This window comes from Accipiter gentilis, chromosome Z (genome assembly GCF_929443795.1).
Source record: "Accipiter gentilis chromosome Z, bAccGen1.1, whole genome shotgun sequence".
Classification (NCBI taxonomy): Eukaryota; Metazoa; Chordata; class Aves; order Accipitriformes; family Accipitridae; genus Astur; species Astur gentilis.
This window is the reverse complement of record NC_064919.1, coordinates 89,382,213-89,452,056: the sequence shown is the minus strand read 5'-3', so window position 1 is coordinate 89,452,056 and position 69,844 is coordinate 89,382,213. Positions and strand designations below refer to the sequence as shown.

The 69,844-nt window shown below is 41.3% G+C and overlaps 1 protein-coding gene across 9 annotated transcripts; it reads right to left on the bottom strand.

The window, feature by feature from the left end:
* Window positions 1-18,471: 18,471 nt before the first annotated feature.
* On the bottom strand, window positions 18,472-69,275 carry ZNF532 (zinc finger protein 532). 9 transcript variants are annotated; one of them, XM_049796225.1, is made up of 12 exons: window positions 68,750-69,275; window positions 67,794-67,954; window positions 66,569-66,746; window positions 66,009-66,119; window positions 51,396-53,755; window positions 44,881-45,062; window positions 41,745-41,921; window positions 33,165-33,327; window positions 28,978-29,256; window positions 23,167-23,279; window positions 21,375-21,522; window positions 18,472-19,526 (listed from the first exon to the last, which is right to left on the bottom strand). In XM_049796225.1, exons 5-12 carry the CDS (start codon window positions 53,733-53,735, stop codon window positions 19,032-19,034), a joined length of 3,897 nt encoding a protein of 1,298 aa, XP_049652182.1. In that variant the 5' UTR covers window positions 53,736-53,755; window positions 66,009-66,119; window positions 66,569-66,746; window positions 67,794-67,954; window positions 68,750-69,275; the 3' UTR covers window positions 18,472-19,031. The 9 variants fall into 9 exon arrangements, with proteins under 9 accessions (XP_049652182.1, XP_049652176.1, XP_049652179.1 ...); XM_049796219.1 differs by lacking the exon at window positions 66,569-66,746; XM_049796222.1 differs by lacking the exon at window positions 68,750-69,275 and having other exon boundaries at window positions 66,569-66,773; window positions 67,794-68,201.
* Between the last annotated feature and the right edge of the window lie 569 nt (window positions 69,276-69,844).

Sequence of the window (69,844 nt, the reverse complement as noted above, 5' to 3'; positions counted from 1 at the left end):
TACACTCATATGTCAAAAGACCCAGATGACCTTTGTCCGTCCAAGCTTTGGCAGTATACTGCCGCCAAAGCACACTTGTTTTGATGGTTCTGTAGACAGCGTTACATCTGGCTGCCTTGTCTGCTCAGCCTGAGTCGCACAGCTGTCCTTTAAAACTGGGAACTCCAGCATTACCACAGAACATGGCTGATACACGTCCCTGGAGCCACAACAAAATACGTGATGGCAATTTGTCATTATCCCTCTTTGAGCAGATGTAGTATTCAGAAGTAATTACTAAGACAGACATGGAGAAGGAGAATACACAAGGGCAAACTCAAAGGTGGCTAGAAGATTTCTGAATTTTCTTTGTGTAATTAAGATTTTAATTAAAAAGATGTGGAACAAAGGTATCTGTTCTTTAAAGAGTGGGATCTGCCCACTGAAATGTTTGGTAGAGACTTGCCCAGCAAAAGGTTTTCTGCAATTCCCCTGGAGTAGGTTTTCATACCATACTACTTAGGCAGATTTCTTTTTTTAAATTGAGGTTTTCTCCTTTATGTACAAATCTGCTTGCCAGTTGTGGGTTTTTTTTAAAAATGACAAAGATTAAAAATGGTGATTGGAACAAAATGATCAGGAAAGCAGAATTGTTACCAAAAAAGCCAGTCAAAGAAACTCTCTAAGACTCGATCTTGGAGTTTTGGAAAGCAGGCATTGTTTATTGCAGCGCTGGGTGCACAGGGGATCGCTCCACCTGTCATGCACACTGTTGCCTACAGCAAGCAAAATTTATATTATTCCAATCATGCATATTCATATTATCATTTACATAGTGTCCACCCTTCGGTCACGCGCAGTGTGGGTCATCTCTTTCTCCTAGTTAACTGGCTTTGGCAATTTTTAATTGCAAAAAACTCGGCAGAACTCAAAGCTTATCATCAAGGCCCAAGGCTTCTTGTCTGTTGACGCACATCAGGCCCAAGGCATCCTGTCTGTTGGCGCCTCCAACACATACCATTGACGAAGCTCAAGGTTTTCTTATCTAATTAGTACATACCAAAATTTTGAAGTTTTCAAGCAAGCAAAAGTTTGTTATTACAGCGATACAGTAAAATTGTCCTTCTCCTGCTTTTGTTCAAGGCATCAGAATCAATATAACAGAGACTAACAAATCACAGTCTCTTGCGGGTGACTGTTATCCACAAAATCTGGAGCCACCTATTGTTTTTCATACATCTTCTATGATGTATTTTTTTGCAGAGTTTACAGAGGTGTTCATACAGGACAGAGAAGAGGAATGATAAAGGTAATAGCTCAGTAAAGCTTTAGGAAAAGTCCAAATACCTGTTGGTTACCCTCTGCCCAGGACACAAATGTGAGAGTTGTTATTTTAAGAGGGTAGTCATTCAAGTCTTTGATTTTTCATATGCTTCTCTAAGACTCGCTAATTGCTGATTCTCTTAAAAGAACTCAGAGTCTCTCACATGTTTTTCTGTTTCAAATTAGTCTCTTCATGATGAATAAACTGTCAATTGCTTCTGTATTGTTAGATGTGTACTGTGATGATGATTTAGAACCCACACCTATTTATGAGCCTTTAAACCTTTTCAGTGCTAGCTAAATCCCAGTTTTTAATGGCTGACCGTTCTCATAAATGCATTTCCCACATGTCTGATATTTATACAACTGGGAAATGATGATCACAAAACTCCTGATTAAAATATGTAACACATAAGCTACCCATTGTTGAATAACATTTATCTCCCAGAAAATTCTGCCACTCAAGCTAAAAAAGGCCAAATTCTCATTTACACCAGAAATAATTGTACCTGGAGTAAATCTAAAACCTCATTGGATATACCACTAATTTACACTAGGGTAACAGAACTGAGTTTAGACTGGTAACTCATAGGCAATTGTAAACAATCTGACAATTAAATCTTCGTTAAATTTACTTTGCCATTGGAATGAAATCTTAATGTTATTTCTTGCGGTTATAGATGGATATTTCAATTTAGCTATTAAAATAATGCATTATATTAATGCAGAGTATCATATTTGCCTTAATACAAAAAAACCCCACAACAAACCAGCTTTTGTTCCAAAGTACTGTGTACCACATCCAAATTCCTACTAAAGTAGACTAGATTTAAAGCCTACTTTGCATTTAATTATAGGTTTACATTTAATGGTAAATATTTGACACTTTTCTATTATCCAGTTCTTCTAAGCAAGTTTATAACCTTGTTTGCAAGGTTATTTTATACTGGTTGTGATGTTCAAAGTAGTTCAGGTTGGTTAACATTATCTCCTCCAATAAACTGTTTCAGACTGTTTTTCCTGGGTCAACAACTGAACACTGCAGTACTGTTATGCACGATTGTGACCTAGCTCTCCAACTGTAAACGCTCTCTGCCATCCTCAAATATTACTAATACAGTACAAAAAATGGACTGGGCAGGTACAAGAAGGTATGGCTGCTAAGCCTTTGGACTAGCTGATGCCTTGCTGTGCTCTCTTGTGGCTGCTGCAACCCAGCATAAATCACAAGACTTTTGAGGCTGTTGCAGGATTTTATTGATGCAAAGGAGACAGGAAGACTTAGGATGCTATTGTGCTTCTACATCTTCCTGCAAACATAGCTGTGTACAGTCTAGCTGTAGTGAAGAAGTTACAAAATTAATGTCTGAAAATAAATGGATGAATTTGCATCCTAGACGAGAGCTGCAATGCTGCAACCCACAGAATGATGGCAAGTGGCTGTGATAGGAGAATGATCTCCGAGTATTATTTGTAGGTAGTGCTTTAATTCACAAAAGAGGCAGAAAATTATTCTTGCCTATTGTGAAGTAGGAATACATTAATTCTGGAGCTGATGTAGAAGCCATTTAGCAGGGAAATGGCAGTATCTGAGAGAAAGTAAATGACAAAGGCTGGGCAGTGTTACAACAGTTTGTTGCAGTCATTCCTGATGGATAGAATTAAAAGTGGAAGTTCAGATGATAAAATCTAATTTTGTAACAAGTACAGATTTTGTACATAGAACTAGTGTATGGAGAATTTAGAAAAGCAAGAAGACAACTTTGTGTTGAGACCTGGTAGGATTGAAGCTGCTTAGTATTTTTTTGACAGAGATGCTACATTCTTTTGTCCAAGGCACAAACCCACACTTAGTTCTGAGACCGTAGTATCTTTGCCAGTATCTTTGCCTGTCAATTTGCTATTGATTAGAGTGCCAAAGCTCAGAAAACACTTTTACTTACCCATTGTTCATGGTGAGTCAAGGGAAACATATTTAGGAGCGTGCTTTTCTTCCTTTTCCACAGATGCTAGGAATCACTCACACTTCTGTTGGTGGCTTTGTTATTTTACAATCTGGATGATTTAGATTATTAAAGGTTACATGTATTTTGAAATCTTCCTATACTCTTGATGTTTGACTTCAATATTTGTACAGTAGATCTTCTGGAGCTCTGCAGCTAGAAAATTATGCTAATTTTTTAGTACACGGAAGAATGTAGCTCTTGACATTCTGGCTGATTTGCCAGACCTTTGCAAACATCCAGGCGTTAGTGCTAACTGTATGTATAATATTTGAATTACAGCTTTTTGTTTTCAAAGAGATTGGTCATGGGCAAATAACTAGCACCTTGTACCTGAGCTGAAAAATGTAGGTTAATAGGGAAAGCCATAGAAGTCCATTTGCAGCCACTCGGAGTAAAGCACAGAAGAAATGCAGTAACTGACTTCCCCAGTGAGCACTCTTTTTTTTCAAAATACATTTGGAACTATTCTGCTTCCTGTTCCTGTTGCTCAACAGGCTGTTAGAGCAGCCAGTAATGCACACAGTGATGTCCAAAAGCAACAGGATGCCCCTTGCACCAATACCGCACTCTCTTCTGGGTTCTTCTAATACTTGGAGCACTAAGCTGCCCATATGGGTAGTTGCATCCGAGTGCAAATAAGTGGAAAGCATCCTCCTTTGCTCTGAAAGAAGCTTCTGCTGTATCTGCCAAGCAGTAGCATTGAAAGGGAAAAGATGTGTCAGAGAAGGGATATATTTCAGAGGAAAAGGACTGAAGTATGAATGTCAACAGGCAATGTGGGTATTCACTAAACACTTCTCCTTTGAACCCATTGCTTTGGAAGCAACACTGGCCCATGTGCACACAGTAGATGATACTGTTCTTCACCTTCTTGGCCAGCCTCAGTTTGATTTTCTTGTACCGTAAGCCTCCATAAGCAGGAAATATTAGGATCCTCCTAATATTTCCTCCCGTTACCTTTAATTTGTGGCCAGAGGAGCTATGCAGGACGCGGTGTCTTGTCTTCAGATCTTGTTACTCCACATTTTCACCCAACATTACACACTTGAGCAAAGCTGCAGGGGACTCCACACTAGACCCAGTGTCTGCTTTTCTTCAGTTTCGCAGAAAAATCAGTCTCTGAACATTATACCATCTCTGAGCCACAAAGCTGAGCTGACAGTGTGGGCTGGGATAGCCAGGTTACTGGGAACGTAACCCTGACTCCATTGCCTCCTTCTGCATGAAACCACGTTTCTGACAAAGACAGGAATGCTAACAGCTCTCCTGAGGCAGCTGGCAGGGAGTCTTCGGTACCTTTTTCCTCCACGTTGTGTGGTTTACATGTGGCTTCATTATCTTCAGTCTCATTCATTTTCACATGCACTATATCCACTCATATGCTGCAGGGTTGCTTTTTCTGTGTGTGAAAAACAGTACAATGGAATATGACCCCAGGTACACACCTTTGCTCTTAGAAGTGATTTCTGAAGTAATTTCAGCTGCTTCTGTTAGACCACACACCAAGTAGTCTCAGACAATACTGCATGCTTTGCCTTTGCAATCCCATTCAGGTTCCTTAAAACTGGGCACCCAACAGGCAAGACTCTCGGAATGACCTGTCACTGTGGAAATGTGGGCCTTCACATTTGGGGTTATTCATGGGCCTTTCTGGCTTAAGTCTCACTCTTCTGAGAGGCCTTATTTTTCAGTCACTGAGAAATCTAAGTACAGGCATTTCCCTGGGGTTTTGTGAAGGCTCTGATTTAGCTATTGTTTTCAGTGCATGCTTCCAAGGGGCATTCTTATTTTGCCATTGTGCCTTATTTTGGTTTTGTATTGCATTCAAATTTATCTGCCCTTTATCTCAATAGAATTCCTTTCTTTGCTTTCAGGGTAAGTGTTAGGTGGACAGCAGGAGTTTATTAATTCCAAACGTCTCAGTAATGATTCCTTTGTAATTAGCCTTTGAGAACTCCTCTCCCATTTGGAGCAGGTTATGGCAGATGGCACCTTCCCCTGGAGAGGTGGCTGAGGAAGGGGCTGCCTACATCTGCTCTCTCTGCAGCTGAGGAAGGGGTCTCCATGTTCTCTGAGCGGCCTCACAAGCGCTGTTTCCTTACCCAGAACATGTTGAGAGCAGTGCAAATGTCTAATGTCTTCTGGGGGCAGTGCCCAAAGGGGGGGGCTGGTGCTCGCCCTGGAGGTGTGATAGGTTTTGCCCTCAGCACAGTTCCTGCCTTGCTGTGGCTTCTGGGGCTGCTGACAGAAAGGGTTCCTGGTGCCCCCACCACGTCACTGCCAGCAGCCCCTAACCTAGAAGTATTTTCTGCAAAAACAGGCTTGCTGTTGTCCACAGTAAAAGTATTTTTGCCTCATGCTATCGTGCCAGGAGACAGATGTTTCTTTAGAGCGGTGGTCTCCAAACACTTCTGATCACACACCTCTATCAGTAAAAATTTTTTGATCATGCACCCCCAGTACCTCTATATTTATTTATAAATTACATAAATGTACTACTGTACTAATATGTTATGCACATTATAAAACATACCCAAAAAAAGGATGCGATAAAGGTGAAATAAACATTATTTTAAAAAAAATATTAATTTAATTTCATTTTATTTTTTAATGGTACAAAAAATATTTTCTACCTGCACCCCAGTGGGTGCACACAACCCACTTTGGAGGCCGCTGCTTTAGAGCATGCATGCATGGCTTCTGTCTTGTGTAACTTCTCTCATGAATCTTATTTTCTGTCTTGGTAGCTGGCAAGGATCTATTCATAGGCACAGTTTTCAACCAGAATGTCACTTTGCATGGTTGTATTTCTAAATGTATGAGTCAACATTTTTAGTCTGATCTGCAGCCCAATATCTGGATAGCTAATTTGATTACAGCTGAGTAGGTTTGTTTCAGGGGATATTTTATTTGTGAAAATAATTTCTTTTTTTCTGGGAGAAAAGGGGAAAGAGATGGAGGGATCAAACTATCTGAACATTGAATTGAATTTAGCAAATAATGTTATCTTTTCCTTCCCCCAAGGAATAGAAAAAATTCAGAAACAACTTGAAAAAATGTTTAGGCTTTTCCAAGTGCAAAAAAAATTTTAATTTTTAAAACTGCCCAAGAGTAAATGAGGGGAATGTAAAAAGGTTTTAAAAAAAATCTAACAAAAGGACGTAATTAATCCTTATTCAAGAACAATCTTTTGGTGAACTAAAAATGTATGTAATGTGTTAGGTTTTGCTTTTTGCTGGGGGAGGGGAGAGGAGAACACTGGGATGGCTTACAGGATTTTTGGTTTTGTTTTCCTATGAAAACTGTTAAAGCTTTTGCATAAAACCAGCTTAGCTTGACTCTGAAATGCTCTCTGCATTCTTCGTGGGTGGGGAGTGTCCATAAAGCTCACCAGCCTCAGAAAGGTTTCACCCAGCCTCTTTCCCACAGGTTCTCAGCTCTAGCAACAGGCTTAATTGTCACTTTGTTCTCTCCCCTTGTCATGCCTTGTATCAGCCCACAGACACAGTGTCATGGGCATAATCGGATTCTCAAAGCTGCATTATGTCAAGAGACAGTATGAAGCGAAGCCCCAGCAGCGACACCATTGTCTGCACTGGTAGGCTTCCTGCAGAACACTTCTGCAAAATCTGTCTGTCCTTCCAGCTGTCCCCCGCAGCACGTACCCAGCTGCACGGCCTCACAGTCCAGAGGTTGGTGGAGAGACAGAGACTTCCAGCAGGCATGGCACGGTACCTGAGCTGTGACTGCCAAATGTCCAACTCCACTGTGCTGTCACCTCTCGGTGAAATTATGGTGTTTATAGGGGGCCTGGTGCTAAGTCAAGAGTAGGTCTTTCATCAGCTTCAGGGCTCCTATGTTGCTCTAATACAGTCCTCTTTAGGGTGGAAGGTGAGTTATGGGAGGCTGCGTGCTGATTGTCTTGTGCGCTGCTCTGTTTGCTTTTTCTGTGTGATATAGTGCTTCTGTGCCATGGCTGGTGGGCTTATGATCACAGCAAAACCAGACTCTGTTGGAAATATCTGACACAGCTCTTCCTAAAGTTGCCACATTTGTATCTTTCAGGTCCATGATTTGTCATCTTTCCGTGGATCTGCTCTCCTTCGTAAGTGGGGAACGACCCATCTCCTTCTTAAGCTACCTGAACAGCACCTGGGGTACGTTCAGGACAGCCACAACACCCTGCAGGAGCTGATCGGAAGGCACCGCTGCCACCTCCTGCCTCTTCTCTTCCTGCCACTGGCTTGGTGTTATCCTTGGAGCTCTGCTGCTGGCAATGCTCGGGGTTTAGACCCCTTTGCTGCTTCCTTTTGCCCTGCAAGTGGTTGATGTCCTCCCATCAGTATTGGCTTCGGAAAGGCCAAGGGCAGCGACTGCCAGGGTCGGATCCAAATGCTCCTGCCACCAGCTTTGCCTCCACTTTGCCTCCTGGTGCCCACGGGCTGCTGCCCAGGCAGCAGTAGGGGTGGGGGCGAGTGAAGGTATTTTGGGGACCGTAGTAGTTTTCAGCAGTACTCTGTGCCCCCCCATCATCCAGCAGCAGCAACTGGTGTGCCAATGCTCTCCTTTGTGCCCCCTCAGCTCCCACCTTTCCTGTGGCAGCTCACCTGCCCTGGAGCTCAGCCGGGAAGGCAATGCCGAGCTGTGCCGGTGCAGCCTGCCAGCCTGGAGCTGTCTCTGCCCCATCCCCAGGGCTGTGGCTCATGGCAAGACATGACCACATCTGCCCAAAGCACTCACGTGGATGGAGCTCCAGAGAGTGCCTGCCACCACGTCTGACTCTGCAGAGCAAACACTGAATGAAACACCAGTCATTTATTTGAGTGCACGCTCAGATTACCGCTTTTTTATTAATCACAGTAGTGATATTAATACCTGACGAATGTCCTATGAAGCAGGAAAATAAACTGTCTTGGGGGTTTGTAGTAAGCATTACTAATAAAGGTTAATGCTTCTTGGGTGCTTTGGCCATGCATGCGGGCTTTGATGTCCTGATGTCTTCTTTGTAACATGGCTGTGGTGCATCTGCTGTGAGATGTTTGCTGTCATCTGCCCCAGATCCCAGGGGTAACTCTGTACAGATGCAAGGAAACAGACTTGACCTATGGTTAAATCAAGAGCTCCGCTTCTGCCTTCTTGGCCTGTGGTTGGTTCAGTTTTAGCACAGCTGAATCTAATGTCTTTAAAAAAATGTCCTGGCCTAAGTGAAACTGCTGCTGGAAGGGTCTGGGAGCTCTCATAGAGCCAGCTCCCTCAGCCTTAACTCAGGTGAGGTGATCACAGAAAGGCAGGGGTGAAGATGATGAGGGAGAGCAGGAAGACCTTAAAAACCTCTGTCTGCTTCCAGATTGAGGTATGACTCTGTTCTGAGAGCCACAGCTGTCACTTCTATGCCTTCCCAATGCATTTTAATTCCTAAACAGTTCTGATTATTTTTTTTTCCCCCAAAGTTTTATCTGCAGCTCTTAATTTCTTGTCACCTCAGTGTCTTGAACTATTTGTGACTTTTCCACAATCTCCTCTCTCCTCTGTAACTCTATTACCTGGGACGATCAGCAGCGTTGCAGCAGCAGCTGAGCTGGCTGAGAATGATATTTGTTAACTATTTGCTATTTGCTTAACCTGCATTGAAGAACTGAGGCTATAACAGTGCCTAGGAAAACAAAAAAGAAATTATATATGTGATGGCACTTGCAGGCCTCAATCATAGCACCATACAAGACAATCTGGCCCTGGTCACTGAGTTCAATGGAGACGAATTTGGCCTCTGGCCGTAGAATCTGCTATTTGATGCTTATGCCTTGACTTTTATGAGCATTTGGAAAGTGCTTGATGTTACATGAGTGGAGCACATCATGTGTGGGAAACATCTCAGTGAGGTAAACCATCTGGAGCAATGCTGGTGCTGCTTGATGAAGAGACATTTCTCTGCATATAAAGGGCTCTGCTCATTTTGCTAACAGCAACAGTATGTAAATGTAATGACCGAGTGATATTTTGAAACGGTAGCTCCTCCAATTACAGCCTGATTGCATTCATCAGGGACTGCTCTGCATTTTAACTGCGAAAGTGACAGTCACTTAGACCAGGAAATATTGTTGTACTTGACCTTCAATATTAATCTGGCATGCAGAGCTATGGCAATGTTAGCCAAGTGGTGGACGGGCTTAAGAGAGAGCAATACTTAAAATGCAGCACATCCATATTCCCACCATCATATTAGAATCATTGAATACAAAATAGCAGAATTTGAGAATATAAAATAAATGGACTGCATAAAGGCTTCTGCCAAATCACATTAGGGGACATATCTGTGAAGGGTACAATGCTCAGACTATTTTGCTAATAGTCACATTACTGCTCCAAATACATTTTTTCCTTCAAAGTAGAAACCTGGGGGTCAGAAAAGAAAACTGTAGTGCCTCCAGTTGATTTTCCAGATGAATCTGGGTCATTGCCAACGCTATGCTTTCCCAGGTCTTTTCAGAACACCCTATAGCAGCAGAGGAGAGGACGGTCCTTCAGCATGCAGCTCTGCTCTCATCCCTGGCTGGCATCGGTCCTCCTGGACAATGTTTTCAGTGGAGATGGGGATCTCCCCGCGTGTCATGGTCTGCCGACCCCAACGATTGCACTGGCGGGCAGGTTGCAGCCCCCTGCGTCGAGGTGGCGCAGGGTCACCTTGCTCGATGGCGGTCCTCTGCGCCGATGAGGGCATCGCCTGAGCCCCCGCCGGGCAGTGCCGCAGGCAGCCCAGGCAAAGTGCTGGCTCGGACTTTGCACGGGGTGGCATTTCGCCCACGGCGAATGCGCGGTCTGCGCGCGGTCCCTGTGGGGCTTGCTGGAGGGCTTGCCACGTCCTGGCATCTTCTGCGGTGCAGGACTGTCCTGGGAGGACAAGGTTGCCCTGTCCCGTTGGCAGCCCACGCGGTCCTCTCCTCACCGCTGAGCCGCACTGCGAGGTGTCTCGCTGCAATGCCCTCAGATGGACCATTTGGTCCCCAGGGAGGAGAGCTATCTTTTTTCCAGCAATGAGAGAAATAACATTGAAACCAGTTTTTGTACAGTCACTGTTGAGGAGAAAATACATATTTTTTTTTCCACAGGGAAGAAGTGCTCAGGAGGAGACAAGAAGTGTTCCTTCTTTCATGCTCCTTCTGCATCCACCTCTGGCTACAGAAACCAGTTTGTATGCGAAGCCCAGGGATGTAGGCCGGGTATGCTTGTGCCGTCTCTGTTTGCTGTGTTCTGTACTTATTTCTCTTTTCACTCCATTACCCACCTTTTGTCCTTCCAGGAGCCTAGACAGATAACCTTTTAGTAATAATCTGAAATTCAAATACAAAGAACTGACTCCTGAACTGCCCTAATATTTGAGAAAGGTTTTAAAATAAAATAGGTTTTTCTGTGTCCCATTATTGGCCTGGCGGCTGCGTGTGTATGCTAGGTGTACTGAGAAAGGTAATATTAACAGAATGAAAAGGTCAGAGTTATATAAAAATCCTTTTAAAACTAAATAGGCCTGCCATACTGAATTCCCCACAGATACACAGAGGTTAAGAACTGAGAACATTTGGGCCTTTGGCAGGTCAAGTTGTGCATCTGTAAATGCCCTCCAGAAATAAAAAACCCAGACAAGTCTAGGAATACAGCAGCGATTGTGGTCAGCCAGATTTAACTTCTGCTGTACCTATTCTGCAAGAAGGCTGGCTGGCCAAGACAAGGCGAGATACCTCCCTGAGCAAGTCAAGACCGGCCCCAGGAATACCAGGGGGTACCACGGAGGCAAGTACCAAGGGGCACCATGCAGGGGTAGGCAATACGTACGTGCATCGTGACTAATAACCCCATAAACAAAGGAGGCAGATATACATGGGAGTCATTAAAGGGGCCATGCACTGGACAACACATATGCATTCATTTAATCAGACATATTTCTAGCTGAGTTTAGAGGTACAGCAACGTGCATAGCCCCATGTGTACTGTTATCGGGGGGGGGGGACGGACGACATGACACGGATGAACATGAAGGATTGGGGCTGCAGACACCCCTGTGGCATGCTAGACCGAAACTGTGGATGCGAGTCTGAGAACCCGTACTGCATGGGAGAGAAACAGATGGGACTGGTGAGGTCTGGCGCTGCACCACAAGCATGACTGTGAGGTGGAGAGAGGACAGACAGCCCAGGAACACAGGGGCAGGCACGGCCCTTGGGCCAGGGCCAGAGGGGCTGCAGAGGACATCACAACGCGAAGATGACTTGCAGATCTCAGCTTGCAAGAAAAAGCTGCAGCTTGGATAAGAAAGAATCTAAAGCTATCCTGCCCAGATCAGACCAAAGGTTTGTCGAGCTCAAGCCCTGTCTCTGACTAAGCCAAAACCACCAGCTGCCTGGAAGAGGCTTTAAGAACAGGGACTTCCCAAGCCAGAGAAGCTGTTTTTGTCTTTAAAGAGCCCTGAGCGGGTCTTTCTTCCATGAATTTGTCTAATTACTTTTTGATTCACGTAAGCTTTTAGGATCTGTAACATCCTGATGCAGAGAGTTCCCCATCTTAACTACATGTTTGATGAAGAAGCACTTCTGAACACTCCATCTCATTTGGATGCTCCCATTTGTCATGCAGGGAGCAGTCATTCCCTGTTCATCGTCACCACGGCTTTAGTAACCTCTGGCATATCTGTTTGGGCCATCTCTTACTCAGGCTGGTGAGCCATACCCCATTTTGACAGCCCCTGTGCAGAAGTCCTGCCAGTATCCATCCTTCCCTGTGCCTATCCCAGGTTTGCTCTGTCTTTTGAGGTGCGGGTGGGGAATTCAAGCTGCATAAGGTAATGGATTTATTTAGTAGTATAACTATGTTTTCTATTTGGTTTTGTATTCCTGTCTTATGAATCTATTTGCTTTTTTAATCACTACTATGTGCCAGGCTGACAACTTCATAGCACTCGCAATTGCTACTCCAAGCCTTCTTTCCTGATTAGCAAGGGCTGGTTCAGGGTCTGTCATTTGGTATGTAAACTCAGTCTCGTTTTTTTCACTTCTGAATTGTGTTGCATTTTTCTACATTGACTCTCCTCTGCCATTTTTCCACCTTTTTCAGTACTGCAATGACCTTTTGCAGTGCTTTGCAATAATTTTTCATTTTTCCTACCCTGCAGAGCTTAGCGTTGTCAGCAACCTTGTGACTTGTGACTCCCTTTTTCAGACTGTTTGTGAACAGTACAGCCTTCAACCCAGACACCTCTGGGGATTAATTCAAGACTACCCTCCACCGAATAGATGTATCACCACTTCAAGATGTATGCATACAGCTCCCCCCCCCTTGTCACTGAAGCCCTTTGCTCTCTTATTCTTGTATTCTTATGACTAAATTGAGTCCTGTTTCAGCTGAATGACAAAGCAGCGCCAACAGCCCAACCTAAACTTGTTTGAGACCCTGTAGCTAAATTACACTTTATGACACTGTTAAGTGTGAGGGTGAAAAGCAGGTTTCCACCTGCATGGAAGTCAGAGGCCTCTGACCTTAGGCTAGTTGCATTAAATTAGTAGACTAGTTTCCCCCGACGTGGTAACTACTTCCAGACCTGATCTCTCTCAAGATTGTGTTATTCCAGGTGCTTGCAATGTGAACAAAGAAAGAAACCCTGCAGGGCAGACATGAGGTTAATCTGGTTTCTTGCACAGGTATTGCTCTATCAAAATAAGAGATGGAGGAATCCTTCCAAAATGTTTGCATTTTCTATAAATACATTTCTTACCCTTGGTGAAACCTCAACATTTGTAATTTTCTGTGGCACTGAGTTTCACCATTTAACCGTGTGAGAGAGTTAAACAATATGGCTTTTATTACTTTTGAGAGCTCTGCTCCTTGCGGGGCATGGTTCCCCTCGTCACATCCTGACAAGTCCTCTGCACCACCCACCGCAGCTGTGCTTCAGCCCCTTCCTTCTGACCGCCCTTTCCCCTGGGCTGCAGCCTTCCCCATCGCTGCCCACACGTCATCGCCTCCGGGCACCGTCCCCACGCCGGCACATCCACGGCAGCCCGCGGCGCAGAGTCCCACTGGCGGCCAGGCCTCGCGCTGGCGCAGGGCACGCCGCGGGGCCTGGCCGCTTGTCCGGGCGCCAGCCGGCCGCGCCGGCCACGTGCAGGTCCCCTCGGGTCCCTCGGTCGGGCTCAGCGGGACGGGTGCGCCGCGCTCGCCTCTGCACCAAGCCCCAGGGCCTGCTGCGCCGGCTTGCTTTCCCCATAGCAGAGCGTGTCGCTTCCTTCGGGGTTGATTGCACGGAACGAGGCGGCTCTGGCTGACCCGGTGTCCCACTTCCCTGTGCTCATTGTTCCTTCCCACCGTTCTCACAGCCTTTCTCAAGGGCATTTGTGTTGCCGGCAAATTGAACGTTTTGGAGTGGCTCGGTGCGGCCCCGCGCACAAAGCGAAGGGCCGGCTCCATGCTGCCTCGCTGGGCTATTGTAAACTCCCATGCTGTCATTTGCTGTTACTTCCCCACTGATAAGTGACTGTGTGTCCCCATGAAGATGCATTCAAAACCTTCCCGTGTGGTTTGTGTTTTGTTTTCTTTTTTCCACACGTACTACAGCCTCACTGACTTGTTTCCCTGCCGTTTCCCAAAGACCCCACGTCTGCACAGCCCTAAGGACAACCGGAGCCAGGCAGTGTGGCTGCCAGGCACTGCCCACGTGCCCCGCTGCTCCGGGGTGAACCATGCGCCCACCCTAGCACGTCGCCTGGCACCCGCTGCACCGTGGCCAGCCCTTACAGACCTGTCAGGAAAATATCTGTACACTGTGAAATGCAATAGGTGAGGAGCGCTCACCCACTGTGGAAAGCTTTGTTTTTAAACACTAAAGCACACTTTGGTTGGCTAAGGGAGTCTGAGGGGGGAACATGTTTGACCATGTAGCACCGCCAGGGTTAACCAATATTAGCAGGTGAAAAATTAGTTTTATTTAGGCTGTGCTGGCAGGTGGATCCGAGCCTTGTCGTGCAGGGGCTGCGCTGATGGCTGCCTCCGGGCCAAGGCAGGCGTGGGCTGTTGCCCTCCTGCTGGGTCCCGCCGTGGAACTGAGGAGCGCAGCTCCAGTCAAATAGTCACTACGTTCCCAAATGGGTGGCTGCAGTCATGGTCAGACAGTTTCTCTGTAGCTGGATACTTGGGAAGAGGTCGCAGTGAGCTGCCTACCTTGCTAAAGAGCAGAAGGGCTGCAATGGGAAGGCACACAACAGGAGGAGATATAGATATATATATACACACACACACACACACCCATCAGGCACTGTCTCCACCGAGGTCAGTAATCCCTGCCTTTATACAGGGTGAATAGATTGAAGCAGCCACACCTTAACCCCAGACCTGACACTAATGCTTTCTTCTGCTTGCCTAAATGCTCCCTGAAGTCTGAATTAGTATTTCTTTTCTAATCCGCTTGCTAGAGTTGATGTGCAATGTTAGTACCTGTGTGTTCAACCAAAAGAGTGGCTGCAAAACAGTGGAGGCTAAATGATCCCTTCCTACCTCACTGAGAGGTTTTAGGAGGTTTAATCCATTATTGTTAAATCCTCAGAGGAAAGAAGGTGTAGAAAAAAGGAGTATTAATGTCATCATTGCAACTGCCTGTCAGTGTCACAACATTAATTAAAAGCAAACAATTCAAATGTCAGCTCTCACATAAAAATAGTTTAAATATTTTCTTTGTAGTTTACAAGAGGAGATAATTCTGCTAGGCACACACACTGAGATTTTTGCCTTTTCACTGGCGTATCACATTGCTTTACAATGTGCTGTTCGTGATCTGGTCTTCAGGAAATCATCTTCTTGTGAGGAAGACCTGGCAGACTTGTAGCTCCACATACACGGTGGAGGCTGGAGGGTGCCCTGTCTGCCAGGATGCCTGGGTATTTGCAATGGCAGAGGAGGCTCAGTGCCTTGGAATTGGGAGGCTGCCAACAGTGGGTGGCCACTGCCTCAGTGTTGGCCTCCCCGGGGTCTCCCCGCTCCGTTTGCTCACTGCTCAGGCCTGTCTGGGTTCTGTGCCAGAGCCTGGCTGCAGCCGGGGCTGGTGGTTTGGGTTTGCTTGTTGCAGAGGACCAGGTATAACGAGCTGCCCTTGATGGAGGTCTTGCTGCATGCTGTGAAGGAGATCTGCCTTCCTATCGCTCCTGTCCTTCCTCCCATTCCCACATTTTGGGAGCCTCTCCAGGGAATTCATAATTTAGGGCTTGCGTCCTGCTCTCGAGGGGAACACCCTGAACTCACAGCAAAGATACACTGAGCTGAAGTTGCTTTAATTTGAACAGCAGCTGCGTATATCATTGCTCAGGCTGTGCCCCAGCAGAAGCCTTGGAAGCCAGTCTGTGATTTTAAGGTTATAGCTACTTCCTTTCCAGCCTGCACAACCAAACAGCCGGGATGGAAAAGGAGGAGAGGCCACAGATTAATTTCTTTTTGTTACCTTTACCGTCGCTCTCCAGCAGCTCTCCGTGGGTTCCCGTGTGCTGTAGCTGTGCCCAGCTGCTTGCTGTGGGTTCTTTGGTACACAAACGCACAGAAAACTTCTCTTAAACTTTCACTTCTCTGTGCCATCCTTGCTGGCTATATTGCACCATGTTGTCTCTTAAAATCCCTTCTGCCCTGCGGCAAGGGTGGTGGCATTACCCCCTGCTCAGCAGCAAGACGCTGCTCAGCCTCTCCTCCAGCGAAGTGAAACCTTCACTGAACCAGCTGCTGGATACAAAGAGGACGGGTGACTAGCCACCCTCCAAGTAAAAAATTAGTTCATTAATAAGGCACTAGATTTCCAACATGCCTGTGTTGTTTTTGGGGCTGCTACCTGCTTTTGCTTTTCTATCTGATAAGCACACGTGTGCCCTCAGAGCTGGGTGGGCAGGGAGAGGAGACCAGCGCATTTAGGACAACAAACTTGCACCAAGGGTGTTTGAGCAGCAAAGGAGCCATCGTTTCTGAAAGGATCAGCCAAATAAAACATGAAACTTTCTTTGCCCAAGATCAAGTAAAATAACAATAAACAAACAGGTTGGTCATTACCAGGAAATCTCTGCTTGGACGAGACCATCTTCCAAGCAGAAGAATCTCAAAAGGGAACCAGCAGCAGCATCGCTCCTGGAGTAACGCTTGGACACTGGAGATCTCCCCTGGAAAGAGGAGGAGGTACCCAACAGGCATTTTTCATTACTAATATCTAGAAACCTTGAATCACTTGGGAGATACAGAAGCCCCAATGTCTGGAGGAGCTGAAGAACTAGGCAAGAAATACTATGCGAGAAACATTATGGTATTAATTGTCCCACTAAATCTCCCCCCCTCCGCCAGGTCTGGTATTTGGAAAAAGCCATGGTCCTCAGAAGAGCGCCTTCCCCCTTCACCTATTTGAGTGGATTTCTGCCTATGAAAAGGAACAATTTACCTGGAGGAAAAGTTACACTTTCCTGCCATACCCAGCTATGTATAAGCTCCAGCACAGAAGTGCATCTACAGATTATGGGGCAGTTGAAGACCCACTATCTCTTAAATCTTTGAAGAGATTGCTAGAAGGAGAGTTAAATCGATCTTCTGATTAAAACTGAATACTGCTCAGTAGCTGAGCTCCACTCAGTGGCTGTGGCAAAATGAACTCCCATGGAGTCACGGGGGCAAAGGCAGTGTGGGAGCTTGCACTGCCCACGTCTGACCTGGGAAGCGGTCTGTGACCATGGAGCGATTTCACATTGTGCCCAGCTGCTTTCAGATGACTTGTCAGTAACTTCTGGTGTTTTACCTCTTGGCAGCACCAACAATGACATAAGTTACTGGTTTGCAGCATCCCTTGCAGGTGCAAGATGGTGAAAATGGAAAATAAACAAAAGTATTAATAATGGCTGTGAAAATTTAACTTTTATTATCTGTTCACTGTATACAAAACACCATTCTGCATAGTGATAACTCATTTGTTGTACAGTTGACAGTGCACATCAACAAACAAGTGTTCAAGAGGTATACACTTAATGGAAAGGGCAGTGATGGCCAGTGTACATTACACACTAAGATCCTGCGACGCCAGCTGTATGTTTTAGGATGGAGAAGTACCTCATAACCACTCAATATGTGAGTAATATAAATGGGATAACAAGCATTTACCAATGAAACAAATTAAGAATGAGGATAAAGAGAGAGCGCAGAACTAATGTATCTGATACACAATGTCCAGAGTGATTAAGAAGTTTTACAGAGGTGGCTGAGAAGGATCCGTATTTTTTCAAACACTTCAATTTTTCAAACTGTTAAAATTTAATGATAAATAACAGAATCTCACAAATCTTTAGGGGCAAATTGCTCCACATTTATTTACATATGAAATGTGTTTAATACAGTTGTAATGGACATAGTGTATAGTAACATCTGACAGCAGCAAGACTTTTAAGGAACCAAACAATTACTACTTTATATCATGCAGCTATCTATATATACACAATTTGTTTTAAAAAAAAGTACAAAATTTTTTTGTAGGGATACATACAAGGTATAAAATGCAAAAACAAACCAAAAATATAACTCTCACAGAGAACTATATATGAAAGGGACAGTATGGTACCTTTTTGTACTTTGTGAAAGCGTAACTAGTGATATTAGATACGTGTTTGAAATGGCTGAACTAGCTTCATATGGTCTGTGCTAAAGCTGAAAGCCCCAATTATACTTACATAGGCTGGTGTGTTAGCTTCTTGACAGTTGTGGTTGTATGTGACACTGAGCACCAGAACATTTGGCATTAGCATACAGAGCTGGGAAATACCAACCCCTGTAGCAAGGGTTAACTATTTTCTTTCAATAACCAGAAATAAAGGAAAATACATAATGCTGTGTACTCGCTTCTATATAATGTTTAATAAATTACATGACAAAAAACATCATCATTATAAACCTATTCCTCTAATTACATCTTATTTGTTAAATCGAGAGCAGCCCAGCCCTTTTGTAACAATTTGAGCTTTGATCACAAGCACCTGATGGCCTAAAAAAAAATCACTTCATGATACAGAGTTGTGCAATTATACTTTTCAAAAGTACTTTATCATTCTAGGGGGTCTGCACCTGTTCTGGTGTCGCCACCTAAAACCAGCACTGCATTATTCATATGCAGTGGTACTTTTTTTCTTTTTTTTTTTTTTTTTAATATATATATTTTTAAGAGAAAGTTTAAAAGCTTCCTTAGACATTTAGAAGCACAAGTTCTTAGAATTTAAAATCTCCCCTTAGCTTGCTTCCCCTCCCCACTCCCCTCCAAGCACTGCCTTCTGATGCACTTCCATTAGCTAAACTTTCTTTCAGAAGCATTCAAATAAGAAACAGTTTAAGAGAACCTAAGGAACTGCCCCAGCATTCAGAACTCTGTTTTAAAGAAACTTATTAGAAAAAAAAACAGAAACAAAACAGAAAAAAACAAATTTTCCACTAGATACGGATACAAACACATAACAAAGAGTATAAAAGTTATTAGTTTAAATATATACAAACTCTTTTCAACTCAAATACTGCTTCAATGGTTTTGAGGGTATAGACAATGAGGTGAAGGGGACACTTTTATGCAGAATATATTGCAACAGCCTGAACAGTACTGTTAACACTATTATACCTTGAACTTTCTGTAGCAAAAATGTCATTAGTATTCCAATGTGGAGAGAGATTTCTGCGTCCCAAATAATCTGATCACTTTTCAGCTGAACTCATTCTTTTTGACTTAATGAAGGCCATGCCATGTGTTCTCATGTGAGTGTTTAAGGCCGCTTCAGTTTCAAAAGTCTTTGCACACACTTTGCATCTTCTGTCTGATGCCGTACTGTCAGATGATTCATCTTCGTGATTGGGTTTATTTTCTTGCTGATTATCCTCCCCAGACCCGTTTTGTTTTGATACTGGCTGAGGCTCCTTCAGCTTATGTACAATGAAGAGATGTCTGGAGAGGGACACGTGAGACGTGTAGCACAGTCCACATTCCCTGCATTGGTATGAAGAGCCATCAGATTTATGCTGAGGAATGTGTTCATGAAACTGGAGAAGATTTTCTGTTGTAAAGCCACAAACAGCACACTTGTGAACTTTAAAAACATTTATCTTTAGCTTCTTCAATGGCTGAGTGATTGCACCTCGTGGAGGCCTGAATTCCAGTACAGGTTCTTCCAATTTACGCTTTGGACTAGGAACCTAGAAAAAGCCATAAATGGTATATCATGTAAGCATAAGTATGCAGTTCTTTTCATAACTGTTTGTGACTTGCAAACTTCAAAAACTTTCCCTTGGTAGATTCCGGTGCAACTTTGATAAATACAATATTTGAAATAATACAAGCAAATAAATGTTGTACATGTTGGAAAACTAGGGGTTTTCTTTCTTATAAATCACACAGAAAATTTGTCTTGTCAGCTCTGATAGACCTACAGTATCTAATTCACTGTATAAACTTGAATAAATTTTTGCCAGTGTAACTGCATCCAAGTGCATACACCAATGAGACTTCAATCGTGTACAGACTATAGAGTATCAGTCTAGGAACTTTTCAGCAGTACCTTCTGGAACTCCATTTTAATTACTTAATATTATTTCATGCCTGAAATTTGAGTTGACAGATATCTCCTGATTGTTAGTAACCAAACTAACGTATTGCCAAAGGGTGAATCAACATGCACAATTTTTAAAACTAATTAGACTGATAATTTTTTTATATTCTCCTTGTTAGTCTTCTGGCATGACTATTCCTCAAGAATCCTCTGCATCCTATGTAGCTCAGATATGCTCCATGATGTTTATGAAGACAATGTATATAGCTGCCATATTTTCAACACTTAAATAAGATGACAATATGATGGATTGAAAGAGAGTCATGTAAAGGACTATAGTACAGTTTAAAAACCGGGTATGTTTGTGTCTCTACTGTCAGCTTTGGACATGCCATCACAGGGGAAATTCTTTATCATATACAGTCCAAAACACTTAAAAAATGTTAATCTCTGCATGTAACAAGTCTTTGGACAGTGCGGTCATCTTACTTGCACTTTCTGCGTAACACTCATCATCAATAGAAGAACAGAATAGAATATTTCAGTTGGAAGGGACTTACAATGATCACCTAGTCCAACTGCCTGACCCCTTCAGGGCTGACCAAAAGTTAAAACATACTATTAAGGCTATTGTCCAAATGCCTCGTATACACTGACAGACTTGGGGCATCAACCACCTCTCTAGGAAGCCTGTTCCAGGGTTTGACCACCCTCTTGGTAAAAAAATGCTTCCTAATGGCCAGTCCGAACCTCCCCTGACACAGCTTTGAGCCATTCCCAGGTGTCCTGTCCCTGGATCCCAGGGAGAAGAGCTCAGCACTTCCCTCTCCACGTCTCCTCCTCGGGAGGCTGCAGAGAGCCATGAGGTCGCTCCTCAGCCTCCCTTCTCTCCAAGCTAGACAAACCCAGAGTGCTCAGCCCCCCTCACAGGACATGCCTTCCAGTCTTGTCACCAGCTTTGTTGCCCTCCTCTGGACGCATTCAAGGACCTTCACATCCCTTTTAAAATTGTAGGGTGCAGCACTGCACACAGTACTCCAAGGTGAGGCCACACCAACGCTAAATCCAGCGGGAGATACTGCTGTATTTCAATCATCAGATTGAAAGCAGTTTCACTGTAAAATTTGTATCAGATAAGCTCAAGGCTGGGTATTTGGAAGGTCACATTGCTTCTACATAAGCTCTAGCTTTTCTACAGCTATGAGAGGACTTGTTTGCAGAGAATTTGAAAGGTGCTCTTAAAGCAAACCACTAAGGGTTAAGTCATATTCTCCATCATTCAGTGATAAAACCAAACACAAGTCTTTCTAAAAACGTGTTCTAGTTCAAGCATGACAGAATTTGTTGCAGAAACCTCTGAGACATTTTTTGGGCTCTACTGCACAGAAGATCAGACTTTTATGGGATCAAAATATCTGCATCTATTTAAAGATCCTGAATGTATACCCACAAAAAATTCACTCTCAGTGACTGAATGCATCTTCTAAGTGATTACCTTTGTGTCTTCTTTTACCTCCCTTTCTTCCATATTGGTTGATTCAGTCATTTCTTTCACATCAGGGTCTTTAATACCATGCATCAACTGAATATGTTTTTCCAACATCAACCGCTTGGTAAAAGTACGTCTTGAATCTGGGCAGTGCCTACATAAACACAAAGCAGACACGCGCAGATTCAAATGTCATGCTTAACATGTCGTAGTATACTGAAGAATATAAATAGGCCCAGTAAATAAATCCAGACTAGAGTACAATCTATTGAAGATAGTGACAATGTTTTTCCAATCAATTGCACAGGGAAGTATTATAAGAAAATTAGCATAATTACAAAATAACACTAGAAACGTTTGAGCAATTTACATTCAGAGCAAATGAGAAGTTCTCTGAAGATAGTATCCAAAATGGTATAAAGTGTGAGTCAGAATAAAATCTGGGAGCATCTGAGTTTCCTTCTTGGATCTCTGCTAACATTACCAAACTGTACATTCTATTAGACACTTTCACAAGTTCTCCTTAATTTAAATTTCATAGGGAAAGCAATCACCTTCCACGTAGGATGAATGCTAGCTTCAAATGACACTTAATTCTGCATTCAAATCCAAATACTGATCTGCTTGGAACTAGTAATTCCTTCTCAGCTCCCTTTCCAACCTCAAAATAAGGAGCACTTGTCTTTCACAATCCCACACAGAACCAACTAAACCTCTCATGTGGTTTTGGGAAGTGTATTTCTCCCGAGCTCCAATCTTGTAATATACTGTACAGGTGTCTGGAAGAGGGATGGCCAAACAAGAACTGCAGGGGAGAAGTTAAACTGTATTACTCTTTCTGAGTCTCCCTCCTAAGGTTTTAACTTTTTAAATCCTGTTGCTTTTAACTTTATTAAAAAAAAAGAAAAAAACCCCAGTAATGTAGGCATTCTGAAATGAAAACTGAGAACCACAATAAACTTTCTGCTCAAAGGGCATGCAAAACACAGACACTTGCTACTCGTAATATACCAAGAGAAATAGGGTCTAGGCTAGCCAGCTCATGCAGGTTGTGTCAGGCAACCACAGTGCAGAGACAGGAGGTTATAAAGCACTTTGTTGGAAAGCTATGCTATGCACAGCAGTCTCAAGTTTCCACACCACTGTGCTTTGTGCTTTCCATAACAAAGCAGAGATCATACTATGGCAGAGAAGGGCCTGGTAAGATCTCAGCCACAGAGAATGGCTGCTGCTTGCACCTTCCTTTTCAGAACTTCAGGCTTGGTCCCACAGCATGCAAATACATACAAAATTATGAATGAAGAGATATAACAGAAAGTTTGTATTATATATCTTATCTGACTGACATGGATTTTTCTATTAAATTATGTATCATCTCTCCAGCCACTTAAACATCACTAAGGATTTTAGACATTACGCGCTGTTTTATGTATGAGAAAAATACTACAACTACTGGCTTTTATAGATTAGAAGAGCGGGCTGTATATTTGAGAGGCTATTGAAAACCAAGTTCACCACTGTAGAACTACCAGCCATGCAAACTCTCAGCTCAGTAAAGTTTCAGATTTGCTTGCCAAAGCCTCTGAAAGACAGCAGACTTTATATACATGCATTCTCAGTAGCTTGCTATGTCTTATGCATGTCGGATACATAGACAGGCCAAACTAGGGTATCTAAATACCTGGTTCACTTGAATGAATGGGACACTGCCTTTTATACAATCAAGAGAAGACATTCAACTAACAAAGTTTTTTGTTGGTTCATACTCTGTTTCTAAATAAGTAAAAGTAGAACTTACGAGCATGTATAAACCTTCCTAATGCCTTTGTGCTTGATACGATTATGACGACATAAACTATGGGATGAACTGAAAGATTTGTCACATTGTCGACAAGGATGTTTCTTCATTTGCTTTATAAAAAGAAGAAAAATACATTAATTAAAAAAGCTCAGTAAAAGTAGTCCGTGTGTCGAACCTTTTGATAATAGGAAAGAAACATCACTTACCAGTGTCTGGAACTGTATCTTCAAGTACATACCACTCCTACAGCAACACTGCAGAAGTCAGAGGACCTGGACCTCTTTCAAAGCAGTGTGGCTAGCATGACTTAAGCACACATCTATCACCAGTTGTAAACCGGTGTCACAGACTGTGGATGAAGTGGATTTCTTCCACCAAAGAAGCAAGGAAGATCAGTGGATTACTTCTGGATCAGCAAAGGCAGTATGGTGAGAGATTTGCTTTCACTATAAAGTAACATTTCCCTTCCCATCACCAAACTACACCTGCAGTTGCTGACTGAGAGCTTATGTCATGTACAAGGAGGAGTGAAGAGCACATAATAAGGACCAAAGCAAAATGTCATGGACACTGACATACTAACAGGGCTCAGAAAAATCATGAAGAAATAAGAGGTATGGTCTGATGCCACCTTGAGGGACACCTCTTTGGGGAATTCTGTGGGTTTTATATTACAGTTTGTTAAGAGGAAGGAGAAAGAAAAGGAAGGAAGCTGAAAAGGATGGAGTTGTCTCCATTTATGTCATTCTAGCTGAACATGGCCACAGGAGCTCTAGTAACATGTCCAAAACTGCAGACTATACAAGCCCCAAGAATGAATGACATGGTCCTGTCCCTTAAATTCCATCAGTCCTAGAACTCAATTCAAATGGCATGTCTTATCAACCAGAGTAGCTGCAGTAAGGAAATGGAAATATCACCTATCAGATTTCCTGCTTCCTTTCACAGGTTACTAGATTGTTTGTATCAGTAATTTTTGCTGTATTGGCAGTAACAAGGAAATCAGAACAATATCTTGGAAATTAAATCCAAACATTGATCAAACAAATCTAATTGAAAACCTTTCCAGACTACTATTTCAGTTTACTTTTCAACAATCCAGCCAGGGCCAGGATCCCACACTTAACATTCAGTATGATTCCTGCCAGAATCAAGGTTTTCTGGGTCTGAAGAAGAAATGGATTTTATTGGAACCTCCCAAAAGAAATCTGGATCACATGGACACAGATTTCAAGTGTTCCAGTCTGAGGGAGGGCTCATGCCTGCTAGTCAGGTAAAAGTGAAGCAACAGACAGTCTCATACCATCAGCCAAGTATCTAGAAAGAAAATCATGTTCTTTGGATTGCTTTTTCCTGCTCTAGCAGTGATCATAGTTTTCCTTCACAGCATCAATAACGTTCTCTTTCCTGCACTTATAGGGAAAATGGAAAAAAAAATAATCGTATTTTATTCTAGTATTCCAACTAATGCCACTGGGTGAAACACTTGGATCAATGCTTGAACTTGGACTCTTCTTGACTTTTCTGGAGAATCTACCCAAGATCTGTCCCTATGTTCCGAAACACTCAACAGCAAAGGTTTTCTTCATGTAAGAATGTAAAGGGTTTGGCTCACTTACTCTTACCCTCTGAGGAAGTCACAAATTCCCAAACAATGAAAATGCACAATAATCCACATGGACATTTTAATATGACGAGTTATTCTCTGGTGCCCAATATTAAAAAGAATTCTCAATCCTAAATACTGATGGGCTCAAGTCATACAGAAATGCTTAAGGAACTGAAAAACATCCATCTTATATTTGTGCTCTAAGTGCTGAACTCTACGTTGATGTTCATATTCTCCCTAATGGCTACATTGTTCGGGAACAGCTACAGACAAGCCAGTGGAGATCTGTAGAGGTGATGTCAATATTGAAAATTATCATTTACTGCAAAGTTTGGAGTGAGTGGTGGAAAGTTTGTACATGGGAAAAAGTGACGTCTGGAATGACTAAAGGAGTAAGTGTTAAAATGAGAGGAGAGACCTTTTGCTATCAAGACCAAAATCACATGGAGTGTGACAGAAGGAAAGAAAAGCGGTTCTGAAAGGTTGTTCATGCAAATGTGAAGCAGCCCATTAGGAAACATGGTGTGGTAATTTTATTGGGGCTAGCCAACATAAAGCTGTTAGAGGCACAGTACTGTTCAATGTAGACTTCATGTTTAAAGGCCAATTAAAATAAAAGGAAACCAACATATTTCACTCTTAAATTGTTAAAGGTAAAAACCTGACAGTGTGTACACACAGTGCATACTCATTAAAGCTAATCCATTAACCAATACATTTTGCAGTATGGTTTTGGAGTATGCTTATGACTGCAATGCTCTGGGAAGAATTTATAAAATAAAATAAAATGTGAAGTCACATTAGGACTTCTATCATGAAACAGCCCTGCACCATGCTGTACAAACATGTGCAAAAGCTCAACCAAGGTGGCTCATGTATCTTTGCTGAGGCCACTGCACAATGTAGAAGCATCAAGCACTTAGTCAGAAAAGCAGCAGGACTATGCTCAGCAGGACCCAGTCCCTCTCAGAGCACGAGGGGCACCGCCTGGGGTAACCATCCATGACACCACACTCGTTCTAAATTTGTTGGGAAGATTCCACATAGAGACCCAAATAGGATTTTGGATGAGTCAGTTTCTGCAATGGCAGCCAAAACCAAAAGAACTAAAAAATTAGTTCTGTAATCAGGTGCAGCAGGACCTGTTGTACAGCATCTTGTCTTTACAGAAAGAAAGAGGATGTTCAATTAGATGCACAGCAAGTCAGAATTGGTAAAGCAACTCCTGCTTAGAAAACATCTGTCCTTTCATAGAAACACAATTACACACAAGTCCTAGGAAGCTCAGCATATGTCCACCTGGCTGACTGCAGACATACATGATCCAGTTTCAAGCCAGGGGTTGTACAGACTTGTTAGAACCACCCTTTGTCTGGGGTAGTAACTGTTTTGTGGGTTTTTTTGTTTTGTTTTGTTTTGTTTTTAAATAGCACTTTTAAGGTCAGGCAGAGAGTCACACAAAGGTGGCTACAGATTTTCCTACCCTACTGCTGGCTCACCTTCATAGCTCAGGAAGAGGATACAGAAAATGTGAATCTGTCTATCTGCCTGCGTAGACATTTTCCAATAAGGTCTGGAAACTCAAGAATCTGTCCAAAGAGGATATACTTGGCAATACCTCTCCTATTAATACCTCTGAATAATCCAGCCTGGGATCAGCTAAAAACAGTTACAGCTCCAAACTTTCATTCTGATCCTGCAAAAGCAGCAATTAGAAGTTTGAAACGGATTATCTTCAAATACCTTACATGACAATGGACTTTGTGAATATAGCTCATGAATTCCTTAAAGTTTCTAACAAACATTCTGCATTGATAATTTTAGAGCATTTAACCCACACCTATCATTCTTAAAAAAAATAGACAAAGTAATTCCATTATTTATTAGACCCATCACATACTTAGTTATCTTATGCTCATTTCTAGTCTCTCTACAATAAAATGTACCCATAAAAGTTTAGGTTTTGAATATAGTCATTTTGAAAGCTAACAATTAGTGAAATTTTTGAAAGGTCTGGAAGGAACGTAACAACTGGTCTTTATCATTCATTTCTGAAAGACATGGAGTTGTATCTCTATTCATTTTAATATATATATGCCTCCTGTGTCATTTAAGGAACAGCTTGAATAGGGATAAAAAATAGCACATAAATGTACGCAGTGAAACAGGCCTCTAGGCCAGTATTTGAGTGCAACAATTACCTAGTATTTCATAATAAGGGCTGTTATTGAGGTAACATTCCACATTCTTATTAAACGTCAGAGATAGAAAGATACATATTTAAAGCTAATATTTAGAAAACATGATCAATGTGTTACTAACCTTATTTTACATGCCTTCTGCCACTTTGCTGCAGATGTGATCAGACTGGATATCATTCTTTAGTTCACTCTGAAGTGACAGTTTCATAGGAAGGTTGTGTTGTTTTTAAGAATTGCATCAATATAAAATGCATCTGGTCTTTAACTTATTTCTGCTTGCCGGTAAAAGTACTGATGAGTTAATATTTGGACAAACAGGTGAAACAGAGTGGACCAACAGTTTACATGCTGCTGAAGAGACTGATTTTGACAGAAAATTAAACTATGATTGTTTGAGTGTTACAGGATCAGAAACCAGTGTTTAGTGCATAGGCATGCCACAGGGACTGTAACACATTTTACAGTTTCTTTATAAACACTGCCTAGCAGAAGTGTCAGGAATATATCTGCTAGCCTTGAAACTGAAGCAATTAACAGTTCCTCAGTGACTTCAATGGACAGAAATGCAAAAATGGTCTTTTAAAGCAACTGGAGAAATCAAATGGAGACCACATGATCTCAGCTGTTTGTCTACTTTTCATGCCCTCCAGCTGTAAAAGGAGAACCAGGTAAAAGAAAATGTAGTTCTGTGAATCATAATCCTTTGGTTTTGTGTGTTTCATTCCAAGGGGGACTGGCAAAGTAGCTACAGGACTCTTCACAGCAAGAAGGCTGAAGGAATGGAGTGGGAGTTACTGAAGGCAAGGAGAAACATGGAAAGTCTCCTGTCAGTCAAGCTTGGGTGCTATTTGCTTGAAGTTGTCATAAGAAAATTAGAGATGACACTCAGTAGTCTGGCATTTTCCATTTTTCCATAAAATGTTTATAAACAGAATAAAATAATTTGCACAAAAGCTTTAGAGATAAGCACTGTAATTTGAAGGGACACAGAAACCTCTGGAAATGTGCCATCATTTATTATAGCATATTAGCATCCTGAAAACTACAGATTTTCACACTCAGGATGATTCTTCTCTACTTAAGACAAAATAAGTCTGTTACCCCTTCCAGTTCTGCTCTTTTTCTGCAGTGCAGCACAGTACATTAGTTTAATTCCCTGCTTCCCAGCTGAGGAGAGAATCAGACCATTTTCACTAGCACACAGCGAAGGACAGGACTGGATAGCACATGACTGCTGTTTGTCAGCATCAGGCTGGAGCTTGCTACAGTCTGTCTCAAACATAGCTAAGAAGGGTCTATGCAAGGATCAGATTCACCATGGCCTACCTGCCAGTCTTTTAAATTTCATTTAAGTGGAAAAGCTATCGCATGCAGCAGGGACACCAAGCTTTCTTTCTGCTGAGTTGCGAATACAGCATTCCTGTATTTCAGTTTCAATCCATTTTAAGTAAGCCAACTCAAATCCGTCTGCTTTAAATACAAAATTCAACTTGTTCAACTCAGCTGACTTGCTGGCTGAACCTACGAGTTTAAGATTAGAGCAATGGCTTGACCTTGGAGTGTGACTACCCTTGAAATGCTGTTTGGCACTCATTGGACCAATAAAACAAGGCTCCATTCCCTGAGTCTAACAGTTAATGAACTTTCAAGAGAGAGAGGGAACTGAGAAGGCACAAAGGAAGAAATAAGAACCTGTATCAGATTAGATGACTTGGATGAAATACTGGAACATCTTTCACTCTTTCCATCTTGAAGAAATTTTGGTACTGGATGAAGAAGCCCACAATTAGGTAAGAGGATGTGGATTTTCTCAGAGGAACTAGAAAATGGCAAAAACTAAGCAGCCAAAGAGAGAACGATGAAACATGTATAAGAACAGAGAAGAATAATGATGGAACCTAAAGGAATTATTTGCAAAACCACAACTGAATTTGGAAAAAAATTACTTCATATTTCAGGCTTAATTCACTTTTTTGTAACTGAATATTATTCGTTTACCTTTCCATGTTCTTTCCTCATGTGAGAGATGTAAACGTCTCTCTGAGTGAAGAGCCTATCACACTCCCAACAAGTCCAGCCAGGATTAGCGACTTTTTTAGGCTCTGCTTTCTTTATGGGAGAAGGAGATTTCTTCTCCAGCTTTTCTGTTCCGTTGACAGATTTTGTGTCCTCTTTGTTGTGACTGGCTGAGTTCTGAGTTGTGGGTTTAGTACTGAGAGGCAGATTTATCCCCAGGTTTGGTGGCCCCTCAACACTTTTCAAAGTTCCATGCATAGACTACAATAAAAGAGAGAAAAAAAAGGTACAGAAATAACATAGACTTATACAGTTGTAGTGACAAAATGCAAAGAGCCTCTGAACCAAAAGTCTTCATTTACTTCTTTGTCATACTAATATCAGATCACATTCTGAACTGAGAGAAACATGATTAAGTAAAGGCAAGGCCTAGCATAAAGAGAAACTAGCCAACAACACTACCAGACACCATCAGTCGCTAAAGAGAAGTTTTCTTCAGTGGCTAGATATTTTCACCCAAAAAAAAAAAAAAAAAAAAAAAAGACTTTGTAGGTTAAGTTTAAATTGCTGCTTAACAGGGAAGAAAAAAGGGCTCAAAAAGTACTTTAAGTTAAGGTTAGTTTCTCGCTTTACTTACCTAATGTATTAGTTGAGCATCCTCATTTCAAACTACGTGACTAGAGATTTCCAAGAAAGAAGGGCTTCTACTGACAAATTTTGACTTGGCACATTGGTAAATAAGACAAGAAAAGGCAACTCTGGAGGAATCAGGGAACTATATCATTTAGGATATATTAACATTTTATGCTGAGGCTGAGTTAAGCCCTGTCTTACTCCACAGAAGCTTATGAGCTCCCTCACTTAGGGCTACATTGCTAGCAGTCCTTAAATCAAAGGTGTGCAGGGCTGATGGGGTCCCCAAGACCAGGGGACAGCTAGGAGTTGTCTAACAAGCTGTTCTCAAGCACCCTGCAGCTCTTAGGCAGTGATCCTTCCTCACTGATTTATTTCTAGACTTTAAGTAAACCATCAGAAGGAAGGGAAGAACTCTTCCACTTCCTCCTCCCCCAATTTCTCAGCCAGCGTCATATGCTGGTATGATACCTGAGCCTTCCAAAAAGATGACTAGTTCAGGAAGACCTGGGCTTCAGCTATGTGTCTGAGTTTCATATATAAACACGGACACAGCAGGAATGAGTCAGCATCCACTATCAAGGTCTCTCTCACATCTAAAAGACTTGCCCTTTACAACTACAGTGTTCTAATCATCTCATCTACTGACCTTTATTATAGCTCTCATGGATGACATGTCTAGCCATCCCAAACATAATTATTTTTCCTACAGGTTAACCTCAGAAACAAAAAAACATGCAATACATTTTTGATTCTGAGAATATAAGAATACAAATCTGACACTCCAGTATAATACTTCAGTATCAAGTTCTTTTGTAAATCCTGTGGCTCTTGGGTCTAACTGCTGGCCCTACAGCAAATATCAACCTGATCTGTAGAACACGTTCTTCTATTTAACAGTTGTGTTGAAAACAAGGTCACAAGTCTTGAAAAACAGCTGGTCTTAAAGTCAGTCTTAAACTTGAGGAGGAGACAGGGAAGGGCTGATCCAAGACGTTCAGAAATATACGGACTGCGTATTTTCTTTGTTTCTGAACTAGTTCATATTTACTGTTAAGAATAGCCTTACATTTATGCCAGATATCTTAAATGGTCCTGTCATGCAGCAATACATTTTCTGCTTCCTTTCTTCCTATTTAACAGTTGTTAAATAGAAGAAAAGCCAGTAATTTAAAAAACCTAAAATGTTATTAAAAAGCAAAGCACACAGGACCAACTGACTAGCTCTAAGAACAAAGAAGTTGTGTAGTAAAGGAGGAGGCTGCCCTTAGTACTCCACTGCACCAGGACAAGAAGAAAGAAGCATGAAGTAGGGGGGAAGGCAACTGAAGATTGACCTGGAGATTCCATCCCAGCTTGACTTGTCAGCATGTAAGATGTTAGTGCTGAACTTTCTAAATGTCTTTTAAATCCAACCAATACTTGAAATTTAACTTCTTACTTGAAATTAAACAAAAAAGTATTAAAGCATAACATGGAGTCACAGTGATCACAATGCAGATCACCAGCAGAACTGGGAGTGTTACACCTGCAGTCCAGACCTTCACCACCTCTTCTTACTGGCTGTTAAAAATTTTCTTGTAGCAAGCTGTTACAGGAAAATGAGACATACATTTTGCCAACAAGAAACATTCACATCTGCAGGAATTATTCTAGGTTATTTTTTTCAGCTTTCAATAATCTCCTCCTGAGCTTCTTTCTATCCCTTTCTGTTCTATTTTCATCCAGGTCTTCTCTGCCTTGATGGTTTATGTCTAGCCATACCAAACAATTACATTTTGTGCAGCTAGGCTGAGCTCTGCCCTTGTCTGGCACTCATCCTCTCCTCAAGTCCTTTTCTGTTTTTATCTATACCCTGTTACAGTTTTTTTCATTCCTCCTTAACTGAAGTCTAATTTATACTTTTCTGCTGCTGTCCCTACTTCTATACACACATCCCAAATGTAAAAGCACTAGCAATTCTGAATAAAAGCAGTAATACTGTTACTGCACATGTATGTTCTAGCCCTCTAATTTTATTCTAAAAAAGTCTGAATCATCTATAGTGAAACATGCTAAAAAAACACTTGTTCAAAGCACAAATACTGGCATGGAACACTACAGCCAAAAGAGTTAAATAGTGACCAAATTGTAAGTAACTGAGAATAACTTTATAATGAGAAATGCTGAGCAACCCTAATTTATGTAAGAATAGCTTCTGGCCCTAAATACAGTCAAGATCATGCTCCCAAAATAGTTGTTTTCAGGTCTTAAAGAAGTAGACAGATATAACAAAACTTTTACAACAATACCTGAATCAAGAAAAAGTAATTATATAAATAAGACATCTCTACAATATATGGAATTTGCCTATTTAGTTAAAAATAGAAGCAATACAAGTAGATCAAAGGAAGCAGAAAATATATTGCTGCATGAGAGGACCATTTAAGATATCTGGCATAAATGTAAGACTATTCTTAACAGTAAATATGAACTAGTTCAGAAACAAAGAAAATACGCAGTCCGTATATTTCTGAACGTCTTGGATCAGCCCTTCCCTGTCTCCTCCTCAAGTTTAAGACTGACTTTAAGACCAACTGTTTTTCAAGTCTTGTCATCTTGTTTTCAACACAACTTCAGAGATTTCTGAGGTTGCAAATGCCATAATTGAGAATAAAATGAAAAATGATGGTTTTAGCAGACAAGAAAGATGTTCGGTTTTTTCCACCATTCTGTTTACAAATTTTACGAAGTCTTATGCGTCACTGCAACTGAAACCCACTGAATTAAGTGCTACCATTCTGGACTGTAATACTTTGTAATGGTGTAAGTTAACTTCAGCTGTTACCAGGCACCACATCTTAATAAGGCATAAGAAATTCAGCACTGCTAACAGATTTGGTATGCAGAAAACAAGGTAACGCAGTGTATTTAAAATACACAGCTAACAAATTATAGCCAGGGGACTGCTGATTCTTAAAAACATGATTTGCAAGGATGACAGTAAATCTTCAGTTATAAGGGTATTCATGAGAAAAGCCACTTCATTTTTTTTCAAAGCATGCATGTGTTTATGTTTGTATGTAAACACACACACACAAATAACATCTACATCTGTTTGAGAAACATACTGGTTCCTACCAGTGAATTCTGAACACAAGAGGTACTCAGCATTCTCAGCTCCTACCAACTGCAATAATACTTAGAATACTGTAAATAAAGCTCAATACTTATTAGGATCAGACTAACTTACTTCAATATACCCATTATTATTTTGATAAAACGAGCTACTGAATGCAATGCACTGAGATATACCAAAATCAACATTCATATAGAAAAACCGAGTTAGCGATTACATTACAGATACACTGAAGACCATAAGAAATATAACATTTTAACATTTGAGAACATTATTCACAGATTACTCTCTTGGAATTATTAACATCTCTCTCTTTCAGCAGTCATCTTGTTATTCTGTGCCTTTTACAGTATTTTCTCACAGCATATATTGCATGACAAATGGTATCTAAGAACAACAAGAGAAGATGCCTACACACCTTGATATGATCCATCATAAGCTGTTTCTGTGCATATAGAAGAGAACAGTCTGGACACTTGAAAACAGACACCTTCTGGTTTTCAATGTGCTGATCAAAGTGGCGATAGAGCAAAGGTTGTAGAGTAAACACAGTGTCACACATAGAGCATTTATATATTATTCTAAAAACAGAAGTACAATAAACAACGTCAGTCATGTTGATGATCTACTTGCAAGAGTCATGATGTTAACTTTTTTTCTCAGCAGAGATAAGATCTGACATGTTTAAGCAATCATTTCACACTGCCTGAAAAAAGTTAAACTAATGCAAAATATCCTCTAATTTAAAAATATGGAAGCAGTAGAAAAAACAGAAAAGAAAAAAAAAAATCATTAAAAAGTGCAAACAAGAAGCCAGAAAATAACAGCATGTGCCAGTTACATGTATAACACCCACATCTGCTTAGGATACTCTGAAATTAAAATGTCTTCAGTTTCTGAACTCACATTATAACTAAAGGACAATATACCTGCTTCAGGTTGCAAAGGCAGTGTGTTTTAGGCCGTGATTGATTTGATCATAACTGGCAATATACTTCAAGATAAATTTATTTTTGGCAACGTATATCGGTTTGAGCCTCCTGAATTCCAAGCCTAGACTGTATTAATGCTCTGAAGCTGAAACGTCACGGAATGGCATTTCCCTGTTTTGCTGTTGACAAAGCTGTTACGAAATTGTCTATTGAAGCAATGTAGAGACAGTACCAAACCACAACTTCCTCTCTCAGAGCATACATGACTTTTGAAATTAGCTACATAAATCTCCCATTCTGATAGCCAATATTCTAATCAAAATTGTAACAAAAGTTATTTATGTTTTAGTAGCTATGTAACTGGTAAAGCAATGCATCTATTAATATAATTTCAGAAGTCCTTTAGAAATAGATACACTTATTAACAAGAACTAGGTAAGTACTGGACACTAAAGCATAGTCCCTGAAATGAACACGATACCTAAAATTCTGTATCACAAAATCCTAAGAACATTATTAAACAATGTGAAAATAGTTGTCAAGTGTCTTGTCCAACAGACAAAAAACATAGGAAACCAGAAACATAATCCTCTGATCTAAATGCTGCAACAACTACTACATGGCAATAGTTTGAAGCTAGTTTCGTTTTGCTGATGATTTTATAATGAAAAGTATAGTTTAAATTGCATTCTAAGTAATTATTTACTCAATACTTTTCTTGTTGTTTTTGCTTATCTGTATGTTTGATTGTATTAAGAATTATTTCCTGGCAACTAAAGGTGAGTAACAAGATTAGCTACGCAAACTGCAATCCTTTAATATATCTGTTAAATAAACAGTAAATAATTCTATTATTTCAGAAACATCACACTTTTTTTAAATTTGGAAAATGAATGGAAGGAAATGACATGTGAAAGAAAAGTAACAAATTCGCTACAGATCATCAGATGAGAGAGAAATCTAATCCATTAGCCATCAGCAGTGGTAGTATTTCAGAAGTTGTTCAGCTAAAATAAAAGAAACCCAACAATAAGTGCTCAGTACAATGACAGGCGCCTCCTCTGCAAAAGCAGTCTTCCTAATCCTATCAATTAGAGAGGTTGATCTCTGTCCTAAAGAATGACTTTCCATTAAAAAACCCCAAACCCAACAAACCCTGCTTGCTAGAATGCTGTATTTTCTCATTATCCACATAGATGTTCCAAGTCCTTTCTATATCCCTCTAAGAAATTATCATCAATAGTACATTGTTCAGGAGCTCTTAAGATCACTGCACGGTGTTTTGAGATGACAAGAACAGGGACATTGTTACAATGTCCAAGCCATTCAATGCGTCCAAATATTTGAAATAATGAAAAATAGTATACTTAATCACATTAACTGTGAAAAGTATTATTTTTGGGTGTATCAAGTGGTCCCAGTTTCTCACATAAGTCAAGATAAATTTATTATTTACACAGCATCTTCTGAAGACCTACCTACTATTGTACTGTTTTCTGTGGTGAACCCTCTGCATGGGATGATGTAACTCTGCACAAGCACAGCAGAATACACCTGCTAGCTTCAGTTAGTGACCATGCTGTACCTAGAAAGGGGAGCCTCCTCCCCGTCCTCACTGACCCCCCACATTACTGTCCATAAAAGCTTCTTAAACATAATTCAAAACAAGTATTTCAGTCTGTCACACTATTACTGATCTATACCCCTTCAGAATCCTAACTTCTTGGATAATTCCCGTATGAAAGGTATTAAAGAGCTTGCCAGAAATGGGAAATGCTTCTTGATAATAACTGGTAAGAGAGAAATCCCAGGTTCCTAAAATGCAGTTTTGCCTCATGTACCTCTCATCAATATAAACCCATATATATTACTAATAGTTTTAACTTGAGATCGTAAGAGACAGCTTCTGGGGAAAAAAGTCAATGGATCACCACGCCAGCCGGTCAGCTGAATTAAGCAGACAGAAACAGAGAGAACGTGAACCTTCTCCAGACACAGTGCTGTTACAAGCACTCTCTGTGGGATGCACTGTTTAAGCTCTAAGTGTAGAAAGAGTCAAAGGATTCACTGCGCAAGGGATCATCTCCCTTGGCCACAGAGCACACAGAGCTACTGAGCATCTAAGCACACTCCACCATCTTGGTCCCATCTTAGCAGAGCAGCTAGAGATAATTTAAAGCAGTGATTTTACTGTCAGCCCTCTTCACTGCATCCAAGAAAAAAACCCCAGAGTTTAGTCAGAAAAGTACTTGCTGCAGTTCTGTAGCGAATCTGCTTGTAACGTCACGGGCTAGAGCTGGTACTAACCACACGCATTCCCTAATGCTGGGGCACCAAATATTATTCTTCTGTCCCTTGCATCCTGTCTCCTAAAACACTGCCTTACATCTCCATCAGCAACTTTGTCCGAAAGGCAGGAAAACAAGCCGAGGCACAAGACTGGATCACAGCCTTGTCCCTGGCAGGGTGATTTTCACCCTTCTGGTTCATTGCTCACATACCACTGCTAACATCCAGAATCCCAGCATTTTGGTGCCTGCTGCCGAGTAGTCGATCCCATGGCTAGGTGCTAAAGAGACATGAGTAAAGTTACATGTTCCGGGTTACATTCCAAGATGTAAATAGACTGGCACAATTAAAAATAATTCTCTGATTATTTCATGGTGCCTATTTCCATTGGAACCGTACCTTGCAAATAAATTTAGATGCAAGAAATTAGAAAACCTGCTTTATCGTCTGTGGAGGAACTAGACAGTGATCTCAGCTGGAATGATTTCAGGTCTGTAGTATATAAATTTATCATTGCAGGGTTACATAATTAAACAAGTAAACTACAATCTACTATATGCTTCAGATTCTTATTGTATCTAAAAGTAAGGAACAGAGGACTACAGAGTTGCTGAGGTTGGAAGGGAGCTCTTGAGGTCAAGGCCCCGCTCAAACAAGGTCAGCTAGAGCAGGCTGCCCAGGACCGCGTCATCCAGTTGGGTTTTGAATGTCTCCACAGACTGAGACTCCACAGACTTTGGGCAACCTGTTCAGTGTTTGACCACCTGCACAGTAAAAAAGTGACTTCCTGTGTTCAGGTGGAAAGTCCTGTGTTTCAGTTTGTGCCCATTGCCTCTTGTCCTGTCTCTGGGTGCCACAGAGAAGAATCTGGCTCCCTCTTCCTCAAGCCTTCCCATATAGTAGTTACACACATCGATAACGTCCTCCTGAGCCTTCTCCTCTCCAAGCTGAACAGTCCCAGCTCCCTCAGCCTCTCTTTACGCAGGAGATGCTCTCGTCCCTTATTCATCTTTGTGTCTCTTTGCTGGACTTGCTCTGGTATGTCCATGTCTCTCTTGCACTGGGGACCCAGCTCTGGGTCCAGTACTGCAGCACTGTCCCAGCAGCACTGAGCAGAGGGGAAGGATCACCTCCCTCGACCTGCCGGCAATGCTCTTCCCAAGCCCTTAATGACCACATTCCAAGTCATGCAGCACTTGTGAGCACTGACAGGAGAAAGTGAATCTGCTACAAAAAAATCTGACATCTTTCTGAGTTTATCGCGTATAAAAATTGTATCTCTAAGAGCTGAATATTATGTATTTTCTATGTAAGCTAAAACACTTTACTCTGTTTTCACAGAAGCACAAGAACTACCTGGGAGAGATCCAATTTTCAGACAGGTTTCTGGGAAAAGACTGTACTCTGTTAAATTCATACCAATGTACACGGTAGTATGAATTGTGACTATATCCACTTCGAGTATTTCTTTCAGTCACATCAAAAGCATGACTTTCAAGCCTAAGCACATGCAACTGAGTATGCTTGCTTGTTTTGTAATTGGAGTAGTCAGTATTTAACATGTAATAGCTTAAAACCCGTCCAAAGCTTATAGGCAGTTATACTTAGTCAGGACATAATTTACAACCACATCAATTCAACATGACACTTCAGTAAGGCAGGCAGTTCAACTGCAATCACACCGCCAGGGCAGTTACTCCATAACTGCTCCTGCCCCACAGTACACACCAGAACGGGCATGGTACATGGACCTTTTCACTTTTCAAAAAGCCAGTTAACAAATTCATATTTTATCTTAGAATAAATACAGGTCTTATCTCACAGGAAAATACTTTCATATCGCATAAAAGATGTTTAGTGTTTTGAAAGTTTCTGCATCAGAGTATGGTATTTCTCCTTCCCATAATTTTTTTCTCTAAAAAAATGGTACTTGTGCGGTAATATACTTTGTACCAATAGTACAGTATATATCCATAATCTGGCTTGATAAACAAGAATTTCTCCAGTATCCAAAAAGAGATCAGCCATGAAAAATATCTTTGTACTGCTCCTATGAAGTTACACTGTTCACTGAAAAAAAAAAAATCACATACAAGCTTTGGTTTCCCACAAGAACTATGGAGCATCTTAGGTATGCCACAGGAGAGAGCTTCACAAAGTTGAAAGACAAGATAGCCATCCATTTCCCTATATTAAAATAATCTAATTTCATCCCACTGAGAATCACTGCTATTAAACTTCATTTTTCATACACCAAATAGTTTACTGTATCTGTTCCCAAACAACCATTTGTAATGTAACTGCAAATCACACAGTTCCAGTAAATGCCAGAGGCACACAGCCATTTACCCAGTGAGCCTAATTCCTGTAAACAAAAAAGTGTGAACCAGTGAAGAGTCCCTGAGGACTGGACTGGCCTCATCCCACTTACAGGACAGAAGTAATAAATCTTCCCTAGCCACCTCGGCGTGCTGACACACCGGGCCTGGTTTTCGGCTGCATCTCTTGTGATGCGCAGGGGGACACCAAAGAGTCAGGTTCCATGGCCATGCAGAGTTCAACGATGTCTGCCTACCAGGGGAGGTCTGAAACTCACGTTCAAGGGTCAGACACCTTCTATACACTCAATGAACACTCGAAAGCTTCACATTTCCAAACGCAGAAGGCTATTCTACCCTTCTTTTAATTTAAAATTTTTACTTCAGAAGAACAAAAATTTAACTGAGCTTATGTAGTTATATCTATAGTGTTCTATGACTATATTACACTCCTTTTCAATAATTAATTTGTTAAGTTTTCAAAATGTACACAAGTCCTATGCGACATAGCTGCTAGGTAATATGGTACAGATAAGCCAGCAGCAGCAGACTGGTCAAATGTGAATGTATTTCCTCAAATACAACAGCACTTGCCAGCTCTACTCGGCACTGGTCAGGCCACGCCTGGACCACTGTGTCCAGTTCTGGTCCCCACAGTTCAAGAAAGACACGGACAGCCTGGAGAGGCTCCAAAGGAGGGCCACAAAGACGGTCAAGGGGCTGGAGAACCTGCCCTACAAGGAAAGACTGAAGGAGTTAGGTCTCTTCTCTCTGGAGAAGGCTCGAGTGGACTTCATCACAGTGCTCCAGTACTTAAAGGGCAGCTACAGAGAGGACAGAGGGTCTCCCTTCACAAGGAGCCACACGGAGAAGACAAGGGGCAACGGGTACAAATTGCACCAGGAGAGGTTTCATCTTGATACAAGAAAGAATTTTTTTAGTGAGAACAATCATTCATTCACTGGAACAACCTCTCCAGGGACATGGTGGAGTCCCCATCACTGGAGGCTTTCGAAATGCAGGATGGACAGGATGCTAGATAGCCTCATTTTGGCTCCCTTTCCCCCAAAAGGCTGGACCCAATGATTGTTAAAGGTCCCTTCCAAGCCTGGGCTGTTCTGTGATTTTAACACAGAACGTTACAGCAGAAAAAACAGGATTTCAGCAATGTCACAAACATTTGATGTCAACTTGACCAAGATATATGAGAAATATCCTCAGAAACCAACTAATTTAAACAACAAAAACATGTCCTTTTAAAATTGCTACTGAGTAGCAGAAATACATGTAGTTAATTCTGAGGAAAACTACCGGTCCTGATAGCTTGAAATAGACCTTACTAAATGGTGAAACAGCAGTTGATGTGGGCATCTGGAGTGTCGGTGGCAACACTGGACTACCTACAGATGCTTGCGTAATGGAAGCAAAGAACTTCAAACACTGTGAAGACTGGGAAAATCCTACTAGTCACTCTCCATGCATTTAAGACAGCATCTTGATTAAAACTGGCAAATTTAAAGAAAATACCACTTCTTCAGAGGAATACTCAACTATGGATTCTGTGTTTTATTACAATACAATAGTACTTCATAAAATTTTATTTTAGTCTTTTTATAATCAAAATAAATTTGTAAAATAATACAATTATAAACACATCTATATGGAAAGAAAACTAATGCAAAATACTTAATTCATGAAGTTGATCAGAAACAGTCAGCAGATCCAAGCACAATTCAAGAAATCTTCTGCGCTTTTCATATGTGAAGTATCTTACACAAATGGTGATCTTAATCTTTCCGCTTTCTCTAATGAAAATTATGGGAATCTGAAACAAGTTTTAGATTAAATGTTGGTATTTCAAAGCCTCTCACTGAAGATAATGAAAATTATGGGAATCTGAAACAAGTTTTAGATTAAATGTTGGTATTTCAAAGCCTCTCACTGAAGACACCATCCTGAATTAAAACAAGGAGTCATTTGTCACTGGGTGGAAATGTCTTCATTTGGTATCAGACACAGTAAGTTTGTTGCCATTTTGCTTTAATGTAGGTTTAAACACCCTAAAGAATAAATCTCCTGTTAATATGTTAGAAGAAACAGTGATAAACCAAATTCTTCTGAAATCTGGTTATTACACTACATGGTACCTTGTTTCTCTCATCTGCCTTCTATTTTCTTGAGTCTGCAAGTTGTTAAAAGTACTAGTGTGCTCTGCACACTCCAGAGAAACAACATGGAGTTAAATACTTGAATATTTACCCTCAGTACTGCAGTCGTACCAACAGAGGAGAAAGGCAGAAGAAAAAGGTCTGCAATGAGAAGGCATCAGGCTAAGGCCGATGAGATTTGAAGCCTAATTTTCACATGCATTGGCACCTGCAGCTCCCACTGGCTTCAGTGGAGGCTTTGAATGTGCAACATCTTTAAAACAAAGACCCTGAAGCCGAGATCCTAATTGTGCCCTGTGTTACCATCTTCAGTAAACCACTGTGTTTGTGCACAACTTTCCTAGCTACAGAACAGAATCAGTTCTGCTTGAATTCAGAAAAAAAGAGATTATGTATTGGAAAAAAGCTTATGTAAACAGCTCTATAAATGCATCTATTTTGATGTGGAGAGTCAAGGCTGGAAAAGGTTTAAAGGCTGGTGCCTCTCACTTAGTAAAACACTGGAATTGCTCTCCTTGAGACATGACCGTCTTAGCGAAGCAAAAACCTAGCTTACCACTCCCAAACCTATGACTTTCATGAAGAGAAATCTAGTAGACAGAAAGAGAACAGATCCTGCAAGAAGAACACTGCCCAACAAGTGAGCGGCTGCCTGATCAAAAGAACAGGATGCCACAGGTGGCCGTAGCCCGCAAGAATTGCCTGAGGTTAGCCCACAGATTACACCTGCCACTTCTAAAACCATCTCTCACAAAGACCCACACTGACCACTGTGAACTGATGGCACTGAAAGAATTAATTTCCTGAATTCACCCTGATGACTATCTGTGAGCATGTAACAGAAAACAAATAAAATCACTTCTCCTCACTTTTTCGACCAGATGCTAAGAAAATTACTGTGTAAGTCCTGAGGAGTCTTAGCAGTTCTTTTTGGAATCACATTATCTTAATTCACAGTAAAAATGCAGATGAGCTAAGCAGATTAAAGATATGAACGAGCAACAGGCTAGCTGCCTGTCTAAATAATTTTTCTAATTACTGTATTACTCTCCTGTAGCGTGCAGCGTTTAAAGAACTGCTATTTCTACGTTCATGGAAATTTAACCTTTGCCAAATAAATTGCCACCTAAAAACTCATGAAAACATTACACAAACTCCACATGTTGCCAACAGGATGACAAACTGTTGGTTGTACAGTATGTGACTTTTAAGATTATAACCACAGGACAGAATGCAATTTCACAAGTTATTAAAATGTAGGCAAGTGCAGTAGAAGATTAATTTTGCTTACTTTGGTTCGCCTATCTTGATACCCGGGTGTTGTGTATAGGCATGGGAGTGTGTGCTGGGAGCAGATTTAAATGCCATGGGACAGATAGGACACTTGTAAAAGACTTCACAGTGACAACCTTGAATATGAGACTTGAGCGCCGCCACATCAGAGTATACAACATTGCAATGCACGCAGCTGCAAAAAGAGTGGAAAAGAGTCAGTTCAGCCTAGCCCAAAGCAGTACTGAATGAAATGGAATCAACACTGATTTTCAAGCAAGTGGAAGAGATAAACATACATATACACAACTGGATAAAACTACGTTATTCCGTCAATTTAAACAACCCACTAAGAATCAACATAAACAGAGATTTGCGTATCAGAAAGTAAGAAAAAAGAAATTTCCCAAATTTAATTTGAAAATCTAAGAGATATGAAGTCAGAACATGTTATTATGGCATTACAACAAAACAGAGAGAAGGGTTAACAGAGGAATAGTCTATTGATTGTAAAAAAGAATGCTTAAATCCTCTGCAAATTTGTGAAGTGATTTTACCAAATGCATTTTTATGACATGCAGTGGATTGTATAAGGTACGCCACAGCAATTTAGAAACTACCACCAAAATGGAAAACCAGTAAGGAAAACATTTTCACCATTTCCCTTGTTTAGATTTAATGAAGACATACTGGTAATGATTTTCTGTACAAGTAATCAAATCAGCACTTGGATTTAAAAACAAAAAAAGAGTAATTTAAACTCAGGACAACTAAACTGAATCTCTACAATCAGATCAATCTATCAGATTGGAATTCTGAAAATATTTTTCAAAAACATACTTCTGCTGTGTCGAAAATTTGTGACCTTTCCGCATCTATTCTAAAATGAAATGATTAAAAACATGAATTAATATTAGTACATAAGAATTTCTATACACAATGGTCCCTTTTTGTGCCATACATATCCAGTACTAAATGCTACCAAATAAGTTCAAGAACATAGTGCAATAAGCAATTACAAAATAACCTGTCAAATGAACAAATTTCTTATTGACCACTATTTTGCAGTAAGAGTTTTACAATTTGAACATAGAAGGCCTCTAGCCTTCCAAAATTTCAATTTTGGCACCTATCATGGTAGTATGATTGTTGCCATATAAACATCAAATTGGTTTTGGATATTGTTTTAATGCCCTGATGATAGCAATAAAGCAGGAAATACAGCTATACATTGCATTCAAGAATCCCATTTTCCTCTTAAAATGTATCACGTTTGAATTTTATGAAATGTCATCCTTTCTTTCTGAGCACTTTATTTACATTCTTAATACTATTAATCAAGTTTATATCTATCTAGTCTCCACTTACCAATGCATTTTCTAAAGTAAATGGTCCTTGTCTTTTTGGGGTCTATTAAGATCTTCTCTGCTTATACAGAGATGAACATTTCTTCAGAGTGGTACAAAGCATGATCCTCTCATTTACAGATCTACTCCTAAAGTGTCACTTCAAGAGAGCTGGGTCGCATTTCTCGCCTCCCCATCCCATCCTGTCTGGACTTTATTCTCTAGTGATGCGACACAATAAATGATCCTCAGCAATTAAACAGTTCTTAAGGACCAAGCCTTCCTTTCTTGGACTGCTCTAACAGCTTTCTTGTTTTCAATTTGGAAGGATGCAATTAAACTTAAGGTTGAAATTTTCAGCTGATTTAGTTCAGACAACTAGCCTAAATCACTGAAATCAAACTGAACTCCCTCACAGAGGTCCTTTGGAAAGGCAAGACAGGTTATGCTGTCCCTGAAGCAAATGCACCATGGTGATAAGGAGATGCTGAGGAGTCTAGGAAGGAAGACATTAACTTTCCAGGTACTGCTTTTCTTTACCTAGGTGTTTTTTGTTTTGTCTCACCATATACAGAAATTCTGACTTGGTGTGACATGAGATGTTTATGATACATCTTGAAAAGTTTGGTAAATTTAGTTTAGATTCACAGTGAAGGATTTATGAGTCTTCTGGTGTTAACTGGTGCAGGTCAGGAGTCCCTGAAGATGATTCCATGTACAAACCCAAGAGAGACAGACTACAGGGAAGGCAAATAGAGTGGAGGTAGCAGATGTAAGAAATGTAGGACAAGACAGACTACTGCTTGGGAGAAAAGAATAAAAGAGAAGAACCCGAAGAAATGCAAAGAGCGGAGAGCTATGTCAGGCCATGGATTCAGTCTGAAAACTGCCACAGCAGCTGGCTTGATGCAGTAAAAATGCTTTCTTCCCTTAGTGGAAGATTTCACAGCCATCTTAATAAATGAACTTGTGGCACCTTAAAGGGGAAGAAGCTGCCTACTGGTAAGATTTTAAATCACCATTCTCCAGTCAGACAGGATGAAGTGGAAATGTTTCAGGAGTGCTGAGTGCATCTCGGCTGTACGGGTTGCTCTTCTGATCTCTTGCTGTGCTGCTGCCTGCCATTCAGTGAGTGTAAAATTCTAGGATAAAACAATTTTTCAAGCCTTTCAAAACTTAACATTTCCATGAAATGCCTCTGATCCCCATTTGCTCAGTGAGTTGCCATTACAGGGAAACTTAAGAATAAAAGGGAAACCAAAGAGTAACAAAGAAGAACCAAAAGACCAGGCTGTTTGAATGGGAAAGGTAATTTTCAAGTGATGTAAAGCTGAAGAATCTTGACTTCCCACAGAAAAGAGAGCAACCAGACAGATGCAGTACGCCCATCAGCATCTTGACAAAAAATTCTGGCGGTAAATACTGAAAATGACTGTTCTACCAGAGAGAACAATCTAAAATTCACTGTTTTGAAAAAACTCAGAAGTTTTTTTTAAGAACCTGAAATTAAGAAAATACATCTGAATTCTCTAGACCTTATAAACTGTGAAGTCCTGAATCTGACATTTTATGGCTGGATGAGATCAGCTAATATTCTGATTTAATAACATACAAAAGAGGATGCCCAAAACAAAGCAGAATCCTAATGTGGTATTTATTCCAAAATTTGTAGTACTAATACCATTGTTGCCATGACAACCTTAAACCCATGAAGCTGTACTCTACAAACAATGCTTATGAAAATGGAAAATTACTTTTAAAAGCATAAATTATACATAAATTGACAACAAAAGTAATCATTATACTGACCGAAAACCAACTCTTCGGGTATAATGCAGGCAGTTCTTAGTGACATGAGTCTGGAAGTGGACAGATCTGCAGATTGCTCCACATTCTGGACACGTGTATGGAGATTTATGCTGATGAATTCTCTGGTGTGATGCAAAACTGCACTGGTTAGGAAGCAGCATCTGGCAGATATTGCATGTCTTCTAAACGATAAACCAAAATAGATGAAACAAAAGGTTTGGTTCAGCTATACGTAACGTCTTGTGTCAAACACTGTAATATATCAAATAAAAGGTTAAATGTTATGGCTGTGATGTGAACCAAAAGAAGTAGGCAACTACTAAATGCAGGCCCTACTGACAAATCTCGTAGGACAGAGCTGGCAGGTACTGGCAACCAGACATCTGGGCATTCTGGGCCATTCTGACACAACAAAGCTCTTTCATGTATCACTGACCATGGGAGATGCATGTTGGTTTCTATAAATTTTACTTAGGTGCCTCAAAAAATTACTTTAATAGTGCAAGGGGCCTAAGTACAACTTGAGAATCAAATCTTATGGTTTTAATTCAGTGCACCACATAAAGTAAAAAAAACCCCAAACCCACCAAATATAGTATCTTCACTTTCTTTAATCCTTGCTCCTGATGAATTCTTATGGTAATATCCATAATACCAATAAAATGGAATATTATCAGGCAGAAAGTGCACAGATAACTTCAAAATATATTTCTCAGGCTAGAATATATCATCTGCTTTATATCAACATATTGTGCATCTGAGTAAAAACTAGAGATATAGAAAATATTTACAAAGCTCTTCTTTACAGGGCAATCTTTCTACACGCAGGAGTAACTTACTAAACTAATTATTTTCTTGTATTTTGTTACACAAAAATAATTTAAAAAAATCTTCCAACTACATGTTAACTATACACCAAATCAGAAACACTGAAATTTTTTGGGTGCTTTGTGCCATTTTTGGGATGAAATGCAAATGATATAACCCAGCTGTAAACTGGCTTCACTTTTGCTCACAGTTGCTTTCCATCACTGGAGGGCACAGAGAGCCAAACCTGTAAAAGCATTCCAGAAAATGTTTCATTTACAATAATACATCTCTCAAATCTCTAAGCAGATACCTGACATCCTGTATGGAGCTATGCTTCTGCTTAACTCTGATCATGAAAGCTGCTTCACTGACTTCAACAGAAACACTCATGGTCTCAAAGTTAAGCACAAATAGAAGTCTTTGCAGAATAGGCCTTTTAACTCAACCTCATTTTTTGACTTTGCCTTGTAAGGCTTTTCAAATTATTATTATTTCTTATGACTTAGGACTTATGAATCTCACCAGTGACTTACGAAGATTTAAAAACAAAACCAAGCCTCCTTCATGGCATGGGTATTTTTTTAACGCGAGATTTGCGTATTTTTAGAAATGCTGTCCATAGGAGTCTTGCATATGTAGTCATGTGTACATTTTGCAAGAATATAGAACAAAGCAAGATCTCCAGAGCCGCATTATAAATTATTTACTAACCTATGTATGAAGAAATCCTGAAATAAAAAATTAAGAACTAATCCCTTTCCTCATGGTAAAACAGTTTCTTACTAAAACCCAGGCACTTTACAAAGTCACCACCTTCTTCCAATTTAGGCAACTCTCCTTTAAAACTCTTTTATAAAACAGTAAGATCCAGATCATATAATAGCAGAATCAAAGCTACCATTGTAGAAGAAATAGTACAGTTATACAAATAGCTTTCATAGGAGTCTGACTTATTAGTATTAGCATCTATACCAGTAAAAAACCCCCACCCTATTCCCATTTAATCAACAGGAGACAGACACTAACTCCAAAGATGGAAGGCAAAAGCCTTTATAGTCACTGCAAAAAAGGATTACCTTTTTTTTCTAATAGAACACCGTTTAATATCAAGCTCTAAAGTAACTTAATTGCTTTAGCATTTTTACAATACTACTAATACTCTAAGAACAAGTATATTTTTGTATTACAATCTGTACACTCTGTGTTTATTCTTTTTTCCAAAATAGCTTATTCTAAATGCTTTTTTTGAGGGTGCATGCAAATACTTCGATTCTTTTTAAAAAAACAGTAATTTGAAGTAGAAATGTTAGCATGAGACATCTTGTGGTCACACATACAGAAGGAAGAAGTGTATTTTCATCTGGTTCACTTTTAATGTTTACTCTGTGAGCATAGGGGCCTGATATGTTTGAAAACAGTGTCCATCCAAACATAGTTCTCAAATGTCCTGACAACAGCAAGATGGCAAAATGCAAAACGTTAAATAGAGGAAGTAAAGAAAATCTACCATTACTCAAATTCAGGTTCAATATTAACTCTACTACCAGCCTAAAAGATTAGTAAGTAGCATGGATATATTTACTACCCTTGCAGAAGGCTTTGCCTGAGGTTAACTACCTGCGGGGATTTTGAACTATCACCTTGATTAGAGTAAGTCTGAAACTGTGTTCAGACACATATAAATATTCACCCTGAAATGCCAAATATTTGTCCTCAACTGACCAAACAGCTATAGCCGGAACCACCGACTCATGTCCTCAAAACTGAACAGAACTGGTTTGGGATGCTAACTTTGTCTTCAGCTCAGGCTTAAAGGCAAAATCTTGACTAACCATAACTCTCATTTAAAATGTGTTTGCCACACTTACTTGGCTTCAGTACCATTCCTAGTCTACCTTTTACCATTTATGTATTAATAAGCAGCAGTGTAATACTGAAGACTCTGGAGTATTTGATTATGTTCGAAAACAACAAAACACAATTTCTTACTCAAATAATAGAAACATATGGGGTTTTCATAGTCCTTCCAAAGCCTTTCATCTGCAGCACTACAAAAGGAAACCGGGATGCTACGCCACAAAAGAGCCATACAACATAAGCGTATCTCCCCGATATTGCAACAAGCAGCCTGCAAGATTCACCTGTAATGCTAGTAACTCAGAGTGACACAAAATACTAATAATACTGTTTGTCAAGGCTGCTGGTTTGCTATTTTGATGAGTACAGTAAAATGTTTAATTGTAACTAATTACAGTAGAACAAGAAGAATCTACTGTGAAATTCCGAAATTCAGCATGTTTGCTTACCATTTTATTTTGGGCTTAAGGTGGCATTAACTTCCAGTTCTCTCATTCCAACCCATACCAAAATAAAACACAGTTTGTGAAAATCATCACCTGCCTGCATTTAAAGTCAAAGTTTCAGAAAAAAAAGGGTTAGAAAGAAAAAATGGTGGAGGTGGAAAATAAAGATGCACAAGAACTATGAGTATGAAGGGAAATGAGCTATGTAGTTTCCATGGGAGCTACACACTTATATCTGTAAATAAGGTGAACATTAATTAGCCCAGGTTTGCTACTTTTTTTTTTTTTCCCCAGTAAGTAGATGAGGGTTTCATTCAGCCAGGAAACCTGTCAGTGAGTGGTCCCATTCCCTTTAACAGGAATATTAATGGAAGTAAAATATTACAGAAACGTAACAACTTTATAGGGAACATCTTTTAATTGCTAGGGCTGGTTTACTATTGTTTATTTCAAAAGAAACAATCTACCTTCATAACAGGAGTTTAATAAGAACAAGAAGTAACAGCTACTTACTGGTTAGACTCATTAAAAACATAGAACAGTATATAATTTCCATTTCAAGAGCAATTAGGTGGGCACTAGAAAAAAATAGTAAGCTGCAAATAATAACTTTTTTCCTACTATTTGTTTGCAAAATCCAAATGTTTGTTTTTTTCTTTCTTCCTTCCTTCCTTCCAAAGTGAAAATATCAATTTAATCTAACTTTCCTTTATTCTCCCCCCGCCCCCCATAATAATGGTAGTTTTACAACAAAAAGCCAGTGCCAAGCACTAAGAAGGAAAACAGAAGTCAGAGTTATTTCTCATCCAAGCTTTTCAAGGGGTAACTTATAATGAAGAAGTACCAAAACGTTTATTAACAAATGCCTATACAGAGTCTTTCTTCAGCAGACACTACCCTTGCAGCAATGCTTGGGACAAAAAATGGACAAAAAGATAACTTATCAAGAAAGCAGGATGTATTGCTCTCGCTAAAGGAACTGTTCAGTTAAACAGTTTCTACATTGGGCATTTCAGCATAGCTACAACACTATATTATGTAATAGAACACAACTTTAAAAAAAACAGCACAGAACTGAAAACTGCTGCTTGATATATGGAAAGGACTAAGAAAAATATGAAATTAACTTTTAAAACGATATTTCAACATAAAACATTTAAAACTACATTTATTAAGAGTGTTCTTTTAAAATGGAACAACATGAAAATAGCTTCTTTTCCCCCAGTGCTTTGCATCAACAAGGCTTTTTTTTAAAAAAAAAAAACACAAACAACTGGAAATCCATGGCCTAGTAAGGAGATATTAAGGCCTTGTCCATACATCAGCTCTTAAAAGAGAGCAAGTTTCCAACAGCAGACACAAACACATTGATAGGTAGTAGGCAACACTGATTGCTTTCTGTACCTTCATGAGCTTTCCTCCCTGAACAGCATTATCTGTGTACCCATACTTATCCTTCCACCTAACTGCAGTTATATTTTGACATTCTATGAAGATCTCAGTTGCTTTCCTGTAGTAAATCACCAGGGGAAACAGTATCTAACAGGACATGCATAGAGAGCAAACTCGGCAGCAACAGGGCAAAAGCACCAGACAGAGGTAGCAGAAAAGGGCAAAAGGTGTTTCTACAAATCTGTTTAGTTTACCTGTCCATACAGAAAGCGAGTACATCACTTCTTTATCTTTGTTCTTCTCTATTTTTTTTTTCATTTTATCTTTACCTCATCCTCCCAACCTATTCTCAGTATATTTGTCTGTCTCTCATCCACTTGCTTTATCTTGGCGCCTTCTTAATTGCTTGATTTTATAGTACCAAGAACAACAGGGTTTTCACAAGGACTACTGGATCTTATCACACCAAATGATACCTAATGGACCTATTATGGAAAAAAAGATAAATCTAACACCAATAAGCACCAGCAAAGCAGTTAGCTAAAGAACAACTACCAAGTATTAAGTAACTCGAGCTGGTGCTGAATATACTCATGGTCAGCCATCAGAGACTGTTTGAAACTGCAGAAAGATCCAAGGACAGAATACATACTGCTAACTTCTTTCTGATAAAACGCTTAAACACACTCGCTTTACATAGGCATATCTGTAGTATCTTACAAATAGAAATTCACCCACATGGCATTTCACTGTGAATCCAGGAAATTTCAGCCCAAGTCCACCAGCCAGTTGGTAAAGTAGGAGCTGAGGCAGAGCCACATAATCCATATATAGTCAAGATTATTTCCACATTCAAATCTCTTGACATTACTACCTGTAGTGGTGGGCACAGTTTAACTGCTTCATGGCCACAGAACAGGTCTTAAGTTTAGTAAATAGATTCTGACAGGAACCTGTCTGCACTTCTATGACTAATGGATTTTTTCCTACCTGCAGGACTTAAAAACCTTTTTCCTGTACACTGCTGTGTAATTCCCAGGAATATTCCTGGGGTGCTTCTTCTTACCAGTCTGAGCATGTTTGCAGGTTTTCAGGTTCCCACATAGCAAGAATCTGCAACACCAAGCTCTACTGAATGCTTTGAAACACACCAGAATCCCTTTTAATTGGCACGCCCCAACAGAAATCCAACTGTATCATTTAATTAACAATCTTAACTCTTATAGGATTATAAAATACATCGCACACTGATTAATATTAACTTTTATTGAATGACGTGTTTCTTTCAGATTAGGCCACATACATTAGTAAAGAATTTTAAAATGGTTTGTAAGTTTAACTCACAAGCAATCGTAAGAGGAAAGGAAAGCCAACACAAGTAAACAAATGGTCACACAGCAAGAAATGCATGCTAGTGAACACCACTTTTCACTTCTGTTTAAGAAAGACTTGAAGAAAACAGCATGCATATCCTTTTAGTAGAATCAGTGTGCCATTTATTCATTGCCTAGAGTGCCTGTAGATAAGAGGAATGCCTAGCTCACTTATGGTGCTATATGAAAATAATAAAAACTGACAACAAATCGGGAATGAGTCACTTGAAACTATCATTCAGATTGAATAGGTGGGCTGTTAATGAGGGTGCCAATTAAGTGGATTCCACAGGATACTCAAATTCCAAAGCACAGAAAGAATCATTAATAATTCTTAGTAAAGACCATTATTAATTTCAGTATTATACTGTTCAGCTGTAAGAAAGCTAATGCTAAATTTTAGCAAAAATATACAGTGTAAATTTCAGACTTCAGGGCCTAAAGAAATTCTAAGAAAACTCTTAATTAAAAAATGTTGACATTCACTATGTAAGTGCTTGCACGATTTTTGTGGTTTTCATTTATACTTTTAATCATGGAGGTTCAGATAATTAACAGCTAAATGAAAGTAAAAACATATCCAAAGTCTCCTAGGCTTATAGATGAAACATTGGAATTTAAACATATGATACTCTACTTGTCCACTTGTGTCTGCAGCCTGCTGGAAATGAGTTGCAAGAGATGTCTCATCTTGGAAAACTTCATTACACTCCAAGCACTTTAGACTATGTCTACAGAGTTTCGATGGATCTTCATCTAGTGGCATAGCTGGAATGACAGGTGTACTTGCTGGGGCTGATATTACTGTCCCAGTTATGCCAGACTGTATCTTTGTTACAGTATGTGTGCCAACTCCCACAGGGCTTTGAAGCATAGATGCAGCAGTATTGCTTGAAGGAGATGCTATCATTTGATCTGCTGGGACTGGTTTTAAAATCAGGTGTGAACATTGCATTACAACTCCTTTTTCCTTATGTCCACGAGCATGGGAAAGAAGACTGCATTTATTGTAGAAAACTAAATTCTTTGTACAATGATTACATGTCACTTCAATTCGCACGCTCCTCCTGTCGTAATGCTGGGTCAGGCTCTTCTCAAGAGCAAATGAGTCACCACACTCCAAACACTTGTAACCTCGTGTTGGTAACGTTATTCCGGCATTGGCAGGGGGACTAAGGTTTGGGATGTAAACTGGTACAGGATTGACACTACTCAGCACCTTATTGAATGCTTCCACTACAGAACTTTGTAGAGATGACACCACCTGGACTCGAGACACTTTTTTAGAAGGCTGTGAGGCTGCTGCAGAAATTATTGCCTGCTTTATTTGTTGCTGAGGTTTCGTTAGCACTTGGCGGAGTTCAGAGGTGGTTTGAGCACCTTGAGGCAGAAGATTAAGGTTGGCAAGATGGACTGTCTTTGGCACAAGTTTAGCACTGGCAAGGCTTGATGCTGGCACCACAACAGTCTGCTGTTGTATAGCATTGGCAGCTTTTATAATGGCGCTACTGGCACTCTGCACTGAAGCAGCAGATATTACAGTGGCTTTCACTGTAGTATTGTTAGCAAGCTTCAAATTAATAACTTGTGAACCTGCTGTTTTAACTGCTGAAACAGGGAGAAAGGCAGTAGCCACAGGTTTGATAGTGACCTGTTTTGGTGCAAGTTCTGCAGATGCAACTGCATTGGTGACAACTGTGGACTGGAGAGGAGCTCTAGGAGGAGAGGAAAGAACAGCAGCAGAAGTTGGCGAGGACAGGAGAGATGTCATGGAAGTTACCATAGAAGCAGTCTGCTCTGTTTTTTTACCAGAGTCCAAATCAACTTCTGGCAACACTCTAGTAACAGTTCTCTTGATCTCCCCAGAAGAAGTCTTGATGGTTTTTATGCGAACTTTAGGAATTGCTGGTGTTGACCCTGCAGGAGAAGATGGAGACCCTTTACTACTGTTTTCACTTGATACACTTCTGGGACTATCAGGTGGTTTGATAGATGGCTTTTTAGCACCATCAATGAGACTCTGAGATTCAGGTGATTTTTCAATAGCCTGGGGACTTTCACCCATGTCTTTTGGTAATGGAGAAGATTCTCCTGAATTAGACAGTAAATCTTTACCGGTATCTGTAGCTGCCTTTTTAGCACTCAGTGCTGCAATTGCAGCAATGCATGAAGAAAGCTTTGCTGATGACTTTGCTTTCGACTGTGAAATGCTGGCAAGATTCGTTTCACTTTTTTCAGTACTCAGTTTTCCATCAAGTACCCTGTTTTCAAGAAGCTTTTCAGAATTGTCTTTTAGCAATTTGTCCTCTGTTTTTCGAACTTTAAAAGGCTCATAGACACTTAAATTCATGGAGTTTGTCTCTGTCTCTCGTTTAGCAACTTTATTTTTATCTATACTACTTGAAACTGGGATTCCAGATTTAATCAAGTTCTCCCCTCCAAGTGCCTTTAGTTTGTCATATTCCTGCTGAGATACAGATCCTGCCAAGACATTTGCTCTGAAATTTGCACGCATCTCCTCCTTATCTGGGGGGTCATCCACTTCAATTTTTTCATCATCATCAAATTCTTCAGCACTTGATATCGGGCTAAACTGGTTGAAAGCCGAATCCTTCAGTGTAGTCTCAGAAGCTGACCCATCATCTTTAAGTGACTTCCCTTCATCTTTACTGTAACTATCAAGAGCTGATGATGTTAGAAAGCCATTATGCAAGCCATTGCCTGTGGAATGGTGGCCATCCTTGTCCACTCCTTCGGAAGAATCAATAGTACGCACATTTTTCACAATGACACTCACACCAACATCAGATGATGATGGGGCATGAGAATCTTCATCTGTGTGAGCATTTTGTTTTATGTGGCTTTCATGGTCATCATGTCCAGATTCAATAGCTGCTTTTGGATCGACCATGTCTGGTATGTCAAAGGCTGCAAGAAGGTCATCGAAATCTGGGGTCTTCATATCCCCCATGGTCATGTATTTGATTGTAAGCAAATCTGTAAAATAAGCAGAAAGTCATCATCTCAGTATTTTAAGCTCTAATAGCACAGACTTACACAAAATAAACCATGTTTGCATATGCCATGCAAAAAGGTGCTACTTCACTTCTGAAGTAATATTTTCAGAAATTACACATACCAGAACAGTCTTCCAGTGCAAGTGTACAGACGAATTATTACACCAAGAGCTATAGTAATACATCACCTTCACAGACTGTGACCTAGTCATTTCATTCTAGGCATAAAATTCTCTTCAGTGACTTTCTTCCTGTCCCCTCCCCTACACGCCCTCCTACCCTCTCCCACATACACTATCATTATAGCAATATACCTAGACTTTCATGAAAGTAACGTGAGGCACTTGCAATTCTTTCTAAGTCTAGATTTTCCTTGACATTTGCATTATCAACCTGATGAGTCATCTTGAAGATGGTAACAAATGTGTTTCTACTAACAGTTTAAGACTGTTGCACTGTTTCCTATAAATTAAATTGCTTTATAAGAATTAGGGAATAAGTGTCTCCCGGTGTTCACAACACTTTTTTTTCAGCAACTCTAATGAAGGATCTGCTGTATCCACACTACTTCTGGCAGGCGTCTCACCTACTTTAAAGACCACCCATAAGAGAGATTCTACAGCCTCAAATGCAATTTGTTCTAGGCATTCACAATTTTCACTGTTACATGTTTCCTACTACATAATCTGAATCTTTCTCGATGCAATCTGAATGAACTACATGTGGTTCTATTCACCTATCCTCTTTGTAACAGCACTTAACACCCTTCAAACTTCTCCTTTTTAGGTTAACCAACACCAGTTCTTTAGGGTTTTCTTTCCCCTCACAGATAACATATTCCAGATCCTGTTCTTTTTGTTCACCACTGGCCTCTGTTGTTGGGTTTTTTCCTTCCAATTCCCAAACCAAACAGGTAACTCAAAACTGAAACTTTACAAATGTTGTGTAAAAAGAAAAAATAACTTTGAGTATACTTTTAGATTTAAATCCCACTATGACATTTGCCTTTTTCCACTGACGTTTCAGTAATATGCAGAGGTGTGCAGGGGACCACTTAGAGAGATCTACAAAAATCAGTTACAGAAGCACAGACAGACATTTTCTTCATTCTCTTTCATAACCATGCACAGGTATGATTTGTATTGTTGTGACAGAGCTGTTTTTACATACTTTCATTGTTCAGTAATTATCAGGCCAAAGTTAGCATTCACCATGAAAAGGTACTTAACCAAGTAAGTGTTATTGTTAGAAAATGCCCATTTAGGAAGCATCCTGTCTGTCCTCCTGCCTTTGTATCAGCACTAAAGGGCTGGAAAACATTCTTACCATATAGCTCAATGTTCTGTCTCCAGTATCAATTAACACAGGCCATCAGAGAACCATGGTGTGACTAACTGCAGCAGTGCTCTCCCAGCTCCTCATATGAGCTCAGATAAGCAAGAAGCTACATGCCCCATTGCAGAAGGTCTGTTGGAAGCCACTTGCCAATGGAGATTCATCCTACAACTTCAGTAGCTCACTTCCTCCTCCTCTTAGCTCATTAGCTTGAGCTCTGGAGAGAAACTACTCGCTGACTGTTGAATTCATCTGTAACAATGCTAAGATAAACTAATCAAAATGCATATATATGTTTAAATAGATATTTTTATGCGCATCATTATCAACACAGGCAGCATTCTAACTGTTCCTCAGGAAGATGCAGTTTATTAAAAGAGCATAACCCCTTTGCTTGACAAAAATATCTAAGACTTATGTATTCATCAACAGTGGCTACCAGGAAGTCATTATGGACTCTAAGAAAGGCAACTGAGGAAAATTCCTCAAGGATACTGGAATACACACAGACATTTCATATAATACCTTCAAATAAATATATAATGGTTTTGAAAACTGTTTACATGGTCCACTTTTTTTTTTTTTTTTTTGCTTTGTCTACTTTATTAATTCCTTTTCATTGCACTAAGTCCTGCAGAGCTGAACTCAGCATGTGATTCTTCATAAAATTACGAGTATACCATTGCAACTGATGAATTTACTCTCTTAATTAACTCATAATTCCCTTACTTAATGGATAATATATAGTAGCCTATCATGGTAAATGCTCATCATCAAGACTCCACTACTTTTGTAAAGCATATAGTTATAATCCATACTTATCAGACATAAGATTGTTTCACAATGCTGGTAATTCTGGTTTTATTGTGTATTTGTTTAATTCTAACATTTTTAAAATCCATTTATTCAAAAGCAGGTTTCTAGCCTTCATGCACTTAAAACTAGTAATTGGGATAAAATGAACATAAAGATTTAAGAAAAGAGACTAGACAAGTAACAGTACAGCTCAACTCTCTTGCAGTATAATCAGAAGCTAACTCATCATGTTCAGCACATGTGGCAGCAGACGCCTTCCTATACCAAAGCAAGATGACTACCACACTTACGCACAGTGCTGCAGACCTGGACTTTAGTCTACCCTCTGCCTGAAAGATTTCAAGATCCTGTGAAATGGCCACAATTACAAAGGCAGTTATCTAATAAATACAAAAAATACATACACACATAATATCAAAATTACGAAGAAAGTTCTTATAAGAATTAAATGGAAAAGATTCCAGAGACCAAAACATATCAAATCCATGTAAAACCACACAAACAAAGCCTTAACTGACACAGTTTTTCAGGATTCGAAATACTAATTATTTGCACTCTGATTACACATCTGTCCATAGGTGTCTTTTTACAGTTATTATATACACTCAAAAGAGAAACAGAAAGTCTTCCTAGTCTAAAACTTCCTCTAATTACATATAGGGGAGTTTAATTAACACTTAGCAATAGCAATGAATTAAGCAAAGGCCCACTTACACAGTATTTCATCCAAGTATGTTTAAGAGCAAAACTGTGTACACAGGAGATACATTTGTCCTTTACTAAGAAACTCGGTTAGGCTAATTCCAAAATGAGAAAGTATCTCCAAAGAATTCAGGGATCTGCAGAGCTAAGCTAAGATCATAAATTTATCCATAGACAGCACACTGCATAAAGTTGCAACTGTCTTTCAAGTGTATGCAGAAGGAACAACTCCCATGCTCTAGCAGAGCATGCGAATGGAATGGTTTCTTTTGCGTGGGGGACCCAGAATTACTGCTGCCCTTATGAAGAATCCCTCCCATTCTTCAAACTTTTAAAGCAATCTTAAGTTAAACAAGAAGGGACAAAAGACACAGCCAGTCTTGATAAACAAGCAAGCAAAGTTGTAACATGGATGTTTATTCATCTCTTCCTCACTATTCTAGTATACCATTTTAAGATTCAGTATATAAACCATGTTTCCACCACAACTGCCAGGACTCTGAAGCCACATTCCTCCTTTTTTTTTTCCACCAAAAACCTTGCAGTAACTCCTTCCCTTAAGGATAAAACTCCGCCTTTTATCCAAGATCAAAATCAACTGACAACGTTGGCTGCCCGACAAGCTGTTAGTCTATTCCTTCTCTGGGCCAACATGATGCCTGTAAATACTTCAGAATGGGAAACGAGGCAAGTTCCTGGTTCCCTAGGAAATTGTTATTTTCCAGGAACTGGAATTTCTTTGAGAACTGCTTTTAAAGTGCTGAGAGCAAAGTTCAGTGCCTCCAAAGAGACACACAAAGGTGTAAAAACCCAGCATCAGAGGGCTGCCATTAAGCTGATCTTCAGAACTGATCTGAGAAACAGTCCACAAGGTGTGTAATCAAGGACACATTCCTCAGACTAAACAAACAAAAACATATTTAAAGAAACAAAATGCAAGACTCCCACTTTCTCAAACATCTTTGTCTGAAATAGAATTTCTTTCCATTTTTAGTTTCTGAAGAGTAGAAACAAAATTCACTTCAAAAGAGGGGAATGCCAACTTGAAGTATGTATTATGAAGAAGAATGGATAGATGATACAATAAACTAAACACCCTAATTTTGTGTGTACTCATATAAAGAGTCAGTTCTTAGATTTATTGACTCTGTCCAAAGTACTATTTAATTTTCAAAAGAGAGCCTCCCTTTGTAACATCCCTTTTCCTTCCCATGGACTAGTTCCATTTCCTGCCTATCCACCTGGCTGGCTGCTGCTGTTTACCGGGAGAATGCCAGGAAACACCTATCACTTTTGTCATAAGATTTGCAACCTTTAGGGTGCTTGAATTACTTGAGAAAAGTTATTAAAGAAAATCAGTTTCTTTAAAAGTTCAACCATTACTTTGCTTACTGACTATTCAATGACAAAAATAAGTAAAAAGGAAAAAAATCCAGATATGGCCAATAGGAATTACAAGGAGCAGTGAGGTGCAATGCTTCTGGATTCTGCTTTTTTGATGCTGGGTGATAGGACTTCAGGGAAGATACAACTGAGTCTTAAAAACTTAATGATGGCAGAGTCTGAATATACTTACTTCATAATTTCCATTAATCTCTTTGGTGACAAGGTCCATCCCTATGTGCGCATCAATGTCTTACTGAAATGTAAGGTGTGAATTAAATTCTCGAGGATAAACCAAGATTGTTTTGTTTGTGTTCATGCTTTGTTCAAAGCATGTATGCATGACCTCCTGCATTTTTCATTCTTTGGAAATGCATCTCCTGACATAACTGCTTCCTATGAACAGCATGAAGAAAGTGGCACAGGTTTTAGCCAAAGGAAGATACTCCTTGACTGTGCCACTGTCTTACTTTTCCCAGTTAGCCTTTTTACTCCAGTTCATTTGATAACACATTCCAGTGAAGCACTCACTTGGGTAATTATGTCAAAACAAGAACCGGTTCATGACAACTCTCTACTGACAGTGAAAAAAGCAAGCAGGACAAGAATTTGATGCTACACCCCTGAGAAATAGTTAAATTCTTGTAAATCTTTTGAGGCCTTTGTATCCTGGCTGTTAAGATGGAAAGTCTAAGGACGTATTCAAAGATTTTAAAAGGCTGATGTCCAGAAAAAAGGGGAAAACAACTGCAAGATGTACTGCATCCAGGAGCTTCCGCCCTATTGTCAGGGATTCCAGAGACCATTTTGAAACACTGCTTTCTTACAGCAACTATTTGTGTAGATGTGAGGAAGGCTCAAATATGCAACGACATAAATATCAACCAAAGAAATATCAGGGCTTAGAAGTAAATAGCTACTTCTGAAGGATTAATAAAGGCAGTTTTGTTTTACTACATGGAATTTTTGTCACTCCTCCTCAAGCCCTGTATCTATACCCGTTCCAAGTGGAGGGACTCTAGCCATATGAGAAAAAACAAACAAACCTACTCTTTCATGTATTCTGCCAAGGGCTGGAGGGGGGGTGGGGGGGGAGGGAGCAGAGAAACACACAGAAGAAAACATTTTTTTCTCACTTTCTAAATATGATTTATATTGTAGCTTGGGCTTTAGGACAGCTGCAGATGGGGCACAGTATTCTCTACAAGAAAGTCCAAGCTGCCTACAAATTGCTGCTAAAATTAAAAGGTACTTTTTGGTGTAAAGCTAAGCAATTGTAAACACTCAAACCAGGCTCATTTTGGGGAAGTTCAACAGCCTAATGAAGACAAGGGAACAGAATCATCTGGCAGCTCCCAGACAGGTCATATCTCCAAATCGCTCAAAACTCTGATTTTTGTCTGTCAAGTACAAGAACAACTTCAAGCTTCCCAGGCCTAGCAAAGTCAAATAATCCTCCTCCCTTTCCAATACTTTTCCAATTAATATTCTCTATACATGAAGGCTTCTAACTATCATTTCTGGATCACAAGCATGGTGTTACATGCTCAATTTTTATTCTTTTATTTCATCACTAACCTTTAAAGAACTGACCAACTTTTCTTCCTTGACACTCACACTCCTCCTCATCCAAATCTTCATTGCTCAACCACAAGCCTAGTGACTCTATGTAATTGCTTTAACTGTCTGTACTAGCCCTGTCTTTGCTACCATATTAAATTTAAATTCCTACCCTTTGCCTTCAAATCCCACATAATTGTCTATACTTACAACATATAACTCCATGCTTTTGTTCAACCAACTACTCAACTCAAGCTTCCCTCAGCAGCAAGTCTGTTTATTATTTAAGGAAATAGGAAAAACCCCAACTTTCATTTTCATCTACCTATGGAATTCGTGTTCTTGTGACTACGTTCCTTTACCTTTCCTAAACTCTTCCTGAAGTTTTTACCTCCATCTGTACCATGTACAGTTGTGGACTGTTCACTCTTTAGGGCAGAGACCTTTTCTTTTGTATGTTCTTCAAAGAAAATCAGCGTTCTTTTCAGTACTGTGAAAACAAGAGCATTGAGACACCACTTTTCAGTGTCTAGCACATGGTAATGTCTTGATTCTGGAAGAATACTTCTGGTATAACCATATATAACAATTACTCTGTTATAATTAGACTGGTATAAATTCCCCATTAGACACACTATTCCAGGACAAAATTCTGATAATCTGGTATAATTACTTCACTTCCAAACACAACTGATGATGCCTAAATAACATCACGCTCATTCTGGAACAAAATCCCTACACAGGGAGTAATACCAGCCTAACCAGCATAAAAGCTGCTGCTTTTTTTTTTTTTTTTTAGTTTCTGTATTGTTATGCCAAGAAATTTCATCAGGTAGAGAAGACTTAAGTGATTCAATCAGCATTACAGTAATATATATCCTAACATTAGACAAACATCAGCCTAATACACAGATTACGAGCAGTTTATTAGTTATTCACCATATATTAGTAATAATGATTGACTAACACTTCTGATCATTTACTTTGAAAGCCAAGTACCTGAAAGAAAGACAAAAGCAATATGCTAATTTAACCACCAAAGCTTCTTCAGGAAATGAGAACCACAACTCAAATCACAACTTGGTGTGGTTTGAAATACTCTGCAGGCAAGTAGGATATGCAAGAGCCCACTTTAACCACAATCAGCAATGTCTGTCATATTCACATAAAACAGGTTCCTTTTCGCTTCAAAGCGTCCTTCAAAGCTCCCGTGACTTGTTACTATTGCAAAACTCAGATTTCTGCTTCTAGAAATGTAACTTTCCTAATAGGCAGCATTTTGATTTCTTTTGATAAAGGTCTCATTTACCATCCATAGTATCAATATGGTCATACCAGTCCTTACGTAAACATCTTTGTAAAGTATGTGGTGGTTTACCGTTAAAATTTACATCAAGCAATCTGCTATTTCACCATTATACACTGTACCTATCTGCCTTAAAAAAAAGAAGAACCAATTTGTCTCCACGCATGAGCCTCAATGAGGAAGAGAAATCTGAATTTGCACTTCTGGTTTTCTAAAAGAACATTCTATCAATTTTATTCCTCCCTCCTCCCCCTCAAAAAAGCTTTGGAGGATAAGTGTTAGGCCAATATTTCAAGTATTAAAATTTTTAGCTTTTTTTTTTTTTTTTTTTTTTTTTTTACTCAGTGCAGTAACGCTGCTGCTAACAGTTTCAGAAGAATTTCAGGATTTATTCTTTACCAGCCCAAAAAAGTTTTCAATAGGCATTTCATCACAGAATCTCAGAACAGCTGAGGTTGAAAGGGATGTCTGGAATTCCAATTTCTCTGCTCAGAGCACGGTCAGCTGTAGCAGGACCCACAGGATGTTGTCCAGTCAGGTTTTGGGTATTTCCAAAGATGGAGGCCCCAAAACCTCTCAAGGCAACAGGTTCCAGCATTTCACCACCCTCACAGTAAAAAAGATTTAAACCATTAATTAGCATTCAGACCTACTCACATTCACTTGCCTTACCACCCACTTACGACAATATCTAAATGCATTCTTAGAGTGCACCACCAAATGGAAGCAAGCTATGGAAGCTTACCAAATCATTGCCCATTCGCTGCTGATCCAGAGCACAACCCCAGCTCAAGCCACGGTCAGGTAGAACATTTTGGAATTGGGACAGGGTCAGAAGCTACACAAAGCTCAGCTCGTGGTTGTGATTTATACAGCTGTCTCTGCGGCCCATTTCCACAGCAGACAGTACCAGTTCACATTTGACTTTGATCTACTTTCATGCGAGCTATACAATTAAGATGCTATAAACAAATCTGGATGCTGTAGGGAGGAAATAAACTTGAATGCCAACCTTTCCCAACTATTAATCCAAAATATTGTTCATTATTATACACAAAAGAAATTAGAATAATTGCTAAAATGTTTACAAAATGATAAAAAATTATTTAACAAACCCATTCCTCCACTCATTCCGCTTTTATTCATCTAGTTCTAGAATACCACAGAAGCCTGTTAAACCACACACTGGCTGCAAGAGTTGTTTTAAACTACCAAATGCTGAAAACAAACAGGCAATAAAACCACCAAAGTCAATGCATTACCAAGTGTATTCTGTTGATTTGAATAGAAGTGCAGTTTGGTTTTAACTGTTTACAGTATTTTTAACTTTTCAATTCAGGAGTGTCTTCCATAAAAATTTTGGGAGTTCAAAATCACATACACCAGGAATGAAAGCAATGGTAGCAAATCACATTTGGGATAGCAGAAGATGGAAGTCATGGAAAAATATCACAAAGATACTGAATGGCATTTGCATGATGTTCATGGTGCGTTGCTATAACCTGGCATAGAGACTGACCTACAGTGCACGTGTATGCACATTGTCTTTTCCTGGTAAACAAAATAATTTGGGAGTCCCCAGAGGCCACGAGGATGATACTTATCTCCATGCACGGAATGCAGATGCAGTTGCAGCCAGACTAAAGCTTGAGAATTTATGCTGCCTTGTTTGCTGTTAATTCATACAGGCAAAACTTTTTCCAATCAGTTTGCCCATGGATTCAAGGTTAGAGCCTTAGGAATACAGGATCTCTGCAGAGGAGTCTCTTATTCAGTCTTTCATGTGAGGTATGGCGAAGTGCTCTTTGTGCTTATCGCTTAGCTGAGTTTTGCAATTATGGATTACCAAACCATGTCAAACGAACACGTAAGATATCCCCAAAAGGAGCCTGAGTTGGTTTACAACTGTAAGCATGTTACTACCGTTTTTTCAAAACACACCCACCCCTGTAACTGATTATAAAAGAGCGGGTAATTGTCTTTGTCCTCTTTTCTACTATATCCTGCATCTGATTATGGATCCTTCTTATCTGACCTATTAAAAGATGAGCCCTTTTCCCCTGCACTAGGTAAAAACAGTTCTTGAGAATTTTTGTTTGTTTTCTTAAGCAAATTTCCACAGGTTTTTTTGACAGCCAAATTAGAATTACTTGTAGTTTATGACTCCTACTTAGAAGACTCATCCTGTAGCCTAACTCCTCCATTTTTTAACTTTGTTATTTTTTTGCAAAATGGGTATCTCAAGTTCTTTTTGGGTCAGAGAAAACAGGAAGGGAAAGAGAAGGGGTATCTTCTGAAGTCTGTCCATTTCCTCTTCTCGCACCACCACTGAACCACCTCTAGCACAATTTAAAGAGAACCACATGCAACTGGTTCAAATCTCACTATTATCAGCCCTTGGCTGGCAAAAGACCAGGGATATTTCAACACGAGCAAGGTATCTCCTTTCCCACACCATGGGGAGCTGAACAGACCATCTCTACCTAAAGCTGGCCAAATGAAAACTACCTGTATTTATCAAGAGATCCAGTTAAGGTTTTGGGCCTAGCAACTTCCCGAATTTCTCCTAAAATGGAGATGAATTCATGAAAAGCAGGTAAATCCCCATACCATTCTTTTTGCACTCTACTTAAAAATTAATTACAAAAACGGCTTAATTTTGTCCTTCTATATGTAAAATGGTCTGGGACAGTAACACAGGAATAATTGGGAAGTACAACAATAATGAATAGAATTTTGAGATTCCCAATTTAATGCAAATTCGAATCACATCCTAAATGGCCCTTGCTTCCTGCCTATTTCCTTTAATCTACTTTTTTTTTTTAAGTGGATGGCAATTCTTGCTCATAAACAGCATGAAGCAGCTGCAGACAATCTCCGTGAGAGCACTCCAAGTCAGGGAGGGCCCTCCTGTGCAACACTAGCAACAAACAGGCCCTAAAACGCTAGGGTCAAGTTTTGTTGTTTTTTTTTTTTTTAAACATACATTCCCAGCAATCTGTCTGCGTATTTATATTTTAACACACTTTCATACTTCTAAGAAAACCAAAGTTAGTTAATTCATTCAAAAGAGGCTTGGAACTTGATAAATCATTACCCTTATTCTCAAGATCAAATACCTGAGAAAAGCCTCAATGCAAAATGAGATCATGATTGTTGATACAGAGGACCAACCCTCCAGCATTAAGCAGCATTTTCTGCTGGAAAGCCGGCCTACGTGCAAAATCAAAATCTCCTGGTGAAGAACATTTACAAATATTATTAGACTGAAAAAATAAAACTCACCAAGAACACTGCGGACTCCAGCATCTACTCAGGTTTCTCATCTTACAGTCTACAAAAATCCCTGCAAATTCAAAACCTCCTTTGCTAAAAATAAAAATTTGTAGTACAGATTGTGTTCAAAAATCCAAACAAAACAGATACATTGAATTTTGTGACAATTCAAGAACTTACAATTTTAGAACTGCTTACTATTCTAGTAGAAAGGAAAAGAAAAAATCTAAAAGGTGCTCTCATGTAACATGAATTTTAGCTGACACTTGGAAAAGAACATGCATCATCAGCAGCAATAGATACTATTCCTATCATGCAACAAGAATTCATGTTTGCAAGCATAATTTTGCTACAGATGTCGATAGTCAAATATAGAACCTCTGCATCCAAATGATGAAAAATATGAACAGAAGTCAGCACAGTGATCTGTTAGGCATTTTGCTCCACCACACAAGCTATTTACTGCCCTATCAAATCTGAGAAACCACACACATTGTAGCTGCATTAAACCCCATAAAACCGTAATTTCAGGTTAAACATTAGCTATTAGCATTAGCTATTAGCATGCTATTTTCACTTTTCTACAATTAATATCTAAGTACCTTACGTAATATACTGCAGTCAGAAATAAAAAGGTTCTCTTGTATTGTCACTCTCTGATGCAGGCACCCTGCCTATCATCAGCCACCATACAACTTACCCAATATCCACAACCTCTCAAGGCTTTTAAGACTGTCTACTTTATTCTGCTGAGCACAGAGGAAAAGACCCTCATTTCACACTAGAACAGAACATTTTCAGTGTTTTGCCTCCATATTTATCTTGATTGTAGACTACCAAACCAGCTAACACAGCCAGGACTGGTCAGATTTTTTAAAAATCATACTGGTTAAGATTCTAGAGTTGCTGATTTCCTGTTATAGGAAGTAACAGTTTTAGCAAAAGAATCCCCAAGGCAAAATGTTTAGTGTTCCAATGTGTAAGCTCCAACAGCCTTTGTTCTTCCCTTTGCTATATTCATTACTGCTTTCTTCTCTCTCGCCTCTCCCTCTCCCTGAATCCTTCAGCTTTCACTATAAGATACAAATGCCAGCTCAAATCTAAGTACACATTTATTTTTTAGATGAGAGGGGGAAAAAAAAATCCTATCCATTATCCATTGCTTTGAGTTAAAAGCAGTCATCCCTCAGGAGCTGATGCACTGCCCATCCGGTTTCCTATTCTTATTTCATTACTGCACAATATTATAATTCATGCCACTAATAACCCACTGGAGCTCCATCAAACCTCTAAAATACATCTTTCCACTTGGCTGCTGCAAAATCCTCCCTGGGTTACAACAGTTTAAGAAACGCCATCCATACTATTTATTTTACATGTTTTTTTCCTATGTAGGCTATATTAAGTACATGTTTAACACCGAAGACCTTAATTCAGAAGTAAGTATCGGGCTACTCAGATACGACCAAACAAGCAACCTTTAAATAATCAGACAGATAATTCTGAATGTGTAATGCTGTAATACAACACAGAACAGTTCACTGCCATGTGGTCCACAATTTATGATTGTCACTCAGAGGCCTATTCCATATCACTACATTGTGAAAACACGTATATTTGGATAAAAGATATTTCAGTGAATATACTGTATTTAGCCAAGATATCAGCAAGTCTTTACAAATAATAGCTTTAATCCTATTAAAACTGGAGGACGTTAATAGCATTTCTTTAGCAACACTTAAACAATTGTCTCCTTACTAATGTGCCAAGTGTGCAATCAGGAGCCAGATTTACTTTTCACATACATGTACCTTCATGCTATTGTTATATTCATACCCAAACCACCACATCTCACCTTGTGAACCTTGACCTTTGAAAGATTTTTTTTAGCCAATGCTCAGTTACTGCCACAGATGCATTACCTCTGCAAATATGAAAGGGTTAAAGGCAGCCCCAATCAATAGGCCTACAAGGGAAAAAAAAAAAAAAAAAAAGGAAAACGAGTATGCCTTACAGCATCTTTGCAATGCTTTTATGCACAATTCTACAACAATATTGTTTCCTTTTGGCCTTACAGAAAGGCACAGCACCCCCCCCCCCCCTTAACATCTCCTAAAGAAGAAAACCACAAGACAGCACCCTGTAAATAAAACAGCATGCAAAGCAGCATTCTTCAGTCACAAGCATAACTACAATTACAAATCATTCAATCAATTTTATTTAGTTTAGTTTTAAAATAGACTGCATAACCAGTGTCCCACCCTTGCAAAGCAAAAATATTTTAATAAGGGTCATAAATCTCAGCTCTTGCCCATTCCTTAAGCATAAAAAGGCACGAAAAGCCAAAGTAATCTCAGTTACTGCAAATATGTACATTTATATACAGAATCCTTTATGACTATATTTGCCACATACCAGTGCTGTGTGTCTAAAGTGTGCATTCACATACTGTTTTGGGATGGTATCTTTCTGCAAGCTCCTCTGCTTTTGGCTGCCATGAAGGGAGGAAGCTATCCCACTGTAGTAGCTCAGTGACTGCATTGTGTTCAGGAGCTGATCTGCCTCAAACCAGTTCCAGCCGGTTCTGGTCACCCTACATAAAAAGCTATGGCAACCCTCGCTGAGTTGCCAACAAGTCCCTGAAAATCGCAGGGGCTCTTTTTCCTGTGGTGGTGGGGACGGCTGCAGCCCTGTCCCCCTGCTCCCCTCGTGCCCGGCCCACGCAGCCCCCTTGCTCCCCAGTGCCGCCCCACACGCTCCCTTCCTCTCCTCCCCCACTTACCTCCCACAACCTGGCTGAAAGCTGTGAGTGTGTGCGTGCCTGTCTGTAGCTAACAAAGAGACCGCAATAAAAATCCTCATAGGATCTCTCTTGCAGCACCAGGCAGGCTCGGCCACAGCACTGGGAGACAGACTGCTAACCAAGGGCTGCTCCCCCCTCTCTGCTCCCCACAGCACAAGGGGTGGCTGCTGATCAACGTCACATCTGCCCCCTCATGCCCACGGCCGTGGGGTGGCCGATCAAGGTCTTCTCCCATCCGCCCTCCCCACTCCTCGCTGCATCTGGGGCCGCTCGAATGGCATTTTCTCTTCCCTGCACAGCGTTACTACAAAGATTACCCACACACGCACCTCCCTCCCCTCAAGAAATCCATTTCCGCAGCAGCAAGATGCCTGCAAAATAGTTCCTTTGCCCCCTCCTCACAGCACCGAGTTGGCTGCTGAGCTGATTTTTTTTTTTTTTTTGCTATTCAACTATCCTTGAGGCACTGAAAGGATGAAAGCTGCAGACCCACGCCTGACCAGCCCCCCCCCGCCTTCCCACACCCACAGCTGTGGGGGAGGCCAGGACACAGCTCTGCGCAGCCTGCACGGCTCCCACCCTGCAAAGATGGCTGCTGATTACAGCCGTTTGCTCGGTCCCACATTTCTCTCTGGGGCGATCCCTAATCAAGGTCACAACTCCCTACGGTGCCAAAGTCCCTCCAGAGGAGAGCTCCGCACCCACCTTCGCCCATGGCAGCTTCGCTCCTAGCCCGCTCCCCCTTTATTCTCTGCCACCCGGGGCCTTCCTCCTGCGTGGCTGACAGTCACCCCAAATCGAGACGTTATGCACCCCGCTCCTGTTTTGGCTACTCACCCTTGCACTGGTAAAACCAGTAACTACCTCCGCCTACGCGCCAAGCCCCATCCTCTCCGGGATCTGCCGTGAGATGGCTCTTCAGCAAGGCTTTCCTCCAAGCCAGCTGCCACGCTAGGCTACACCAACCAGCCCCTCTGCTCTCCGGGCTGCACCTGTAACTGTTAGCAGAGGTCTCGGGCACAACCCTTCACCCCCCCCTTCCCCTGCGGAGAGAGCTGAGATCTGGCACTTTCTCCACATCCCTCATCCCCACCCCATTCTGGGGAAAACGACCATGTTCTTCCGCTGCCTCAGCCCCGTCTTCTCCGCACAGGCGGCTCCAGCCGGCCCTCCCTCAGCCCCTCAGCCCGGGTGGGCTGCTCCCGCCTCTGCGGGCCGCCGTGGCCCCGGGCACCTCGCTGACGGACCGCGGCCCCCTCCCCTCGGCGCGGCGCCCGCGCCCCCCACCACCGCCAACACCACCCTCCCCTCCCACCACCACCACCACCACCCCGCTGGGCCCGCTCGCTCCCCGGCCCGGGGTCGGCCCTACCGAGCCCGGCCCGGCGCCGAGCCCCGGGCGGGAGGAACGGCCCCCGCTACGCGCGGGGGAGGCCTGGGGAGGGGAGGCCGCGGCCCCTCCGGCGGCAGGGAGAGAGCGGGGGGAAGGGGGCAGGCGACGGGACGGCCACGTCCGAGCGATCTCCCCCCCCCCCCCGCCCCGCTCCGCTCCCCCCGCGCCCAGCCGGCCTCGGTTGCTCGGGTGGCCGCGGGGGCTCCGGCAGCCGCCGCCCTCGCAAGCGCCCCGGCCCGAGCCGCGGCCCGCCGAGCAGGAGCCGAGCAGGCCCGGCAGGCCGCTCCGCCGCAGCCTGCCCCGCGGCGCGGCGGGGCCTGCGCGCAGGCGAGGCGGGAGCCGGGCCGGGAGGAAGGCGACCCCCACCGCATGCAAACTCCGCACCCCCATGCAAACACACCTGCTGCGGCCCCGCGGCCCGGCCGCGGCTGCTCCGGCCGGCGGCCTCAGGCGGGCATGGCTAAGGTCCGCGCTGCCTCGGCCGCCCGCGGAGCGGCCTGGCTAAGAGATGGTGGAACATAATGGCAGGGAGGCTCTGCCGGGACTGAGGAGAAGGTGGGGGTGGGGGTGCCTCGGCTTGCACAGATGGGGGAGACGCTCCCGTGTGATTCCGTGTGAAACGGCTCCCTGGAGTGTGCCGGGGGCGGGGAGGGCTGCCGCTGCCTCCGAGCGCTCCGCGGGCAGGCGCCGAGGCCGGGGCCGGGCAGGTCGCGGCCTCCCGCAGCCCGGGGTGGCGGGCGGGGGGGGGCGTGGGGGGTGTTCCCCGCTCTGCCGCCGGCGCCCGCCGAGCCCAGGCGGCCAGGGAATCCCGCCCCGAAAGGGAACGAGCGGTGCCGGCGGGCGCTCGCCCCGGGCCGCGCCAGCGGGCCGGTTCCGATCCCTCCCCCGGGTCTTCCCCGCGGCCCTGCCGGCAGGGACGGGGGCAGGCCGTCTACTTCGACGACGACGCCGGCGGCGGCCTCGGCCCCGCGGGGAGGCCCGCAGCCGGGGTCCCGCGCCTCAGGGCCCGCCGGGCCGGGCCGGGCCGGCAGCGCCGCCGCGCTCTCGCCGGCTGCGAAGGGGTCTCCGCTCCCCCCGAGCGCGTCGGGCCTCGCAGCGCACCCGGGGGGGGGGGGGGGGGGCAGAGGCCCAGCAGCTGCCAAGGCAGGGCTGCTGCCCGCCGGCGGCAAGCCAGCAGAGGACAGGCGAACAGGACGCGCTGTCAGCTCGGACCTTTCACTTGCTTCGCAAGTGCGGCCCTGCGGCATGGCTCCTCGGGAAGCCGAGGGCTCGGGACGCCGTTCCTGCTGCTCGGGCAGGTGTGAGCGGGTGGCGTCGGCGAGGGAGGCGGCCGGCCGGTGCGGCCCGGGCGGGCGGTCACCGTCCCTGCTGCAGGCCGCAGCGGGGAGGTGAGCCGTCTGGGCGCACTGCGGCGCTTAGGACATCGCGGCCCCGGACTTTGTCCTGGGCCGATGCTATCGTACCTCACAAAAAGGGATTAACGTGAGATTTTTAG

What these genes read in the sequence shown, in the direction of transcription:
- ZNF532 (XM_049796225.1), bottom strand. Translation starts at nt 53,735, where the DNA reads ATGACCATGGGGGATATGAAGACCCCAGATTTCGATGACCTTCTTGCA. An exon ending in ATCAAGATAGGCGAACCAAA is followed by an intron (nt 33,328 to 41,744) that starts GTAAGCAAAATT and finishes TTCTGTTTTTAG; the next exon opens with AATAATATATAAATGCTCTA. An exon ending in TGAGGAAAGAACATGGAAAG is followed by an intron (nt 23,280 to 28,977) that starts GTAAACGAATAA and finishes CTTTTTATAAAG; the next exon opens with CAAATGAAGAAACATCCTTG.